The 60,000-nt window shown below is 38.7% G+C and overlaps 1 protein-coding gene across 1 annotated transcript; it reads left to right on the top strand.

Annotated features, from left to right (window-relative positions):
* The first annotated feature begins 19,419 nt into the window (after positions 1–19,419).
* LOC135199663 (proline-rich protein 36-like) lies at positions 19,420–55,094 on the top strand. Its single transcript, XM_064227823.1, is given in 7 exon segments — positions 19,420–19,529; positions 48,636–48,962; positions 49,101–49,236; positions 49,702–49,964; positions 50,096–50,197; positions 50,312–52,557; positions 52,559–55,094. Coding segments are annotated over 6 exon segments (4,692 nt in total). The 5' UTR covers positions 19,420–19,529; positions 48,636–48,785; the 3' UTR covers positions 54,327–55,094.
* The last annotated feature ends 4,906 nt before the right edge of the window (positions 55,095–60,000 follow it).

Here is a 60,000-nt window from a genome sequence, read left to right as displayed (position 1 = left end):
TATGACACTCTTAAGTCGCAAGCCAGCAACCTGATCGTGACAGATTCCCGCTGAGATCGTTCAGACACGAAGCTCCGCCCACTTTTGCATTCAGATAAGCCCATACACAGTGTTTTTGCGAACGATACAGAGACAGTCGTTCAGACAATCGTTCAATGTATGGGGGCCTTAAGTCTCCTTGTGACTAAGAACACGGTGAATGGATTGAACTGGTACTGCTTACCATTACCACCGTGCTGTTCATTTGAAGTCCATGATTTTTCATCTTTACTAAAAGTATGCGAAAAAAATGAACAAAGTGATTAAGCATAATTATGGATTAATCTGTAATAATGAAGTATGACTTGAATGTGAAGTGATTTTAACATTAACGATTGTCTTTTTTAAGTCGTGCGTCTGACTTAGGCCTGTGTTCGCTTAAACCTGTCTGTAAAATTACTATCCTTTTCAATTCCAGGTCTTAAGTTTGACCTCATCCATATAAAGACAAGACATGTTTATGCACATAGCAGCCACACTTAAGCAAATGTAAAATATAGACATTTTCAATATAAGCGCCTAAGTTTAATTTCCATACAGTCAGTCTCATATTAAAGGTTGGTTCCTATTCACACTTTCTACTACATATACACTTGCAATAATATTAAATGCAAATATATGAACTACTCAATGACGTTATGAATTCACATATTTTCCCATTTTCTTTGAAGTGACTCATGTTAAAAACGGGGAAAAAGTTGGAGACAAGATGGGATTAAAAATATAAAATAGTCACCCATCTCGATTGGCAACAGTATATTCTTCGTTTTCTTTTATTCACAAGTTATTGGGTGACTATTGTAGATGTACTCTTTCGTTGCCTGTGCATCTTGAAAGTTACATACAACCATTTTCATTTCGTTATAACTTTAAAGTCACCAGTATTGTCGGTTTATTTATGATATATGTATTCGGAACAAATGAAACTCACTAGGCCCACTGATTAGGAGATTCAAAACAAAAATATTTCGTGAGCGTATTTGAAAAATTACTGCAAATCAAAATTAATTTTATGTTCAAGAAATACGTTGTCCTTACAAAACTGTAACTTCAAAACAAAGGATGTTAGTTGTTACCATTGAAATACAGCTTTAAAAACAAACGGAATCGTTCTCAGGACCATAGGAATAACTCGTTCTTACCGAAATGTGTAGATCAGGAAAGAATGATTACGCTGTTCTTATTTCTTACTGTAATATCTCTTATAAACATAGGGAGTTCATTGTTCTTACAGAAATATGGTTTCTAATGCGTGGAAACAAATTCTAGCTGAAATGTACCTATCTTCTAAACAATCCATCTCCATCTCTTAACAGTCTTAAGAGCTGTCTAATAGATAAAAACTTCTAAACAGAGATAATTCACTATTATCACTCATAATGTTAGCAATTTATTGTTCTGACTGAACTAAAGATTCATATCTATGAGAATTAACTTGTTTCTCTTGGACTAAGGCTTCGCAACAGTACAAGTCTCCGTCGTTAGCGAATTATATCTTTACAGTACCGTGAACATACTGTGATGATTATATATATATATATATATATATATATATATATATATATATATATATGACTTTACTATTTTTATTTCCTTCACATTGGAAAAATGATTAACATAAAAAATTGAGAATCAATGAAATGTAAAGCATAAAATTTTGAAAATTATTCAGTTTTGGGGACGTATTAGGAACCAGCGAGATTAATAATAATAATAAAATAATAATAATAATTAATAATAATAATAATAATAATAATAATAATAATAATAATAAAAGTTTTGGGCAGGTCTGGACAAGAGGTTCCAGTGAGCGCATTATGAACTGACCTAATTACGCGTTTAGTCAGGTCCATTAATTGGTACATGTACGCGCGCGCGCGCACACACACACACACAAACATATATATATATAATATATATATATATATATATATATATATATATATATATATATATATATATATATATATATATATATGTTGTAACGATGAGTCGTTATTTGTTTTAAACAACCATTACGATGGTTACATTGTTTCCCTTACCCGCCATGTTTATCGTCATTTTGACGAGGTTATGTATTTTTCTCGTAGTGTGAGTGACAGCTGCAGACGGGTTTTGGATGGCGATCTGAGAGGTTCTGGGAACTTTCGGCTGAGAAGGCAGCAGCAGCATGGCAGTGTTGGAACAGCTGGAAGTCGTTTGACTTCAACGGGAGGATGAGGACCTCTTTGTGCGCGTAATGGCTGCTTCTGTTAGCAGTATGGACAGGTCTGCAGTACCTGGTCACTTCCTCGGGAGGATGAGGACCTCGCCTTCTGTGCGTGTGATGGAGTCTTCGGTAGCATCCAGACTTGTCTGTTTTTGTATGTATAAGTTAAGCTGCTTATTTAAGTTATTATTATTGTTACTGTTTGTGCTGTCTGTATGTTTGTACTGTGTGTGTTAACCTAAGTTTGGTGTTAAATGATGTTGCATAGCTTTGGTGTCGAGCAAGTGTATGGCTCTGATAATGATTGTGATTTGCATCATTATACTTATTGTGGTGTCGAGCAAGTGTATGGCTCTGATTTAGTACAATGTTCACTCATGATTTCTGGTTCATTATTGGTTTTTATTATTTATTATTTTGATAATTTATCACTGTATTTTCGCCACCCAAAACCTGTTCTCACTTGTAAATAATGTAACTTAACCTGTAAATAAAATATTATTAAGGTTATTTGTGTCTTGTTCAGTCCTCCTCCTTTATGTCTCGCCTTTTGTAAAGTCATTCCAGCCCAATTTCTTGTTTTTATTTTGAACATGCTGGTCTCTAATAACGAGATCATTACAACATATATATATAATAATAATTATATATATATATATATATATATATATATATATATATATATATATATGCATACATGTGTGTGAAGTTATGAGAAAATGTATAGACAGAGAATATGCATATAAATCCAAACCTTTACTATCAATACTCACTGCATCATTTATATGCGTGTCTACAGATAACGGTAAAGAAAAAAATTCAATAACTTTTTGAGAGAGAGAGAGAGAGAGAGAGAGAGAGAGAGAGAGAAATAATGATGCGTGGCACAATATAAAGCTTCTTCCATTACTGCTCAAGATGTGAGTATAAGCGCATAGCTGCCATTTCTTAATTGGATTTTGTAAGGGGCCACGGAATGTACAGGAATGTTTCGTGGTCCTTCGGGTATACTTCGCTCAGAAGGAGATATGATATACGATGTATCACTATAGGAGCGAAAGAGCTTTATAGCTCGGTTTCTCGATAGCAGAGATAAATCTTTTCGATCACGTCAAACGCGCATACATTACGTCATCTATGTTCAATTAGGCCGTATCTTTTGAGTCGTCCGTGGTGATGTGCCCCCAGATACGGGAATTCATTCAGTATCTGAATTCATTCATAATTTCTAAACAAGATGGAGGAAAGGCAGCACGGACGGATGTACAAAAAGAAAAAAAAAAAGTTGGTGCAGCTCGGGGCCGAAGGAACGCTGCAAACCTTTTATAATGTCTACAGAGCATGACGAGAGGTGCACTGGTGACAATGCCGCCCTACGGGGAAGCTCTCTAGACAGTGATGACCTAGAAATATTCGCGGTTCCTTGAAAACCGGGTTTCGGTTTCGATGTAAAATAACGTCAAAATCATCTGGATATCTACGGCAAGTGTATCGAGTGCTTGAAGACCTCGCACTGATGATGGGAAGATTAGAATCATATAATCATCCGCGTAACTGAAGTTATTTTCATTCCGTTTAAAATATATTAGGTTGGGAGCGAGTCCAAGTTAAAATTCAGAGCAAATGAGCGCGTATTAAATACGAATGATATAATTTAGGGGGCAACAAGATATAAAGCATAAGAACACCATGTACATATTATTCTAAGCATATTCAAGGTTGATTAAGCATGGGAAAATATTTATTATTATTATTATTGTTGTTGTTGTTGTTGTTGTTGTTGTTGTTGTTTGTTGTTGTTGTAAAAGGAATTTCCCAAACGTTTTCTCTTAATCGAAAAGATACGTATAAATGGAAGAGAGAGAAAAGAAAAATCTTAATCCCAAACACAAATACGGATTCAGCCATATATCACATATACTATACGTGGCGTGGATAGTTCCACCACCTTCCATTTAGTCAAACAGGTGTGCCATTACTACGATGTGCATGGTTGGCACACCTGTCTCGCTTCCCATACAGTTGAAATAATTATTAACAGACGTACACACGCACAACCAGTTAGATGTGAAGGGTGTTCTGAAACTCTCTCTCTCTCTCTCTCTCTCTCTCGTCCATCCTCACCATCCAGTCTCCCTCTCTCTCTCTCTCTCTCTCTCTCTCTCCAATACAATTTATCCGCAAAGACACACGCACATATAGTTAGATTCGATGGACTATCTCTCTTTCTCTCTCTCTCTCTATCTCTCTCTCTCTCAAATACAATTTATCAGCAAATACACGCACTTATAGTTAATTCGATGGACTCTCTCTCTCTCTCTCTCTCTCTCTCTCTCTCTCTCTCTCTCTCACACACACACACACACACACATACAATTTATCAGCAAACCCGCTCACATATAGTTAGATTAAACGAAAAACAGATAAGATATAATGGATGGAAACCAGAACTGAAGAGATCCAACACATCCCACTGTAGGAACTTCTTCACATACAAGACAAGTGACACAAGGAATAAACTGCCACCAGAAGTTGTAAACAGCAGCAGCGTGGAAGAGTTCCAAAGAAAGCTAGACAAAATCATTGGGACACAGAGAATGAACAGTAAAACCTGCTCCTAGAGGTAAGTGAGCACACGATGTATCCTCGGATGGACTGAAAAGTCTTTGAGACATCCTAATCCTTGTAACTCTCTCTTCAACATCATATATATATTCCTCAGTACATATTACCTGCTAACTGTAAATTAATGTATTCTCCTTTGCCATTCACTGCGTATTAATGAAAACAAACTGTTCAATAAAACTTGAAAATCGCCATATTGTAAAGAGCAGACAATAGCCAATGGCAGAGAGAAAGAGAAGAGAATAAAAAGTAAATAAATGGAGATTAAGAGAAGAGGATCATAAGTAAATAAATTGAAAGAAAAGACATTCCAAATATAAAAACCAAACTCATTCTGTGAATTCGCTACTTTATGCCGAGTCAGCGACTGGACGGGTGACCAAGAATGGGTGGCAATGAGGCCTGAAACACTAGCATCTGTGAACACCTACTATGTTCGGACCGTCGTATATATTTATTTAAGCTCGGCAGGTTAAATGGTTCATGAGAAAACAGTGTATTCCCATTAAAAAGTTTGATGGACGATAACCGCGACAGACAGAGAGAGAGAGAGAAAATTATTTAATTCAAATATGTCTTCAAAAGATCGCTTTCTGTGCGTAGACTTATTGCTCTCAACGTCGCCATATTATACGTTTAAACTTGAAGACATATTTTGCAAAATTGCTGTGCAGTAGGCCATATGTATATGCATAATACAAATGTACTTAAGGTTTATCAAAACGTATTAACATAGTTTTCCATCGTCATATCACTGTACATTATATACATTCGCCTATACGGAGAGAGAGAGAGAGAGAGAGAGAGAGAGAGAGAGAGAGACCTAATATCTGCTTTCATAATCTTGCAAGCCACGCCATTAGTATTATCTTGTGTGTGTGTTGTCTGAGAGAGAGAGAGAGAGAGAGAGAGAGAGAGAGAGAGAGAGAGAGAGACCTATTATCTTCTTTCATCGTCTTGCAAGCCACACCATTAGTACTATTATCTTGTAATTTTAAATTATAATCTTTTTTATATATATTTACATACTTTCTGATCTATTTTAAAACAATTGCTGGCAACACATCAAGAACCGGTAAAAATGACCGTCTTCATCTGTGAACGCAAGAGGGCGAAGAGGAGCCAGTGGTTAATTTAAATGGCTGCCAATAGATGGCGCTCGGGGTTCTCTTTGGTACTATTCCAGTGGCAGCAGATTTCAGCGTATCGGTTTCTTGTCGTTGATAATTTTACACTTCCTTCCATACTTTACGATCTCGTAACTTTAATTTATTCGCAATGACACCATATTTCACCATAATTCTCACCGCTATTAAGAATGGTGCATTAAATCGTGTAAAGGCATATATTGTAGCCTCTGAGTAACAATGATTATGAAGATGAATTATAGAGATTTAAGTGTTGCAGTACACATTAGCTTGCATTCTTCATACATAACTTTTCTCCTTGACTGACTGGCTTCTATTCATTCCCAGCTACTAATCTGTACTCTTCCGTAATTTGCTATTTATCATTTTGTGGTCACATCACGTTACTACAACAGAAAATCGGACTTTAGCAGTAACGCCAGTTCACGCAAACGTTGGAACATAGGCCTATAGATACCAAGTATTATACAATTTCACGCCTAGGTTAAACATAGGTCTATCGGTACTAAGTATTATTCAATTTCACGCCTGGGTTAAAAATAGGTCTATCGATACCAAGTATTATTCAATTTCACGCCTAGTTAAACATATGTCTATCGATACCATGTATTATTCAATTTCACGCCTAGGTTAAACATAGGTCTATCGATACCAAGTATTAAACAATTTCACGCCTTGCATAGGCCTATAATTATACATAGGTTCAACATTTCTTTCACGAGTAAAGGCCGCTTGCTAATGCCGTCCCAGGTTCCACCCAGAATATGGAACGAGATCAGACATTATTATGGAACGTAACTTACACCACTAACTAGTTTCCAGTAACGTGTGTTCCAGCCTCCTTCCAGCACTATCTAGTTTCCACCAAAGTTCCGTAACCAGTTTTCTAGAAGTTTTATCCCAGCTTCAACCAGTTTGTGGAGTGTGTAGAGCGATTGCTTAAGGTTTTTGAATCTCAGAGAGAGGTTGTGGGTGAAATATTTCTCCAGCTGTTTAGTATTCAGAAAGGTGTTGCAATTTATCAGAGCGCAAACTTTATCGGCCCAGAGATGCCCCCCCCCCCCCCCCCCCCCCCCCCCCCCCCCCCCCCCCCCCCCCCGCACACACACACACATATTAGGTCATAAACATCATCTACGCCGCTAGCGACCTAAGGTCAGTCACTGTAACGGCAGTAATTCTAACGATAAAGTTTTTACATGACCAAACAAAGTGCCCTGCGTTTTTTAACTAATTCTTGTACTATACTGAAAACTACTGACGCTACTACCACTATTAATATTAGTACTAGATCACTAACACATTACAGAGATCGTATGGCCTCTGTAAAAATATTCGGGCTGCTTTAGGAACAAGAACCCGTGCTGGCATAAGGCCAGCTAAATCTAAAACAACAACAACTCTGTAATGTGCCGATATAGAAAAACTCATTGCGTACTTAATAGTAAGTAGGCCTATGGCAGCAATGTGCTGAACGATGTAAAAGAAGGAGAGAGAGAGAGAGAGAGAGAGAGAGAGAGAGAGAGAGAGAGAGAGAGAGAGAGAGAGAGGGGGGGGCGGTTAAAATATGATATCGAATCAAATAGCAAAATTTCCGTTTGAAAATCAGGCATTTTTTCGCTCTAACATATATATTGAACCCAGCCGTATTTCCCACGTATATATTAATTGTATCTTTTTAAGTGAATGCGTTGATCTTTTCATAACAGCTGCCTTATCTTTAATGAATGATGAGCGGATAATACTTTACGAAAATACGATGACAAAAAAAGTAATATGTTTACGAAGAATTATAGTACTACATTACAATCTCCGTATGCTGAATTTCATTTCTTCAGTCTCCTATTTCGCTAGCGTATTAATTTCTCGATATTACCTGATCGCTAGCATTCATTAAATTAAAATGAAATATATGACTTCAAGCTAACCGATTCACCAAGAATTATATAGCCAATAAAGAAAATTCTGTATCGATCATAGACTCATCTGCGCGCCGCCATGATGGTTCAAATAGTGCGTTTCCCGACCAACAGATGGCAGTGGCGGGTCTGTCGCTCGAGTTATATCATCGGCCTCTCACATCCGACGGAAGAGGATCTCGACGGGGACCTTATAATTTGGCTTCATCTCTTCCTCCTTTCGTGTATAAGGACTCTCGGCTTACTGGCGAATAATGAGACGTGCTTTCGCGTCGCCAAAGACAATTCAAGAACGTCGAAACAGAAAGAATTAGCCGAAGAAATGCGGACAACTTGAGGAGTTTCATAATCATACTGAACCGGCTAATGTACATTTAACGGCTTTCTTCAACTGCTGCAGAGTTCAACAATGTACAATGAACATTCCTGAACGTGCAGAAGTGTCTGTGCACGCGAAGGAATGATAAATATTCGCGAAAGAATGGAGTGAACTCACTCTCTCAGAATCCTGTTGAAAAGAGCGCGTTTGATGTCTTTTCAGGAATTCATAAGATCGGTGGTTCTATGCGAGGAGTTTTTTGGGGGTTCCTTGGTCCCAAGTGGAGAAGGGCTTCTTAAGGGGGGGGGGGGGGGGGGGGGGGGGGGGGCAAGGGGGGGGGGGGGGGGGCTAAGAATATGCTTTGTGTTCCTCACCATCCTCGAAGGAATTTGCAAGATTTCTAATTTATCTTTAATGTCTAAAAGTGCGGAATTAAGAATGGAACTACAAGATGCCTTTTTTTTTTTCTTTTTTTTGCTTGTAACGACCACGCGAGCGCACACACACACGCACACACATATATATAAATATTGTTTGTATGTATAAACCAATTACAGGTAATTTTCTAAGAATGACCAACGGAAGCGGTAATATGATGAATGCCCTCACTAGCCCAGGCTTGAATGAAAAAACAACAATAGGTGAGAAGTACATAAAAAAAAAAAAACACTCGATGACAAAGATGCCCAATTTGTCAGAAAATGGTTTCCTGGAGCCGATTTCTCCTGGTTCCTAAAGCGATGCCATGCCATGCCACCAATATGGGCTCGTTCTAATTTGTCACGAGGGCGGGATACAGGTACCTGTATACTTTTATGAAAGTAAACAAACATTGTTTTTTTTAAATGCAGCAGGCAGTTTAATATCCATTTAACCTGGTCATATACTTGATATCATCCTTTTCGAAAACATTATTTTATATTACCATTTTATGCTAGTGGGGCATATATACCAGCTATTCACATATTTCGCTACAAGACTGCAAGTTTACAAGTTACACATCTGTCTGGCTAATGTTAAAACCGATCAATTAATTTTTTTACATTAAAATCATCGCAGAAATAATGAAAATATGTAATCTTAAACTGTACAGGTCTACTGCCACTAATTAATTATGCTTCTCACGTTCTGATTTATAATAAAAATTTGGCTGAAGAGTCAACCAATGGGATACTTTATAAGCCATTCAGCGCTCAAGACAATGAAAAATGGAGTTGGAGGAGTTGGACATCAAGATGGAAGAAAGGAAGAAACAAACATCCTTTTGTAATGCTTACAGCGCGCCGCGTGAGGTGTAGTTGCGGTAATACTTCTTCATAAGGACTGGCTTCTGTTATACTAATTTGATTTTGTTGAACTGATTTGTTTTATATAATAACGTCGGAGCGACTCCCGGTGTAGCTAACCAGTACTGGGTATATGTACTTTAACTCTTACGCACTTGATTGGCTCTCAGGCCTCGTTGGGACCGATTACTGGCGCAATAAACTCATAAATACCACACAGCAGAAGCTCTAACGCTTAACAGTAATTATTATTATCATTATTAATTTTTTTCCTGTTTTGGGTGAAACTTTTTACATTTTTTTTTTTTACTCTGTTTTGGCTGAAACTTTGTAAATTTTTTTCTTCTGTTTTGCTGAAACTTTGTAAGTTTTTTCTTCTGTTTTGGCTGAAACTTTGTAAATTATTTTCCTCTGTTTTGGCTGAAACTTTGTAAATTTTTTTCCTCTGTTTTGGCTGAAACTTTGTAAATTTTTTTCTTCTATTTTTGCTGAAACTTTGTAAGTTTTTTCTTTTGTTTTGGCTGAAACTTTGTAAAAATTTCCTCTGTTTTGGCTGAAACTTTGTACAATTTTTTTCCTCTGTTTTGGCTGAAACTTTGCAAACAAGTCCCTTGCGGCCTGGTGATTAATTTGCCCTTTGACCTTGACTTGTTTTCCAGGGTCAAAGGTACATTTATGAACAAGTTAGGTTCTTGTGCCTATTTCAATGAAACTTGAAAGACTGGTACCGATTTTGTGGCTATTAATCCTATAAATAGGTAAATAAATAGATATAAATAAATAAATAAATAAAATACATACGAAAACTATAGCTATGACATCCACTTGAATCTTCCGCGCTATATTATTTACTCTAAGCCTTGATATGATAATACTTCTTAAAATCTTGGAGGTTCTTCAAATAGACTTCATTTTAATACACTCCATCTCACCTTCGCTGCAATTCAAGCAAGCGTACTGCACCTGAAGTTATACTTCAGGTGTATAAGGGTGTTCCTTTGTCATTTTAGCGACTCTTCAGTCAAGCACGGAGAAGAGATAGCAGGGAAAAATCAAGTGATTAAACTTTCCTGGCTGTTTTTGGCGACGACTTCAAAGACAAGTTAGAGTACGTGGCGATAAATTCGATGTTCAATTCCAAAAAACGATTTTAGCGATTCATTAAATTGTCTTGTAGAGAAGAAACTGAGTGAGACAATAAATGATTGATATTTCAGACTGCGTCCTAGACTTTCCAGCCGGTGAGAGAGAGAGAGAGAGAGAGAGAGAGATACAAAAATCAATGAAGAATAAAGTCAATAGAATTTTCATTCTGGCTAACGTAGGAGAAAAATGAAGTAACCTGCATTTCACGGCTATTCTGGTGAATTTAAAAAAATTAATTGCTAAAGACATTGAATATTTAAATTATGTGACTTAACGGGCTATTTAAATTAAATTTTATTTTCCCTCATCACACACACACACACACACACACACACACATATATATATATATATATATATATATATATATATATATATATATATATATATATATATATATATATAAATTGAAAAAGAAACTACCATCATTGACAGACCTCATTCGCTCACAGAATCACAAGAGCCCGTCACTGTATAAGGCCACTTTACTCTAACAATAAAATAAAAAATAAATAAAATGACAGTAAGCTAATCATGGCATAAGTGATGTGTCATCTGACGGCATTTGGCATATGACACATCAATTATCCCAGACAAGTCCCTGGAAACGCTTAAGACTGACACATTATCTAAGGTAAAGCCATTTGACTCTTTAAGTGCCGGCTGTCAGTTTTTGATGGATGGTGCGCATGCGCTAACTCGCGTTCAGGGCAAGAACACGAGATTTCTCCTTAACGCTAAAATTTATACCCGTATTAAACATGTTCGGTACAACAACGCCTGTGTTTCAGATTATTTAAGAATTCAAGATTGATAAAGCTAGATCTGGTTTATATTGCAAATAATAATAATAATAATAATAATAATAATAATAATAATAATAATAATAATAATAATAGCCATCTTTTACTTTCGTACGAGTTCTAGATTGATGATGCCAAAGTCCGTATACTTTATTTCGCGTAATAATAATAATAATAATAATAATAATAAAATAATAATAATAATAATAATAACCATTATTTGCAACCTAATATCAATCAATCACTTGTCTCTATACTCTAACCAACTTTACATCTCTCTCTCTCTCTTACCAAATTCAGTGTATAAAAATAATACCGAGAAAAACTAATTTTAGTTATTCACGAATAACCTTAAGCGATGCCGACGGCGCTGGCAGATTGCTTGCCTCCTCTATAAAAAAAAAGGGGGGGGGGGGGGACGGTGGCAGTTTTACGACCTCTATGCAACGGGCCAGGTTGTTCTTCCCTCTATAGAAAAGGGCACGCATTTTATGCCCTCTAAAAGGGCAGTCTTATTGTGTTCTCTAAAAGGAAATAAACTTTTAAGCCTCCCTTATTATAGGGGGAGATGATGCTCTCTATAGAAATAAGACACATTTTAATGTCATTCCCTACAACTCTCTGAAGGGGGGAAAAGTCTTCTATATTTTCTATGTCCTCTAGAGAGACGCGGCACCATTTTGTACATACTCTTTATACAGCAGAGCACATTTATACATTCTAAAATAAAGAAACGAATATTTTTTTTTCAATTCTATAGTCATCCCCAGACCTATCCTAACATAAATTCATCTTTGTAAAGGTTTGGCTGTCCATTCAAGTAAGTTTTTGTTTAAGTGCTGGATTTCTTTCCTGTATTCAAACACTCTTTTGTATTCTAAGTCCTTTTACTATAAACCTGTATACAAAGCGATTTCATAAACATTGTATTCAGTGGATATTGGTAATCAAGAATGCACTACGCACACACTAACGCATGTAAACGGACGCATATATACACACGAAATCTACATAAAAGGTTTCTGTAAACTAATAATCAATATTTATAGTGTAGTTTGTTGCTTTATCGAAATCTTGTTATCAAAGACGTCTTGAGAGAGAGAGGAGAGAGAGAGAGAGAGAGAGAGAGAGAGAGAGAGAGAGAGAGAAAACACCGACGATTAGACCCTCTTTTCCGCTGAATAGCGAAAACGGAACAAGCTGCATATATATATATATATATATATATATATATATATATATATATATATATATATATATATATATATATATACATATAATATATACTTTAATATATATATATATATTATATATACACCCACACACACACACACAACACACACCACACACACACATATATATTATATATATATATATATATATAATATATATATATATATATATAAGATTCAAACTTTTTTAACTCGTGACATATTTTTCGGCGGTGTTTATGGATGACAATACAGATAGGCTATACAGAATATTAATTAGTCAGGCATAGCGAAAGAATTACCAATAATAATTGCTACTGAGCACATCTGACTCAATATATTTCACATCTCATCATCAACCTCGGGAATGACATGAATTTTTGTTGCCAGCTAAATCTATGAAACAATTCAACGTCCCTTGGCCAATGGCTAATAGTAATAATATGATAGTAATAATATGAGCTCTTGAGTAGACGGGTGTTTTTATTATATTTATATATATATATATATATATATATATATATATATATATATATATATATATATATATATATAAAACCACTATTAGCTAGTGTCCAAGGAAATACCGGGTAAATCAGAGAATTCAAAATATATAACCGACAAAATGAAACTAGGTGTATGGGACTACCAGAAATAATGACAATTATACTGATAGCTATCCTACGACTGGTACTATAATAATACTGCTACTAATAATGTTTATCATTATGATTACCAGTATCATTATTATATCAATCATACCTTGTATTTCCGAAAAAAATGTTTAAAAAGTACAAATGAATATTTAGCCAAAATGGAGCACACAAAAGGACGTACCTTTCCCCAAGGAGATCCTGCCTCAAGTCACCATTTTTATGGCCCCCTATAAAATAAGGAGGCACATTCTTTACGCCATTTATAAAAGGGGAGAAGAACGATTTGGTGTTCTGTATAAGTGGGAGATATTATTATGTCTTGTAGATACGTAACACGTTTTCTATGCGCTTTAGAAAAAGCGGCCCTATTTTGCCTGCGCTCCATAAAATAGGGCACAGTGCTTACGGACCCCCCTAAAAGGGGGCTTACACTTATGACGGCCCCCTATAAAGGAGGAAGGTTGGGTGGGGGGGGGGGGGGGGGCGCCCCACATTTGAGTCGCTCCGTCTGATCTAATCTGATTATGCCGCTCAAGACATAACATAAACACAGTAATAATTCGGTACAGAGTCCGATGGGAGGGGCCACCTAACTGCCTCATCTATCCTCAGTCCAGATGGAAGAAAGAAAATGGAGAAAGGAATCCTAACGTCCGTATCTAGCCCAGGTCCGACAGAATCCGAGACAAAGAGGGAAGGAAAATAACGGAGAGGGAGGGGAGGAGGGGACTGTAATCCCCATTGGCAGAAAGGAAGAAAGAGAATTCCGGAGTTTTTACAGTGAAGGAAAATAGAATCAGGAAATAATGATGCTAGCCAGTTCAGTTAGAGGATGTGGTCTGCTTCATATGCTCTATGAGCAAGACCCCGTGCTGGCATAAGGCTTGCTTAATCAAAAACAACATTCATATGCTACATAGAACGGCAATGTTTTGTCTTTTTGCATCAAATATCAAAGAATTAATCCACTACGTTTTTCATTTCTTAGTCACCGCTTTTTGTATTATGTTCACTTAAAATGTTTGATAAAGAATAATTTTATTTTCCTTGGCTATTTTACATATTTACAGGGTATTTTTATGTATGAAACTCAATTATACCTGAATTTCCTTTCCTTGGTAAAAATAAACAGATAAATAAATAAATAAATAAATAAATAAAATAAAACAATAATTGTACAGGTGAAAGGGGTATGATCGCCCCATTTCAAACAATACAAACGTCATTTTCTGCTACGTAATTCATACACATGAACCGACCTCCCAAAATATGCAAGCTTTTTTTCAATGCTACGATCAACAAAAATCAATCACTCGACCGTAACAATATTGTTGTGGACATTGAACACAATTAAGCAAAGGATTTTATTTTTTTTTAGTTTATTATGTTCATTTTTAACGTCTAAATTTACTTGACGCCAAAATTAAAGACAAAAAGGGACAATGACCACTAACTTTGCCCAAAATAATGAAAATACTAAGCATATAACAATCATACATTAATTCAAAAATACGAAATCATTTCCCATCTGCATTTCAACTTTTTCACTCACCGAAATCTCCTTTAGACTGGTTTTGGTTGCTACTGAGTCATTCCCGTTAACTGTAATATAACTAAAACTTCAGTTACATTTGTTTTGTATTCCACATGAATTCTTTTGGTATACCCTAATTACCATATAGATGTAAACAATATTATTGTTACTATATACCTACTCCAATAGCCTGGCCGCGCTAGGTGGTGTTGACGCACAAATATAAAACAGCATGGGACGCTCACCTTGCGGCGCAATATTGCCCCGCCCACCGTCAACTTGTCGTTATACTCCACAAAGGTTGCTGAAGAAACAAGAGCCCGTGCTGGCATAAAGCACAGAGTTTAATCTAGCGATAAGAAAGGGTTTTAACTATTGCACAAGATTTCAAATTCTTGTATGAGAGTGTTTTTGTTTTTAATTTATTTTCTATATCAAATATCTTAATTTCCTATATGGGAGTTTTGTCATCAGTTATTAATATAGTTTAGATTTAGTTTTTTCCTTCGTCTTGGCTAATTCTCTTTAAATATATTTGATTCTCCACATTCAATGTCAGATCTGCATCGAAACTGTCACCTCACCTGCCGCAACAAGTTAAATTGACGTCCAAAAATCAACAGACTAAGACAGTTTTCAATGTTGGTATGTTTAGGGTGTTGGTATGTTTCGGGGAAGCGGCCGGGTGGGGGGAGGGGAGGAGGGACAGGTGGGGGGAGGGGGGCGGCAGCTTGCCTGGTTCCTCAAAATCCATTCGTCGGACCGGATTTCGTAAAAAAAAATTACAAGATCTACCTGTCGGTAAATTACTAATGGCGGTGTTGAATTATATATTCTACACTACTACTATACTACTACTACTACTACTACTACTACTACATTATATTTTTTTTTTTGCCATTATGACGGCGAGAAGAAAAAATACATATAAGAAATTCATACACTGGTTCAAATAGGTGAGTGCCGCTTCGTGCGTGCACAGAGGTCTGAATATAATTTCTCTTTATAAAAGAGAGAGAGAGAGAGAGAGAGAGAGAGAGAGAGAGAGAGAGAGCACAACACACGCGGCTTCGGTCCCATGTATCTTAATTATCCAGCTGCAATGTTGAAAACCAATAAATATCTTTACCATTTACTGCTCGTTATGAAGAAAGATTTTAGGTCCAAATATGAAGAATGTGTGAGTTGGAAGAATATTAAAATATTCAATTCTTTAATGACTTTTGTCTATACAGTGGATATCTGATTAGTATCTCTGTCCATTTATCTGTCTACCAATCTTCCTGACGCAGAGGCCGACGGGACTGGCAACTTGTTGTCCCCCCATCTGGCCCAGACATAGAGGGACATGGAAAGCGAGGGGAGGTTAGCCCTTCCCCCCCCCACCCCCCCAAAAAAAGGCATACTTATAGCTAGATTTTTTGTGTGTGTGTGTAGAAATGCAACAATAGGATGCAAGAGGGGGGGGGGGGGGGAGAGATTCCATAAGTAGTAGGTGACGGAAAGAAACATTCACAGAGAATGAGAACCTTGTGTAGAACACTTCCGTAGCATTAGCGGTTATACGTACTTATACATATATAATGGCGACTACTGGGCAATTTTCTCTACATTGGGGTTTATCCAAGAAGTTACAGTGAGACAGCAACCCTTTTCTTGATGTTTTTGGGGGGCGCCACCCAAAAAACCTTAAGTATCACATATACGTACATTATAATGCGGCGCTCTCTGTTCCTCTTCCCCTACTCAAATGCAATCATCTTCAGTCTACTAACGATCAGGTATAAGAACACTAGGTGCTATATACATTAAATATTAACTTCAAAATGGAGTATCTCTCTAGTTAAAGACAGCACATGTTATTTGAGCACGTCATCTTGTTACTGACTTTATATATTATTTTAAAACATGCCATTCATTGATAAAAATAATTGGTTAAAGTACACCTCTGGAACTTAGTTATAAATTACGCGGTAATTTATATTAATTAGATATTTTCCTGAGGCCTATTTCGTGTTTACTACCTACAGCAATGAGTTCGTGAACATGGAGAAAGCTGCCCAGCGCGTATTTCCTGTTCATGACTCAAATTCTATTGCTAGTATTCTCCATTTTTTATAAACATTTTTGCAATAAATGACACCATTCAGGACAGCTTAATAATAATAATAATAATAATAATAATAATAATAATAATAATAATAATAATTGAAGGGGTTTATCATCTCAACCACAACTTAAGACATGAGAACAAAAATTAGACCTATGTAAGAGGGTTTTATAAAAGTGTGTGTGTGTGTAAATGGATGGGTAGAGGAGTATGGTGCGTGTGGAAAGGATGGATGTCACTCGTGAACATCACACACACACACACACAAACGCAGAGAGAGAGAGAGAGAGAGAGAGAGAACACTTTAAGTGGAACGCCGGTATTCGTGACGTCATCACACCACGCCCCCCGAAACTTTGTTCGATACGGTCGACCAGCCGCCCCAAAAAGGCCCTCTCTGTCCGTTGTGGTAGGTACTCCACGTCCTCTTTTGTACGTGGCGTCTGTCTGTCCGTTAGCCAGTCTACATTATGCTGTCGGTAGGGCTACGATGCTGAGGGACGATAGGCCTAGAGGTCTATCCGCTACGCTTGCATATCAGATAATCAAGGAATAATATGGACGAAACCGTCACTGACAGCTTGATCCGAGCTTCAGGAAGCAATTAATTTGCGAGAAGGGGGACCAGATGTTCACGCGGTCGCATTTGGGGCTTAGAAAACCCCCCACTCGCGACAAATGCCGTATCCCATGACCCCCTCTTCTCTCTCTCTATCTCCCCCCCAACTCCCTCTGCCTCTTTCTTTTAACTCGCTGAGTTTCCAACTAGTGTTATTTTCATACTTCGTTGTATTATCAACCAATATCTATACACAATCGCAAAGTAAACATGATAATAGTGGAACACAATCTTTTTTCCGCCAACCGACATTATCATAACCCTTAACCCCCAACAACTGGCCCCTCCATCCATTCCCCCCCCCCCCTCGACATCGAAACTTTAAAGCCAGTGTGACTGACATTGTGGGAAAAAGGTGCCATGTTATGTTTTGACGAGCTTTTATAGTTTCAAATAACGTCTCACCTCTGAAATAATAAGCTTTTAGAATGGCGGCGATATCGACGAAAGGCATATACTTTCTTCTTCTTCTTCTTTTGGTATTCTCGCCGTGTACAAATTCTCTTATGACTTTTTGTCAAAGCGATTCACCTAGCAGCCAACATTCCCGCTTTAGTACTCATGTCTACTTTATGAAAAGGAGATTCGCCTCCTTAGCAGCACGTAACTCATATGGCCCGATCAATAAACTGCAGTTTCAGCTTCAGACATGTACGAACATGACAATTTAAATGAACGTTTGCTGTTGAAAAAGTATATATAAAGTTGCGAAAACTTTTGTGGAAGTACTGCTGTTGGTAGCCCTGATAACGCAACGGCCTGGTCATGCTACTAGCCTCACACCAGGCTCTGGGAGATCGCAAAGTAATCTTCGGAGCTCGATTGACGATGTACGTTTTGTCCGTACGCCTACTATTTACCGAGTAGGTCAATGGATAATGAAAAATGAAAGGGCCACCCTTAAATAGCGCCTAACTAGATTCACGACGAAAGTAGAATGAGGGGCCCTTCAACGGTAACAGTAAACATAATCGTACGTCTGGTGCGGTCACTGGGCTAGCAACTGTCACTTCCCAAATCTACACATCTCTAACAATGTGGCGATCTGCGTGATTTCTTTTACAGATATAAGGACTCTTTATTATATTTGCCACTACATACGTTCATTAGTCCACGAGAGATGGAGGGCATTTTACATGTAAACAACACTTCAGCCTAGTCCGTACTTGCCAAAGTCACAGAAGCCCAGATAACGGGGGTGGGAGGACTTGGTGGTGACGGGGCGAACAGACCCCGACGGTGATCACGGACGGGAACGACAAAGTTTGTTGTTCCCTTTTCACCCTGACATGCATTTCTCCCGGAAACTTGAAGTAATAATGACATGTGGCCTCTCTTAAAAACGGGATTAGATCTTCGATGTCTTGATTACCGTGTGTGTAAAGTTAAATGCTCTTTGGTACCTCAACTATTTTCCTCCTCCAGAGCAACACGGAATTATCGTCAGTGATTTCACTGTTCGAAGGGGGAATGCTCATTAGAAATTAGATTAAACATCTTTTCATTTCATATCAACACTCGGAATTTAATAAAAGTATTCCGATGTTTATGTTAACATCAGAAATGTAAAATTCACAACGAATGTGAAATTCGGAAACTGATATCGTTAAGAGTTACCGACATTTATGACATGTCGTTATTTCTGACGACATTCAGAATACGACCGTTTATCCTGCATAACGCAAAATTCTCGGCCATGATATAAATCCTAATTTGAACACGAGATAACTTTTGTTCCCAGAGAAAACAATATAAAATGGTGTAATTTTCATTAACACTATGTGGCAACACAACCAAACGCGGGAGTTCATGACGTCACTTCTAGTCAGTGTGTTTGTGACTCTTGTGACGTTAACACCCTGTCGGATTACGCTCTCACTCTACCTTGACTATACAATTTTGTCAGGTAAGAATATTTCCATTTATGTGGTTTTTTCGTCATTTAAGTCAACCGTGCTTGCTTGCATGCTCACTACAATCTTTAGTTAATCGCGTATAAATAAAATATGTCGAATTGCTGCATACACCCACTCGAGAGCTGACAAAAGAAAATGGCGGACAAACTGCTGGGTCTCGGAGACTTTCCATTGATTTTTTTTTTATTCATTTATTGTCGTTTTTCTATGGAAGCTATGTAGAGTAGTTACAGTATGTGGAGAATGTGTTTACGTTTTGTTGTCCAGTTAAAGTATAGATTGTCATTAAAAGTAAACGTAACGTTTGTTGATATAACTTTGCATGTACAATGTAACCTAATTTCTCTGACTGTACATTGACGGTGAGTATAGACAACATTTTTATATGTTTATTCTAATGTTTATTAAGACATGTAAACCACACAAACATTTTAAGAGTTTATTATAACTGAATTCCATGTTGTTTAACGAAACCTCACGCTCCGTGGAAGAAGGGCACGCAGCGCTATGAAGGGGAGGTGGTGGAACTTACTTTTTTTTTCGTTCTCGTTTAAACCCATCGATTTTATATCGCTTTTGCTTTCACGTTTCAACAAAGAAAATGCCGTTGGGGCGTAGATTCACGGCGGAAACGCCTGCAATCATGACTTAATTAGGTTATTAATACATCAATTCTGTATGCGGGAATGATCAGCTGGCCTGGCTTACCCGTTAGAGTTTCTCCCTCCCTTCACTCATTCCCCCCTTCCCCACTCCCCATTGCCTACGCGGTCGGTCCTTTCCCCCGGCCAAGGGAGGTTTCTTCTCCCACGTTCGTCTCTCTCTTTCTCTCTTCCCTCCCGGCCCTTCCCCCTGTCAATTACTCACCCCCAATTCTTCCGTCCCTCCTTTCCTCAGGCCCCCATCTCTCTCTCTCTCTCTCTCTCTCACACACACAGCGAGCACGTTGGTTGTCGAGGTATCAGGAGAATGTTTTAGTACCACTATCTTTTTTCTGTATAAATATTACAGGATATTAAAACTTATATGACAGCGAGTTCCCCGTTCCCTCTCAGGGGTAAAGTAGCACGTTGCTTTGTTTTGGCGTCCGTGCGTTTGTTCGTTTCTCTCCTCCTCATTCTTCCTCGTTGAAAACTAGGAGTGAGACAGGCTACGGCTAGACCCAACCTTCCCTCAAACCCCCGCGACTCTCTCTCTCTCTGTTGTCGACTTTTGAGATCGTGGTGTGGTGTGGCCAGCCGCCTCTCTCTCTCTCTCTGGCCACCTCCTCCTCCTCTCACGCGTTCTACTACGTTCATGTATAGCTGTTGGTAGCAATGTCTTGTGCTTATGCATTCGGAATGGGTTACTTTTCTTTCTAATGGATGACTGCTTTATCGTGGTGGTAAAGTATGAGAATGGGTAATTTCTCGAAATATAAGTGTTTCCTAATTATATATGGAATTCGTTATAGTTTGAATGAATCGAAGATGCTTAGGCCTATATTAGGCCTAAACACCTAATAACACAAGTGGGTGACTCGAAAAGTTTGTGTATGGGGGAAGGGGTCGGAATTTTATGGGGTGGGTAGGGGAGGAGTTGGTTGGTAGGTGGTAACATCTACCATATCAAGCTACTAACATTTCAGCCCCGAGTACGAGCGACCCCCAACTCATTGGGACGAGTCACAAGAGGGATGATTCCCCCCCAGTCAACAGCTCCACCATCTTTCATTAGAATTGGGTGACGGGACGGAGACTCAACCATACTGCCAGGAATAGCTGTAATTTAATGTTGGTATGGGATGACCTCTCTGAGATATCTTTGAAAAGTTTTCGTTAGTGAAATCATTATTATGAAGCAGTGCAGTGTCTCATTACTTACATTGTTTTTATATGGCAGAATTGTCAATTTATAACAAGTAAATGGCTTAATGTGATATAGGCATAGTGAAGTTCGTGTCAGTGGCGCTCTAGAATATTTGTAGCCACATGGTAAGTTAGTTAATTTTTCGTAAGGCTCCAAGACATTTTCTTCTTCCTCCATGCCATACTTCCTGCTGCTAAGGAACCTAGGTCCTACCAAATCTCTGTAACCATAGGTTGTCATAGCAGCTGATCATGGCCTAATGTTTCTCTGCTTATAGTGTTCTTTTGGATGCTTCTCCATCTTAGTATTTCTCCTTTACTACAGATAAGCCTCATAATCTGCACGTTGCTTAGCTTATTGAAATTGCCTTGTAGTGAAGACTTGCAACTTTAATACTGCATGCTTCCTTAGGATGTGGACCCGGTATTTTCGTAACTTCATTGTCATAAATAGGTTAGATATGTAGCCCTAGTGTGGTTTGTTTTCCCTTCACAGGATTTTGCATCTTTTTAGTTTCACGTGGAAACTGACATGATATTTTCTCTCTCTCTCTGTTTACAGCATGACAGTCATATCTAGCCATAGTACTGTATAGTCAGTAGTGGATAACAGTAGTACTCTGTTGTAGTCCACAGACGATACTTGATAACAGTAGTGCTCAGTAGTAAATACTGGATAACAGCAGTACTCTATACTCAATGCTAGATAATAGTAATACTCAGTAGTCAATACTGGATAACAGCAGTACTCTATAGTCAATGCTGGATAACACTAGTACTCAGTAGTCAATACTGGATAACAGTAGTACTCAGTAGTCAATACTGGATAACAGTAGTAACAGGAGTTCTCTATAGTCAATAATAGATAACAGTTGTAATCTATAATCAATGTTGGATAACAGTAGTGCTCTATAGTCAGTACTAGATAACAATGGTAATCAATAGTCAATACTAGATAGTATTAGCACGCTATAGTCAATACCAGATAATAGTAGCACTCTAAAGACAGTACTGGATAACACTGGATTACAGTAGCACTTTAGTCAGTACTGGTTAACAGAAACGAAACGGTTGAACACAAAGTTTGCCAAACTAGAAATCTTACAAAACTAACTCCACTGCCTAGTGTTTTTATGAAGAAACTGTCACTGTCGTTTACCCTAATGTTCGATATGAGAGAGAGAGAGAGAGAGAGAGAATTGAGGTACCGGTACTGTGGCTTACTTCGGAACATCCCACCAAAGGTACTGGTAGGTTGGATACACGGCCATTGCCACTACGTTATGCAAATTGAGTTGACGGAACGTTTTATTGTAGTAGCTGTCTGTACATCTGTTCTGTTCTCTTCAATCACAATCAGCTGTGGCATGCCATATGGGTGATTTTGTTTTCAACGTTTTTATATGGAGATTGTTTTATAATTTTGTAGTAGCTACTGCCTTTATCTAACGAGGTAGCTCATTATAAAATAAAATATGCGTCTGTTACTTAATAGTTCATAGGATAAAAAAAAGTTTCTTATAATTGCATCTTTGCATTATACCTGGTATCCCATCTTTAATGGTCTTGGCGTTTGGAACTACGTATTTAAAACTCTAAAGCCAAAATAATTCTTGATTAGTAGCCTACATAACTGTGCACCTGCTATTTTTGGCCCTTGAGCTGACTTGACTAGATAGTACCTGCTATTCTTGGCTCCTGACAAGGAATACTATTCCTGGTGTCGTCACTTATTCTTGTTCATTGATCTTTTGTAAGGGTAACATTATTGGTTTGTCTCTATTTTGTAAAGTACATGTTTTATGGTAAAAAAAAAAAGTCATTCTTGGGCTATGGCTTTGTTTTGCCAAATTCGTATTGTCCCTATTTTTCCAGGACCTTGCAGGATAATTCCTACCATTGGTACTTGATTTAATTGTTTTTTATTTTATGTTCTTGGACGTATGTTTTAAGTCTTATTGGCTTTTTGTACACACTTTTATGTTTTCTTACTGCAAAATGGTTACACGTTCGGCCTCCCAGACTTCATTGGTGGTCGACTGTCGTGGGTCGATGGGAGATACTCTTTTCAAAATTCATACCATCAAAACAGAGGCTGTCGATGAGGCAATCTTACCCCACTGGGCTAAACCATCGTAACATCATAATCTAATGAGCTCGGGTTCTTTTTATTTTTAAACTGCAGAATTTAAATGTAAGAATGGCTAAACATTAATGCAGTCTAATCTTGAGAACTAGAAGAATCTCCTTTGTAATTAATACACGACGTTACCCAAATAACAGGCTATTAAATACCGAGTTCCAAGACCTTGTACAGCTACTTTAGGCAGACCGCATGACCTTGGCATACTGCTCTGTAAGGAATGCATGACAGTATCTGTGAAAGCATGCCATTGTCCGGTTTTAATTATATGCTACCTTATATGGCTTCTCCCTGGTCATCCTCGGTGCCTTGGTGGGTTAGGGTTTATACTACTGTGTCCTTGTATGTAGGCTCACTGTAACTTAACACGCCAAGTGATATTTTGACGTGGTGTACAAAGGTTAGTGTTGTCCTAGATGTCAGGTTAATATATATATATATATATATATATATATATATATATATATATATATTATACACATACATTTACACACACTTATATATTATTGTATAATAAGGATTGACTATATACTACTGTATAGTTGTATATTGTACAGTATCACTTTTCTCATACACCCGGTATAAACTTGTATATTGTACAGTATGACTTTTCTCATACACCCAGTACAAACTTAAGAGGCTTTCTCGTGCCCTGTACTTAAGATTGACTGATTTTCACCAGAAATAGCTTCTAGTATAAACCTACTAGAGTTTTTCGAGTTGTTCATAATTGGCCTTGTGCACATTCTACAAGTTTTTCCCCCAATGTCTTGGCTTGTCTTGCTGTATTTCTTTTAAGTGATTCCGTATTCTGGTCGTTCACTTTGTGTAAGAACGATGATTCCGTATTCTGATCGTTCACTTTTTGTAAGAACGATAACCAGTGTTACTGCTTTTTGTAGGTCAGCTTCTGCTAGAATTTAGAATTGTGTGAAATTTTCAAGGTCATTTCCTAGTATTTTGTGTTACTTGCCATACTTGCATTATACCAGCTGCTTTATGTACTATATAATATTTATTTGTGGATGTATGTAGTTACCATAACAGTAGTATTGCTGATATTTTCATTGTCTATGTCGCTCAGTGTACCCTGCTTATCGTTCTGACAGAGGATGTCAGTTGTATGTGAATTCATTCCCCATAATTGCACGCAGTGCATAGTATTTAAATGACGGTGGCAGTGTGAAATGGATATAATATCCCCTTAGTTTCATGTGATATGTTACGTCTGATAATTTTTACAAAGAATTTCCACTAATTGTTTTCACCCTTTTATGATAGTACCTTCAATTATTGTTTAATTTGAGGTTGTCAGTAAAATACCTCAAATATGTGTATTTTGAAGTAGAGCGTTTTCCTTTTGTATAATTCCTTGGCCATCGTCTTGTTTACTTGTGACACCGGAATTGTTTCATAACTATGGTATCCTCTTTGGTAGTCCTTGAATAGTATACAGTATATGCTTCTTGACCCGGCAGTTTGTGTGTAGCCCAACTAATACTTCTCTAGCTATAACTGCCCTCACTCTTCTTTCACCCATCTTACCTATCAGCTAAAAAAAAGTTATCCTTATTTCTTATGTTGTCTCACTTGCTGTTTTGTATATGGTTATTTGTGTGCTTATATTTCATTCAAACTTTATATTATATATAAAGTTGATATAATTTATACTCACAGTTATCCATGGATTCACGGTAGTACTGTCCAATGTTTTGGTTAAGCAGATTAGGCTAACAATCTATTAGGCGCCTTCATCTTGTATGAACTGTTTATAGGCCCACCAAGTTTTGAGTAGTAAGCCTTGTAGTGTGTGTTCATGAGTAGTAAGATCCCTCAAATACGAAAACGACTTACGTGATCAAAGAAAGGCAGCTCAGTGCATCGTTAACTTCATTCTATACCCACTGGCGTGCTAATCGCCTAACTGTTCGTCCGGTAAAACGTAAACAGTCGTGTCTAGAACTTGGTATATTTCTTTTTGGTCGTAACTTAATGGTAATAACGCGACTCAGAGATGGCATAAGTTGTGTTTTATACGTAGCCATGCGACGACATCATCTCGTATTGTATAAAACTCAAATAACTGATGTAGGTTTAGTGTCATCGCGATTAGATGGGGACCTGCTGCCCCCCCCCCCCCCCCCCAAAAAAAAAAAGTACGGATTTAATATTAGTATTTCTTTGGCAACAAAAAATATTTCTTTGCAACAAAACTGTTCCAGTTCCAAGTAGTAGTAGTAGTAATAATAACATAATAATAAAACCGTACTCTACATCAGAAGAGATCAATTTGTAGTATTCTTTTTTGGTCAAATTTCCGTTTTTAGGAAAATCACAAAGTTCTGAGAACGTTCGTGTGGCCAATATATGATTTCATTTTATTGTGACAGGTGCTAACCAATTTTAATCTCGTATAAGGTGAATAGTCCAAAGTCAAATGAAGTTGTATATTTGTTTTTAAGAAAATAGGTTTTTATAGACTGCTGGGTCAGTATATTTTAGTTCGCTTGCGATATACCGTTACTATGCCTCATGGGAATGTTAAGGTGGGGGGGGGGGGCGTCAAAGACAAATAGATTTCTGTTAAACCTCAGAGGAAAAAAACTAATGACAGTCGAGTCATATCACCATACGACTATACTGAGTTAATCCTCTTGCTTCAAGAAAGAACACTGAGAGATTTAGATTATATAAAATATAAGAAAAGACAAAAGACATCTTTCTTCAAACCGCCCAGACACGTGGGAGTGATTGGGCCATAAGAAGTTTTAAGCTTGACGGATTGGCGCGAACCTGCTGTGCTACCTACCCACCCTCGCACGCACAGCTGATCGAAACTTTGCGTTGGGAAGGGGGGATTGGGAGTTGCCTTTTTACCCCAAGGTTGGAACTGGGTGTGCTTTTGGAAAGTTTAACCAACATATTATGCACTTGTCAATTGTAGGTGTACAATACCCCCGGGATGCAAGTTATTTGCAAGGTGTAGTGAATTCCATTATTAAACGGTATTTGTGGCTTAATGTTTGTCAGTTTAAAGGTTATGCGTGTGTCACAAACATATACATTCTCTCTCTCTCTCTCTCTCTCAATAGATATAGTAGATATATATATATATATAATATCAATAAATTAACTATATATATATAGATATATAATATATATATATATATAATTATTAGATATATTCTGCCCAAGACTTCCTCACCGCAAGAAAGAAAAGAAAAAGAAAATAGCAGGAAATACCAGCAGACCCTCTTTTCTCCTTTGGTTTGTTGACAGACCCATTAATTGAAAGATAATATCGCCTTTTGGGTGGGAATGTTGACTTAGACCCCCGCCGGGAACTCTTTCCCCCCCCCCCCCCCCCCCCACCTTTCTGCATTTAATTTCGGTTCCCTGCTGTGTGTGAGGTGAACGGTGTTGATCCCCCTCCCCCTTCCCACTACATTGCATGACCTACTCAGTTTTCCAGGTCTCGTGGTCTTCGTTATCCTCAGAATGTATACCTTGATGTGTGACATTTCATGTGTCTCGTCTTGGTTCGTGGCTGGGGGTTGGGTGCATTTTACTTGGCACATTATGTTGAACATGACTACCAAACCAAGAGTGTTGACCTTTATAATTAATCATTTGGCGCTGGGAAATGTGTCTCATTAGAACTAAACACTCTCTCTCTCTCTCTCTCTCTAGCACAAACAAGGAGCAATTTTTAACAGGACCTGGCTCCGAGGATTCAGTTCCAAAGTCACATCCTGACCTCATCGCTTTCACAACCAAAACAAATATGGGGAGAATCGATACGGGAGGACCTCGATGAGGTAATCCCCAGCCTTGAAGGAGTGGGACCCTTATACCTGTAACCCCCCCCCACCCCCCCCCACCCCCCCGCCCACAAACACCCACCCCGCCCTGTCTCTCTTGATAAAATATCAATGACATTTCACTTGCCAAACTGTTGATTCTCGTAACGCCCCCAACCCCTCTTCCGTGTTGTACATTTGAGTACAGCATACTTGCGCAAAAAGAAAAAAAAAGTGTGAGGCAATATCCGATCTGATCATTTTTTTCTTTACTCTTTTCATTTTTGTGCAGCCCAGCCGGAACTCATTTGCATATGACCTTGTTTTCGTGCTAAGGTTGTGCAGAAGGCAAGCACAAAAAGAAGAAAATTTTTTTTTTTTTTCCCTATAAGAATGCCCGCTCACGATGGTTTGTGTATATGTGGGTACGTGTAGAGTGTAGACTATATACTCATTATATATGATATACGTGTATGTGTTGAGTAGATATATACAATATATAAATTTCATAATGGGATAAATCATATTTGTACAGTCGAAGGTACTTTCTTTTGTGTGTGTGTGTGTTATGTTGAAATCCATTCATTGCTATACCCTAATAGAAAATGCACGAGAGAGAGAGAGAGAGAGAGAGAGAGAGAGAGAGAGAGAGAGAGAGAGAGAGAGAGAGAGAGAGAGAGCCGAAATAACTATTGTTATGATTTGAGACATTATTAGCAGCCATGTATTTGCAAATGAATTATCATCATTGCAGTCAACCTGAAAATTTCGGGGTCAACAACAATGACATTACCGATATAATACTAAGAATATCCTTGCCGTATGCAAAGTTCACGCGATGCAATTTATACGAAGCAAAGCGAAGCCTTCTATTTATATGCCCCACTAAATTTCTGCCGAATCTTTGTCGCGTGTTTCCTTCTCTTTTATGACGTCCTGTTGCATCGGTGGCCTGTGCAAATCCTTTTCAAGCTCTCTCTCTCTCTCTCTCTCTCTCTCTCTCTCTCTCTCGCTCCCTCCCCCCCTCCTTTTCCAACCCCGCCGTGAATTAAATTGCATTTTCAACCGCAGCAGTGATTAATTGCATTTCGATTTAACATTTGCGAGATGTAAGTACCTCTTAATCTCTCCCGCTGGTCCATGACCGCCTCCCCCATTCTGTAAACCATAAACACCCTTATTTTAATTAATGTAGGACTTTCTCTCTCTCTCTCTAAAAATAGACTCAAATAGAAGCGACATAAAGCTTAGCATTTGGGTACAAGCTTCATGATTATGGACTTTACAATAACAAGCATTTGTTTTGCCGTCAGTTCCTACAGTACGAAAGGCAAATCCAGACTTTCCCTTATTGATATTCGTGTTATGTTTATTATTCTGTCGGCCCGTTTTGTGCATACAGAAGTAGTAAGCATTAAAGGATCAAGCTTGAGGAAAAATTTTGAATGATTTCACGGTGAAAATGGCCATTTTTAATTTGTGACTAGTTTGAAAGTTTATGGTTCCATTTGAATGTTGCCATATGATTTCTAATAGGCATTTTTTTTGGGGGGGGGGGGCGGTTTGTTCAATCCTGGGTCATTCCAGTTTCCTGGATCATTCAGGCAAGTGGCCCTGTTGTGACAGATTTTTGGTGGGGTTGGGGAAGGAGGGGTGTGAGGATGAGTTTACCTTCCCGTCATCATATTGCTTTTCAGTTCCCGTCGGATTATTGTGACACTTTTGCTTTGGGATTTATTGCTTGCCCGAAGCAGTGGCCTTTTTCTACAGCTGAGCATAGTCCTGGCCTTCCTTCCTGTATAGTGTGAGCCCATGGGGTGATATACCGTTACTCTGCGTCGTTCGAATGATTGATTTAGTTGTATTTTATAATGAAAAAAAGACGGTACATTTTCATGTACTCTTGAGAAGAGTTATTAGCTGCGTTTCCAAATTCCTCATTATGTTGTTTTAACTCAGGGGGGAGGGGGTTGAACATAACGCTTCTCTTTCTCTCCCAAGTTCCCGTGAATCTCTCTCGAGGTACGCTAAGGGTGGCCGCATGTGAGAAGAGAGAGAGAGAGAGAGAGAGAGAGAGAGAGAGAGGCTCACTCACACAATACAGAAGGGAGCAAAGCCAAGACAGGCTTGGGAAGAGAGTGCGCACTGTGTTAGACCTGCTTGGGACGAGAGATCCGATAACTCCCCCCCAGGCCCCCCCTCCCCCATTTCCCTTGGCGAAGCCTACTTTCACCAGTTTGGTCGAAAATCTTGTTTTTGAAAGTGCAAATACAGGCTCTAAATGATTAAAGAGATGAATACACTTTTTTTTTTCTCCGTCTCTCGATTTCAGCGGATATAATATATGGTACCAAAGAACATCCCGTGGCGTGCAAAACTACAGAAGGTGGTGTCGTTTAATTTGTCATGAAGTTTGGCTACCTACCTACCTACCTAGCGTCTGAGGACGGCGTGCTTTCTCCTGCTGGAGGAGGAGGGGAAGTTTTTGTTGTTCGCGTTCCCGTAGAAGTTTTATGACAACTCCGGCCAAGGAATTGGTTTCCGATTCCGGTGGATGTCTCTTCGTTTCATGTGCATTTCGATATTACCACCTTTTGATTGGGTCTCTCTCTCTCTCATCGGAGAGGGAGGGTCTCTGTTGTGGATGGATTTTGACTAGAGAAAATGTTACGTTCTTCCCCCTAGAGAGATTCACCTCTTGAAGAATAGGAGCTTCAGAGGATGGGAGTCTAAGAGTTTAATTCTGACATGTTTTTAATATTCTGTATTAGCTGACGTTCACAGCAACAGGAGATAAATGAGAAAGAAAGGCGTTTATTATTGGTGTTATTAAACCTGGCGGTTCGAGGTTCATATTGTACCTAATGAGTGTCATGTAAACCCTCGACCCTCCTCCCCCTCCCCTCCCATGCCATGACTAGTAAGGTGTAATTATGATCCCAGGTGTGATGATACTCGGTGGTTGTTTTCACCCTCCCCTACCCCGCCGGACCACATCCCCTCCCAACATCCACCCCCCCCCACACACACACACATGGAGGGAGCGAATAGCGACTGGGAACATTTTCCAGCAAGCTGGCAGGCTTAGGCGATAGGCCTCCGTGCACAACGTTAGGGAAGGGGGAGAGAATTAATTCTCTCTCTCTCTCTCTATGGCAGGAGTTTGGATTTGTTAATCGAACGTAGTTGAAATATGGTTATGATATATGCTGACTTTACCGACGCCCTAGGAACTAACGATGTTTTTTTTTTTTTTTTTTTTTTTTTTTTTTTTTGTGGGGGGAGGGGGGGGGGGGGAGAAAACCTCTTCACGATTTTCTATTTTCTTCAACTTCACAAACTCACTCACTCTCTCCACAGCTACTTTCTCTCCTTCCCTTGACTGATATTAATTTTTCTGTATTAAGAACTGATAAAGTGTAGCTACCTCTACCAGAAAGAAGCGCCCCACTGATTTATGTGACCCTTGTGAGGTAAGGGGGTTACTGAATTAGATCAGCAAAGTGGTTAAGTTCAGATAACTTGACTTAATATACAGTAGGGGGAGAGGGCAATAATAACATGGAAGAATGAGATGAAATGTAAGGAAGCAGGAAGGAAAAATTCATCTTCCTTCACAAAGCAACTGTTAAATCAATATCTCCCTGTATGGGACTTGTACCCAGAAAGTGTTTTCTTGTGTTCTCTTCAAACTGTCGAGTTTTATTGAATCGACGCCAAAACTCTCCTCTGTTCGTGTTTCCCTTCCTCCTAACCTCTTTCTGTACTGGAAAGCAACTCCCAGAGACTGATTCAGTGTTTGGGTAGCCTACCTAAGAAATGCCTTGTCGAGTAGTCTTAAATTTTGTTTAGGCATTCTGCACATTACTACATGTTCCCAGCTCACAGATAGAAGGGTGTGGAAGTAAACAATGCTTATGGTTGGTAAGTGGCATTCTCTGTTCCAAGATTTGAATCTTTCGATGTACTTAAGTTTAAGGGAGTGGGGGGGAGAGAGTCAATGCAGGTAAATTCGTATTGTGAATTTTTTTTTAAATAGAGGGAAATGTCTACGCTTCGGTTAATTTAATTTTGGGAGTGGGATGACTGTCGTTGCATTAGGTATGAAAATAAAAGTCAACTCTAAATCATGACGTATTAAAATCTCTCTCTCTCTCTCTCTCTCTCTCTCTCTCTCTCTCTCTCTCTCTCTCTCTCTCTCTCTCTCTCTCTCTCTCTCTCTCTCTCTCAGGCAAATGTTGATATACCTCATAGGTATGTGAACAAAGAAACTTCGAATTTTTACTTAGGAAATATTCATTTGGTGATATTGTTGCTGTGGATACTGTTCCAGTTTGGAAGTGGGCGATGCACAGATAAGGCAACTGGAATACTGGAAAATTTATTAAAAGTTAATAGAAGCTTATGGAAAGTTGGTGTTTAGTGTTGTTTATGTCAGTTGTTAAGACGAGAAGGATTACGAACATTAATGAAAGTGGAAAAGATATGAAGTGTCTCGAGGAATTTCGTACAGGAAATTGTGACGGTGGAAATATAAATATATTGAAAATAGAAAGAGCAGAAACGCTTCATACTATTTCAAGTTGAAGGGCAAAGTGAAATAATTACTACTCGAAAAGTGTGAAAACGCTCATGGGAAAGTGGTTGAAAGGCAAATGAAATTATTACTAAAAAAGTATTGAAACCATAAATGATAATGTGTCAAAAGGAAAAACGCTCCATGGTAAAGTAGTTGAAAGGCAAGTGAAATCATTACTAAAGAAGTATTCAATCCCTTAATGATAATGTTTCCAAAGGAAAAGGGAAAATGGATAACAAGCAGTGATTGCTTGATGGCAACGTGGATGAAGAGGAAGTTAAATAATTTCAAAGTGTTAAAGCTCCTCATGATAACGTGGATGAAGGCCAAGGGAAACAATTACTGTTTTTTTAAAAGGATTCATTATGTATCTGAAAAATTAAGTGATAAGGCAATGTAGCCTAAGTGAATAAAAAGCTATAAATATTTGTGCAATAATTAGTGCATCATAACCAAAAAAAAATACAACAGTCAAAGAAAAGGCACATAAAGAAAACCAAGTTTGTATAAAATGTGAATTAAAAAAAAAACAAATGCGGTTATAGTACGCATGGGAATAAGTGGAACGTGAAAATTAGGAAATATGCTTACCATTACATGTTGAAAAGGAGGGAGAAAAAGTGTAGTGACGAATAGGTTTAAAGCTGATAAATCAAGAGAATTTATTGTGTAGTACACGTATGAAGTATAACGAATGAGAATAATGACGTGGAATACTGGAAGAGGCAACCGTGCTAGTGTCAAAAAAGAAAAAAAATCCACAAAGGAAAGGATTTAATGTAAAGGAAAATAAAATGTTAATCACGCGTATCAGATAGACGTTAATTTTGATTACAGTTGAAAGTGTAAAAACTAGTGCTTGCTCATGTTGTGCAGTGTCGGAAAGTGTACCAGCAAAAGCAGTTATTCAATAATTATTGGGAGATTTGTCCTTCTCGTTTGAGCAGGAGTCAGAAAAGTACTTTAAAAACGAGATAATGAAACGAAAACCATAAATTTAAACCCACATTGCATAAGATCTTTAAAGTATATGTCAAGAGTGGACTATAATACAAATACATTCGTAAACTAGTAAAATGTGTTTTACCAAATGAATAAAAACGGATTGGTGGCCAACGTGCCTTTATTCAAGGCAGGGGGCTTTGACCTTTGGTCCATCCAACTCTTTTGTCCTGGGCTTGGGTGGTTCATTCTAACAGAAATCTCTTGGGTATATTTAGAAACACAGGGATGCACTAGGTACATAGGGTATAGTTCAAGAATTTTATACTCGTTCACATCAGTGGCCATTTCATTCAAAACAGTTTGCGCTTTCGTCATCCCAAATGAGTTCTTTTGATCGGTAAAAGGTGAAAGTGCTTGGATAATGTGATTATATAACATACTGTTCAAGACGAGGCGAGAGGAAGCATTTTGAACAGATAGGCTAGATTTCATCATCACAGCTTTTGATGTCGTTCCTGTTAATATTATTGTTGAAAAACAAACAGTTGACCGGCGCGCGTTTTAGCCAAATCCTTGTAAAAGTATAGCTCGCGGAAGCTTCGCATTGCATAGCATAGCATACATTTATAGTTTTAGGAGAGATATGCTTGTTCTACATGCATTGCATGATAGGGGGTATCGTGCAGGTGCTTGACATGTGGATTGCACTTCATACGGAGAAGTTTGAAAAAACCATTTATTTATATTTTTGCGCATAGATTGCATTCATGTAGTGAACACTGGGAGGCAGGCATTTGCCAGTGAATTATAATTGCAGTATCCAACATATATTTACATATTTAGTTTCGTAAACGTTTGAAGTTTGCTTGACATTGAATGGCGTTCAAAGAACGACTGTAAATTACCATCATCATGATGTCCGTACCTTACCCACGTCCAATCCCTTTCCGTTCTCGTCTTTCCTGGGAAAAAAAGGGTCGTGGTTCGTATCAAGGTCCAAAGAAAGGACCTTGGTTCGTATTAAGGACCAGTTTTTATTCCCTTTTTTTTTTTTTTCATATCTTCTCGCCTATATGTTACTATTTCGTCCTTTTGCTGTGTGCGGCTTATGTTTAAAGATCTGTTGCTGATTATTGTTGGTTCATCTTGTACGTTGGTATAAATTTCTCGTAATATTGATGACCGTTTGACTCTCTCTCTCTCTCTCTCTCTCTCTCTCTCACACACACACACACACACACACCTACGACGACATTCCTGTCGTCTCTCTTACCTGGACACACGATGTTTCAATTCACCTCGCAAAAAAAAAAAAAAGTATCCCTATTTGCCATTTTTTTTAATCTATTTCTATTTTTTTCTTTTAAGGGGAGAGATGACGGCTAGTTTTTTCTTTAATCCTGGCTTTCAGGGAACTGTAGTTTTTTTTACGGATGCATATTTATATATTTTTTCCTCCTTTTTTTTAAGGTTTTTGTTTTCGAGAGTACTAGCCTCTTCCCTCCCCCCTTTTTGGAACTGCATGTATTGTTACGTCCTCTTCATTTGCATCTCTATCCTGTCAACATAATGCATTACTAATTTTTTTTCTTTGCTAATTATCTCGGGTATTTCCTCTTCCGCTTTTTTTTCTTAAACTCTCCTCCCCTCCCCTTTTCCCATAGGCCATCCAAACACATCCTCCATTATTTTGCGCTAAATGCCTTTTCCCTTACGTTTCTTTCCAATTCCACTTTTTTTGTTTTTTTAATTACCCCCTATTAACTCTCCCCTCATACTCTCTCTCACTCACTCCCTTTCGTCGCTCTGACCGTCCCGAACATTCAATGGGGTGAGGGGGGGAGAGATGAGTGAGACGGTTCACAGGAAAAAAAAATCCTCCATTGTTACGGGGCTTTCCAGGCATGAGAGAGAGAGAGAGAGAGAGAGAGAGAGAGAGAGAGAGAGAGAGAGAGAGAGAGAGAGAGAGAGGCATTGTATCTGCATTTCGACACTCTCTTCATCTATTTCATTTTGAGCTATCTTGGCATACATTTTAACCATTATGTACAAAGGGTATCCACCACCTTTACATGACAATCAGAATCTGTAGGTCGTTGTCAGTCTTTATTGCAGGAAGGTAAACATCCTTCAATTTTCAGATTGAAGAAACCAGCTGCTTTTCAACTCGTAACGAAATGCTCGGTTGTAGAAATAGTAATGCACTATTCGCTATTTTCCATGTTATTCATAGATGCGCATTGGCATCTGCATTGGTCTCTTATAAATAAGTAGCCATTTGCATTGAGCCTTTATATAAATAATAGATAAGTAAATATCAAAATATCTAGTACGTGTACAAAGTTGTCATATTCAAAGGTGAAAGCTAACGCCGTGACTATTCCCTGCCGACTGGTTCTAACCTACCTATCTATATCTTCCTTGCTTGTTTGTATGGTGTTTTTAAGTTGCATGGAACCAGTGGTTATTCAGCAACGGGACCAACGACTTTACGTGACTTCCGAACCACGTCGAGAGTGAACTTCAATCACCAGAAATACACATCTCTAACACCTCAATGGAATGCCCGAGAATCGAACTCGCGGCCACGTACATTGCTGTGTGCATCTTGCGGTCGTAAAGGGCCCCTTGGATTATTTCGTGAAGCGCCCCTGGGGGTTGAAAACGGGACGGCGAGGGAGAGACCACGAGAGACGAAGGTCAAGAGCGAACCGGAACAGCCACGGACGGACGGGCTCTCTCTCTCTCTCTCTCTCGCCTCAGGAGAGCTGGAGAAAATTTCCGCTAGTCATCATAATCGGCGTTGTTGATACGCACCGGAACGTTCCAGGGTCTTTTACCTCTGCTGTTGCTGTTGCGTTCAGGAAGAAGAAGAAGGAGGAGGAGGAGGAGGAATGATTGTTGGGGATATTTTACTTACATAGGAACGGGCTGCATGGCTAGGATCAGAAGCAGGTTATGGTAACAGTGAATATTAAGGTGGGAGGTTATATTTTATATATATTATATATATATAATATTATAATTATATATATATATATATATATATATATATATATATATATATATATAAAGATAAGCTTGAGCATTATTTCCTTCTCTCTTTCCATCTGTTGTGACATTTATGTATACCTACCTACCTTGGAGGGATTTTGACACCTTGCAATAAGGAGGGATTTTTTTCTATTCACGTGTTTGGGTTCATGTTACACCAAGTGTCAAAAACAAAGCTTCACGAGTCAAGAAGGTAGAAAGTTGAAGAAAGAATATATATACAAATTCGCTGCTGGAATTGCCGACAAATAAGTCTCTATTCGCACATAAGAAACTTCATGTCACCTTGCTTGTCTTCTGTCCCCTTAGTCGACGCAAGTGAATCTTTGACCCTGGCTGAAGTGATACAGTAGATGTTTATGTTGTTTGAAAAAATATTATTTTTTTTCGTGAGTGGGTTTTTTTTTTTTTGTTTCTTTGTTTTGAGGGGGTGGACCAATGAACAGGGAGGATCATTTTTTCCCCCAAGCTTTATTTTCATCAGAAATCCTAACACAAAAGAAATGTATTAATGGTAAAAAAAAAAAAAGCTATAGTAGTGTTCAATATTGTTCCTTTATTGTTGGTTCTTTCCTTTAACATTATACTCGACACTCATAAATGGCAATAAACATGGCTAGTCACAGCCACAAGAATTTTTTCTTTTTTTGGTGTAGCTCTAGTGATTTTTTGAGGATTACTACTTCTCGCCCCCGCAACGCCTTTTCTGAGGGAAAAGAAGAAGGGGGAGTAGCGAGTCTTGGTGCCAAAGAATTATTGATGTGATGACGTAGGCTGGGAAAGTCCATAGCCGCCTCATCTGTTCGTCCAGTTCATTGGTCTTTTTTGTTTTTGTGGGGAGGGGGTTTAAAGGGGGCTTTAAACAACTGAAGTTGGTGTTTAGACCAGATCTTTTTTCCTTTCTCTTTATCTTTTGTTTAAAAAAAATAGAGGTTTTGGAGGTGGAAGAGTGACGTTTAATTTTTGGTGTAAATATGTAACCCACAATCTCCATATGATGATTTATAAGCCGAGGATTTACGTTGAAATTGACTTTCGAACTGGATGGTCTAAATTGTGAGTTGATTACGAAGATTTAAATAGCTTAGCTTGTGCATTTGCCTAAAAATTATGTGTTTTACAGACAGAGTAGGAAATGTTTATTTTGTAGTAATTTTGACTCGTGAATGAGAGCAAACTGACACGTTTCACTATGATATTCCTCGTCGTTAACCAGCTACAATACTGCCTGTATGTACGTAGTGTGAGGATTAATTGTCTATGCAGTTGTTGTTATTTGAGATTTAAGCTGGCTTTATGCCAGCTAGGGCGTTTGTTCATAGAACAGCCTATGCTTGAGGTTAAGAAAATTGATTATTTTTATCAGGGTTTCTTAAATAATCATCATTATTCATTTAAGAATGTGTACAGACCAACATAAGAAAGGTCTTTCGTGTCGATGGTATTCCTGTTGAATATGGAAAGCTAACATAGAGAGGTCCTTCGTCTCAGTGGCATTGCTGTTGAATATGGAAAGCTAATTGAAGTTATTCATGAAGGCAAGTTAATGTTGATGGAGTCTTGTCATGCGAATTGTTTATTTGGCGTAAATAGTAGTGGGGTGCCACAAGGGAATGTTTAAGACCTTGGATGTTTGCCCTTCTCATAGAATTTATACGAAGTAGTGTCTGGAGGAGGCATAAATGATTCATATTAGAGTAACAATAACAAATTCAGAATACACTGATTGTGGTGTTTTTAGAGTAACGATAACAAGCCCCGAATACGCAAATGATGGTGTTTTCAGAGTAACATTAACGTTAGATTTCAGAATACACATGGTGTGATTTGATTAACAAAGCACCACTAGACTTTGAAGTCTGGTGAATAGAATGCATCAAATAACAGGTTCACTCGCATAGGAATTTAGTAAGACTGTAAAAGTATTTTACATTTAGTCCATATGCAGGAGAGCTAGTGAAGGGCATGTGGAGATTACCGAGATTATTATTACTATTCACAAGATGAACCCTATTCATATGGAACAAGGCCACGGGGACCACTGACTTGAAATTCAAGCTTCCAAAGAATATGGTGTTTATTAAGAAGGAGTAAGAGGAGGTGGTAGAGGGAAATATAGAAAGAAGAGAAAAAATAATATAGATAAAAACGCATTAAAATGCAAGGAGAATATTAGATAAAAACGTATTAAAATGCAAGGAGAATATTATCTGGGTAGAAATGCTTGCATCGTCGCATGGAATAATGCAGTTCCAACTGCACGAGTCATGGACAAGTCTTTCAAAGAGGCCCTCTTGGTGATGATGATGATTCATTAAATGGCCGTCATCCCGAATTATTTTTAGGAGGGTCCCCTTTCGGGCTACCAGGCGGTTTCCCTTTTGACTGTCAGATGAAAGGTTCTCATTTTCTTGTATAATTTCGGCGTAACTGACCAGCTGTTTTTGTGGTGAGTGGACGATAGACGGTTCATATTATATTATCAATCCGACTTTATTTTGAGAAAGGCCTTGTCATGGACCTTATTTTTGGGAACAATTAAGACAATATAAATATATGTAGTTGTTCGAGTGATGACTTTATTTTGAGAAAGGCCTTGTCTTGGACCTTTTTTTGGGGAACAATTATGCCACAATGTAAACGAATGTAGTTGTTCAAGAGTTAACTGATTTACATGTGTATTTTTTTATTGTCCTTTCAGAGGCTTCAGCCCTTTATAGCTGTCTTAGTGATGGCTTCCTGTCAGGTTGAATAAAAATTTCTTGAAGGTTGTCTTTGTGGGGTTTTCAGGGCTGCACGAAACTTGTATGTTGTAGAGTTGAGCATTAATATTTGTCATTCTTGGGAAGAGTAACCTTTACTGGATAAAGATGATTTACTGCATGTTTGAGTGAGTTTTTTCTCGTATTTACACACACACACACACACACCTTATAATATTAATATATATTGCATAATTTACAATGAGAGAGAGAGAGAGAGAGAGAGAGAGAGAGAGAGAGAGAGAGAGAGAGAGATATGCCACCACTTCGTGAGGTGCTGAGCAGCGAGAAGGTAGAGTTCATTCTATGGACTTGACTTTGTTGAGGCGGGGGAGGGGGTTAGAAGCTGGGGGGTGGGGGGAGCCGGGTGTGATGTTTCATGAGCAAGTCGCCGACGCGTAACTGGAGGTCAGAGTCATTTAGAGAAAGTCACGGAATGAAATTTCTCCCGGCGCTGCTGCCTGAGAGAGGTGTATAGTGTAGTATACTGCCTGCTGCTGCTTCTCCATTTTGTTGCTGTGATTTCCGATGTGGACTGACTTTGAGATGGGACTTTTCCTTCTTTTTAAATTGGGGGGGGGGGGGGGGGGGGGGGGGGGGGGGGGGGGGGGGGGGGGTGGTGGTGTGTTAGGACTGCCTTGGGTGTGTTTTAATTATCTTTTAGCCCGGGCTTTTCGTTTTATATTCTCTCGTATATATACCATTATATTATGTCAGAAAAACGAGACGCTTCTTACAAATCCATGCCGGTTTCGTCGTTTTCTAAGTCAGCTACAAGATTACACACACACACACACACACACACACACACACACACTAATAAGAAAGTTTCATTTTTCCATATATATATATATATATATATATATATATATATATGTGTGTGTGTGTGTGTGTGTGTGTATGTGTGGTGTGTGTGTGTGTGTGAAGATAAAAGACCCCAAAAACACTATTTGAGCATCGTTGCAACCATATATTTCGAGCACTTCCTTTTGTGTTCTTGATCACTGGTGAAATATATATTTTACGAGTGATCAAGAGCACAGAAGGAAGTGCTCGAAATATATGGTTGCAACGTTGTTCAAATAGTGTTTTATGGGTATTTTATCTTCATTTTATACTGTTGTAAGACAGTAAAAGACATATAAATATGTGGGTGTGTGTGTTTCTTTATGTATTCATGTATTATTTCACCAATACATTTTCAGCTTCATGGCAAGAGTGGCTTACCCAAGCCTAGGCCACCCGGGGAGTAAAACGTGATATAGGAAGTACAAGAGTAATAATAATAAAAACAAAAAAAACTATCAACAGTACCAACAGCAACAGCAAGTGTTGAGTGTCTGTAGCGGGGGAGGAGGAGGAGGTGGTGAAGTTCCGTTAGCTGTTGCTGTTACTGACTGCTGCTGCTACTGCTACTGAAGCTACCGTATGTTGGCCTCCTCACCTCACCTCAGTGTCTTTGCCATCTTCATCATCACCAGCTTCCCTCATCATCATCGCCCCCCCCAACCCCCCCCCCCCCACCCCCCCCCCCCCCCACCCCCCCCCCCCCCCCCCCCCCCCCCCCATCATCATCTTCATCCCTTTACAGCCCCATTCTCCTCTCTCTCTCGGGTTCGGCTCTCACTGTTTGTGTGTGTGTTTGTGTGTGTAGTTCGTTTTTCTCTCTCTCTCTCTCTCGTTTGATCACGCTCCCGCGCGCGCGCGCGCGCGAATGCCGTTCATTCCCTCCGGTTCTCGCGTTGTTGCTGTCACCGGAGGCGTCGTCTTCGTGTCGACTTCTCTTCTGCCGAGCACCAGGAAATAGGGAGAAAATTGGGGAAATGTGGGGAGGAGGAAAGGAGGGGAAATTGTTTTGGGGAAAGGGAAAGAAGAGCGACTGGGGAGAAAAGAAAGGGGGGGGGGGTTGTTGGACATTTTGGTATTATGAGGGTGCAAGAGAAAAGAAAAGCTTTTAAGATGAGGAAACATTGAGAGCAAGAAGAAAATAGGGAGATAATTGAGGAAATGGGGGGAAATGGAAGAAGGGAGGGAAATTGTTTTGGGGGAAAAAGGGAAAGAAGAGCGACTGGGGAGAAAAGAAGGGGGGGGGGGGCTGTTGGACATTTTTGTCTTACGAGGGTGTAGGGGAAAAAGAAAAGTTTTTAAGATGAGGAAAAATTGAGAGCAAGTAGAAAATTGTGGGAAAAATAGTAAGTAGATAAACAGAGAGAGAGAGAGGTCTAGAAAAATAATAAAAAATGTAATGGAGGAAGAATATGCGAAAGATGAAAGCAGGAGAGAACGAAAACGGGGGCAAAAGGGGAGATTGAAATCTTCGTCTCCAAAGATTGCTATCGATAAATGCATTTCCTATCGATGTGAGGTGTTGACCTCCTTCCCTTTATGGGGGGGGGGAAGATTGTTAACTCTATTTTCATTGAGTAGAGCTTATGATTTCTGTTTTCTTAATGCCCTAGTATTATTATTTATTATTTTTATTTTTACGTACCGTGTTGTTTTAGATTTTTCAGTTTTTTTTATACATTTTGGAAGCACCCTGCTTTATAGACACGAATTAGCCTTAAAATATTGTGGTGTTATTGTTTAGAATCTACTGGCACATACTTTCGAGCCTACACATTAAATAATGACAGGCTTAATAATTAGAGTAATTAGCAATATACAGATTCATGTAAAAAAAATTACGATAAAATTGTGCAGCGGCAATTCAAGGCGAAATCTTTCCTCCTACCGGCCAGTCTCAGAATTACTGTTTATCTGATTAATCTGTTTTAATATACCCATTCCTCCTACTCCACCTCAGAGAGAGAGAGAGAGAGAGAGAGAGAGAGAGAGAGAGAGAGAGAGAGAGGTATTTATACATTTTTACCACTCACCCTCGCTTTCCCACGATCGCATGCTTTCGACTTTACTCGTGCTTGGCTGCTCTGCTTGATGCAAGCTGGAGATAAAGCCTTCGTAGCGAGCGCGGACTTCGCGAGCCAGTTGCTAGGTACTCTAGCCCTTTACATTGCAAAGAAGCAAGCAGTTCGTTCGTTTGACTTGTAGCTGTATGTCATCGTCGCTACGGTAGTTTACTTTTTTCTTCTTCTTCTGAAGTACTGTCTGCAGATGATTACTGGCTCTGGTGGTACTTGAGATTACCTTTTATATTGTGTAGCTGGTTTTTGTTGTGCCGTTATTTCTCAATATATAGAATTTTCTTTGCTTTTAGCAAGACTTATCAGTGAAAGGGACCCGTTAAAATCATTACACAAGCGCATATATATATACATATATATATATATATATATATATATATATATATATATATATATATGTGGTGTGTGTGTGTGTGTGTGTATAGTTTTCCCTGTTTTCTTGTTTTAGCAGTACAGGTCATTCATTCAAATAAAATGAAATAATTACATTGTATGGAAAGACCCCAAACCCTAATAGCAAGGAATGCATAGTGATAAGAGATCTGTTCGTTCCCCCTCTCCCCCCAACAAAAAAAAAAGAATGAAAGAAAGGCCTTTCTTAATCTTAAAAATGCATAATGGCAACGCGACGCGTAATTTCCAAGTCCTTGAACCGCGGTCTCCATCCACCATCCGATGTTTACATTTTGAGAAAAAGTGTTGCCTCCGTTAATAAAGTGGGATTAAATGGCTGGATCCCTCGCCCTCTTTTGTTTAGGGGGTTTGCGAGGATTAATTGGTTGCTTGATTGATTAAAAGCTCTTGGCATCGGAGCGTTGAGGTCGTAGTACTTTTGTTTCAGAGATGAAAGTGTGTCATCCAGGAGGAAGCGGGTGTGGAAGTCTCGTTAATGTATTCGTGTTCTTCTTTGTGGAAATGCACTCAGATTGAATGTTTTCCTATAGAGAATTGAAGTCTTGAGTGGCTCTCTGTGTTTCCCGTTGCCTCTGTGGTATGGTAAAGAAGTATATCCCGCTTGTAGTAGTAAAGTAGTCTAGGTTAAATTATAGTACATTCTGGAGGGGTAAATATGTTTATGTCTCATTAGGGAATTTGCATTTTTCTTTGTGGAAATATGCTCAGATTAAATGTTTTTTTTTATGGTTTCCTATAGAGAATTGAAGTCTTGAGTCACTTTGTGTTTCCCGTTGCCTCTGTGGTATGGTAAAGAAATATATCCTTTTTTAGTGGTAGTCTGGGTTTAATTACATTCTGGAGGAGGTGGGTGTGTTTATTAATGTATTCGTGTTTTGCTCTGTGGAATACATTCAGAATGAATGATTTCCTATGGAAAACTGAAGTCTTGAGTGGCTTTGTATTTCCCGTTGCCTCTGTGGCTGGGTAAAGGAATAGATCCGCTTGTAGTGCACTGTGTTTAATTAGAAGCAGGGGTACACAAGGGCATTGAGTGATGGGTAGGCAAGCATTTTTGGCGTCATAATCTTGCATGCACATGTTTGAACAAATACACTACTAAGGATTCACATATCTGTTTAGACAATTAGACATATATTTACAAAAACTAACGAATATTTATTCTAATGATAGTAGTTAAACATGTTCACTGCTATTCAGTCGAGGGCATTTGGAACATGACCTTGAACGAGTCTCTTTTATCCTTGAATCTGAAGGACTAGTCCAGTACTGGCTGCTGAATCTGGGTCTAAATAATTCAGTGGTAACTTCACTAAGTGCTGACAAGTACCGTAACCAGACTCTCTGGTGTATTTTTGTGAAGATATTTACTATTATATAAAAAAGTGGACTTTTGAAATAAGGTTTATTGAATGATGTATATATCATTAATCGGTTTATTTAATGGTGTATATAATATTAATCATAAGTTTTTTGGTCTCATTATGTACAAATATATATTAGTGATAGTGATATTTTTACGGTGCAGACAAAAAAAAAAAAAAAATAGTTAATTCTTAAATAGAGAAATCAGTCTTGAAGTAGTGACCTTTCTCTTTAAAAGCGTTGTTTATGTTGTTCTAATATTTTTGGTTAATTTTTTGTGGTGCTGGTAAAAACCTGCTTATTCTAACAAGGGTGTCAAGATTTTCATGATGCAAAATCTCTCTCTCTCTCAAGAATGCGCACGAGCATAATTTCCTAATTTTACCCGGTGCCTTTAAAGTTTTACGATGCTTTTAAAAAGACTTGCTTATTCTAACTGGTGGCAACTTCTCTCTTGGCCAGTAGATCTTGAAGAAAGTATCGTGAGTATGAAATGCACCTGCTGAACAAACGAAGGTGTAATGTACGATTTAAAAGTTATAGGTGAAGTCTTCTTGGACCCATACTTTTTTTTTTTTTATTGCGTACCATTGCATACTGCATGTCGGATGATATGACTTTATTTATCTTTTGTTTGAGTATTCCGTAACGTGAGATTCGTTCGGTGTCTCAGATCATACAGAACCTGGTTCCCCGAAAATCAGAAAACGAAAAGGGAAATAGAGGAGGGAGAAGACTTGCTGCTTGGAAGGACAGAATGAGGCGTAATGAAAAGCGTGTGATGTTAGATTAAGGAATAAGAGTTCTTTCTCGTAATTTTCTTTTTCTTCTTACACAGCCCCGAGATGTTCTTGACGAATTTGCCAACCCCTCCTTCTTTCAATATATACATAAAAAAATAATTCGTTCTCCATTTGAGAAATGTATTTGACTAAAGTAGCACTAGGACTGGATTCGGCGCCGAAAGGGAAATCGACAGGAAGGAGGTTTGAAAGGCTCTTTATCTCTCGCAAAATTATTCCCCGCTAGCAAAAGAACATTTTTTTTTTTTTTCAATATACGGCAAGACGTTTCTAACCCTAGTCTTCTATCTGGCCGTAGCATATACCGCCGTTGAATAAGGGGCCATAGTATAGTTAATTGTATGAAGTCCATAATAGCGTTGTGGTCGAGGACTTAAAGTGGCCAGTTAGGCATTTATTAGAGATGTCATGATGCCTTGTGGTGGTTGGTGGTGTGGTCTCAAGCAGGTGCCTAAACCCGTAGGATGGCTATGTCGCTGCTCTCTTGTGCCTTGTTCCATGACACCAGCTCATAGTGGATCAAAATTGACCTTTTATTTGCATTTTTCTTTCCTGGTGTATGATGCATGGCTTTAGCCTTCTTCCTTTGTCACATATTTCAATTTTTTTTCTCTTGATCAATCTTACTGTAAATAATTTTGTAAGAGACTGAGAGCTTTAGAGACGTGGATAATGTAAGTACAAACACTTTTCTATAAAGAAAGGATTATCTTATAATAGTATTGTTACTTTTACTTTAGAGTATTTCTAGGATGGGCCTCATATGTTACTTTTATTTTTTAGGGAGAGCCTCTAGAAGTTTACATGCAAGTTGTACCTTTACTTATGGTAAATTATTTTTAAATTAAAAGCCATTCTGACCAGCCAGCGAAAATTGAAACGTACGCTGCATACTTATTCTGTAGAATTGTCTAGTGATGCTTTTCTCACCTGGAAAGTGGCATTTTCAAGGAGTTTAATTCCAGTTTAAATACGGTTGGCTTTAGGTCCAACACAAACACGTGGGCTTATGAGAAATATAATCAGTGGGTTTAAGAGAGCGAGAGGGAAAAAAAATCAAAAGGAAGTCTCACGTTACTCGCTGCGCCCTGGGTCTGCCGCACGAAAATACACGACGTTGGCCCGAATGAATCAATCCTCTTTATCTCCCGGCTAATAACCAAAACGTTCCGTTTGGTTTTTTAAAGTTGCGCTCTCTTTCTGTGACGATGTATCAATGAAGGGTGCGGACACCACCACCACCACCACCACGCAACAACAGCTAAAGGCCCTCTCTCCTCAGGGTCGTCCCCAGCCCGTGTGTAAAGCGCTGCTGCTGCTGGTGCGTAGGTTCGCCTACTCGGGATCTTGTGGGGAGGGGGGTGTGGCAGGGAAACAGTCTGGGGACGACCACGCCTCCACCTCCTCCCTCCATCTCAATCAGCTGATGCGGGATAGACAGATGCATTGCCGGCTTGCTTATATGCGTAATGTGTCAAGAGTGAATATGCACATTGTGGAGGGGGGAAGGGAGGGTTTGTATGTGCAGAGGTGTCGCCGTTATTTGAAAAAAAAAATGTTGTTTGTGACTTTTATCTTACGAGTTGGTTTCTGTCGAATATTTAATGGCATAGCGGTTTGTTTGATGGGTTAATATTATTCCACTGGGGGGGGGGGGGGGGGGGGGGGGGGGGGGGGGGGGGGCAAATATCGTTTTGTCTTCATCTTTCGAGCTGTGATTCTGATCGGCTACACAGCGTTCAGTTTGAATATCCCCCACCCCCCTTTCTCTCTCTCGTATATCCAGTCTTAAATTATTTAAAGGAAGCAAAAAAAAAAAAAAAAAAAAAAAATTCAGAGTTCAGTCCATTTAGAAATACCTAACAGTGTCACTATGACATTCCTCAAAATTTGGATACCATCTCGGTATCCTTTGTATCGACATCCCCGTCGTGTTACACCTGTTGTTTTGCGTTCCTTATCTCTCTCTCTCTCTCTCTCTCTGGCCTTTTGGGTTTCTCTCGCTGTCTTGAAAGTTGACTCTTCTAATTATTGCTCTGCCTAAGTACTAACTTGTAATGTAAATTTAAAGCTCTGCAATGTAACTTATAATGTGAAGTTAGAGCTTTGCCATCTCATATGTTAATGCTCTGCCAACTAACTTGCAATGTGAATTTAAAGCTCTGCCAACCAATTGATAATGTGCAGTTGAAGCTCTACCACCTAATTTACAGTGTTAAGTTAAAGCTCTGCAAACTAACTTATAATGTGAAGTTGAAGCGATGCCCAACCAACTTTAATTTGAAGTTAAAGCCCTACTAACTTTCAGTGGGAAGTCAAAGCTCTCTTTATAGGCTAACAAATAATGTGAAGTTAAAGCTCTGCCAACTAACTTAAAGTTCTGCCAACTACCTTGTATTTAGAAGTTAAAGCTCTGCCAAGTTACTTACAATATGACGAAGCTAAAGCTTTACCAACTAACTGACTGACAATTTGAAGTTAAGTTCCGCCAACTAACTTATAATGTGAAGTTAAAAAAGAAACTCTTAACATATCATTTTGCTGGTATGGTCAGCGGGTCATAATAAGGCCCGTAACCATATGTAGTCGTTTTATAAACGAGTAGAAATGCTGGTCATTATCTTCTTAATCTTGGTATGTGGGAAAGATTTGAATGTCAGCGTGATGACCCCCGGATGTGTTGTAATAAGTGTTGAGGAAAGCAACGAAGATGTGTACCATTCTTGAACAGCTGATTTCTGTTGTTGTATATGTTCGTTTGTTTAATATTCTCTTTTATGATAATCCCATAACAGGTCCTTCATCGTTTTTCTCTCTCTCTCTCCGCTGTACGTAATGAAGCAGGCTCGTATTTCGAATTAAGCCAGGATAGTGAACTGACCACTTTTAACTTGAAATCATAATTTTTTCATATTTAACCCAAAAATTTCATGGTTTTATATTTAACCACTCTTCCTCCATTCATGACAGGATTCCATATTTTCCCCCCTTAAAACAGATTTGTCACGAAAGAAAGGCTGATTTAATTCTTGTCTGGAATATATACTATTGAGTAAAGCACTGATTTAATCCATATGTCTTCCATATCTCACAAAAAAAAAAAAAAAAAAGCATTTGTCACGAAAGGGTGATTTAATTCTTATGTCTGGAATACCGTTAAGTAAAACACTGATTTACCCCTTAAACTAGATTTGTCACGAAATGCTGATTTAATTATGTCTGGAATAATATTAAGTAGAACACTGATTTAATTATGTCTGGAATACTATTAAGTAAAAAATGGTTTAATTATTATTTCTGGAGTACTATTAAGTAAAAAAAATTATTTAATTCCTATGTCTGGAATACTATTAAGTAAAAAAAACTGAATTAATTCTTATGTCGGGAATACTATTAAGTGAAAAAACTGAATTAATTCTTATGCCGGGACTACCATCAAGTAAAAACAAACAAACAAACAAACACAACTGAGAAAGTTCTGCCTAAATGAGCTCATTCCCCTGTAAGTATGGGCCTCTATTAAAATGAGGAGAAAGTTCAGGTTCAGGGGGTGGTTTACCACAACGGCTTGCCATTCATTTCTTCTCCCGAGGTCGGAGGTCACGACGGTGCTGACCCCGATTCCATCTTACCTCTGTTTCCCGGTCTCCCTCTGATGAACTGTCTCTTGGTTAATAATGATAAAGTAATATTATTAACATGGCGACCTTGTTTCTTAGGCCCACTCTCTCTGCCTCTCCCTACCCTCCCTCATTTCTGCGAACCTCCCCCACACTTACCTCTCCCCTACCTCATCCCACACCTGTTGTTGAGGCCTGAACAGCTAAAGTCGTCGGCCAGGCAAGGCCGTAGATCAATAGGCGAAAGCTGTCTCCACAATTGAACGAGATGAACATTGAAATTTCGTCTCTCCTTCCTGTGCCGCTTATTTTCGTTTATTTTTATCAATTTCTGACTCGATTTCTAAGTCTCTCGTCCGCTGTCTGATGTCTTAAAGGTATTCTTCCCCCTTCATTATTTCTTCTTTATGTAGAAAACATGGCCGATTATTTAGTGTTAGTATCTGTCAGATATGCTTAGCGTATAAGTGTGTGTGCTTGCGAAACTTTAAATATTATCTTTATACTGTATGGACTATTGTTTTTAAATAAAATTGACGTAAAACTTGTGCTAAGTGCATTTTTTAATCCTTATTTTTCGAGAGTCACTTCCTATACAAGTGATTTGAAATTTTATTTTGGCAAGAACTTATGACTGTCGCGTTTCTTGGCAAGTAGGTAGATGACCTTAGGTGAGGGTGAGTGCCCACGGGGCAGGGGGAAATTAGTCTATAGTACAACCAGCCAAGGTATAAAATTGCTTTTCGGTATGCTTCAGCTTTTGAAAACATGCACGACGTAAAACTCCTTGAACAATCTGGATATTAATAATCAATCCCTCCTCCCTCTCTCTCTTTCTAGGTGTTTCAAGTACATGGGCGACCTTCAAGAAGCACATCGGGGTCGTGTTTCTTCGGGGAGTGTGTGGTTAGGCCACCTTGGCCACCACTAGGAATTAGGAAAGCTGACTTTCGTCTGTCCAGATAATCTTAGTGTGGTGTGACATCCAAGATGGGTCCTTTAAGAAGGGTCAAGCTGACGGAACTGAACGCTCACCTGGTGTGCGTTCTGTGCTCTGGTTACTTCGTGGATGCCACGACAATAATTGAGTGTCTCCATACTTTCTGTAAGACCTGCATCGTCAGGTACCTTCAGACGTCGTCGTTCTGCCCAATTTGTGATGTGCAGGTTAGTTGCAGTGGAAGAAAGGCCCCTTCCAATTCTGTTGAATCATTTAAAACTGAAAACAAGGTGACTTGCATTCCCCGTAATTGTTTGTTAAACCTGTTAGTTAATTTTCATTTTTTTTTTTCAATGTATACGTAGGTACACAAGACAAAGCCACTTTTGTCCTTGAGAGAGGATAGAACACTTCAAGATGTAGTGTTCAAGCTGGTGCCAGACTTGTTTCATTCAGAGATGAACCGGCGCTTACGATTCTACAAAGAACATCCAGAAGCAGGTTGGTAAATGAGCTGTTTAGTTCACTTTTCTATTTGAACAGTCTTTCATGAATTTTGACTGGACTGATTGTAGAGGTGACATTCTTAATCCTTTGGGACAAAGTAACTACATAGCTTAAAGTATTTCACTGTTGGTTATTCTTTCACTATTGGTTATTTTCATATCGTTTGGGAAGAATCAATTATTTACTCTGTTGATTAGTTATCTAGTTAGGTAATGACTAATCAAATGTAAATAATTATGAGCATCTTTTTTCCAACTCGACAGTTCCATTTTTCTTCCTTCATTGGATATCGATTTGTTTTTTTGACTTGTAACAACAATTTTGTAAACTCCTCAAAGTTGCTCTTGAGAGAAATTTCTCAAAAATATTAGTTAAAGACCTTTTCCATCAAGGAACGCAATGTTTAGCTTATTAGGAGAGAAATTCAGTTACTCAAATCTTGCTCTTTCAATTCTTTAGGTGGAGATAAGACTGAGCAGTCTCTGCGAGAGAGGCGTCACTTCTTCCACGTTGACGATCAGATCTCCCTTTCGCTCGAGTACCTCCCTTCTGCCCCGACAAATACGTCTTATTCTCATCTTCACGGACTGAAACCGCTGAAGATCAGTAATGGTCAGCAAGAGAAGGCAAAGGTTTCAGAGGATGACAAAGAGGGATCAGGAGTGAAGAAAGATGAAGGGAAGAAGGAAGAGGAGAAAGAAGAGGAGAAAATGCCAGCGAAGGTGATTTTTAAGGTTATTTTTTTAAAAGTCATATCTCACTGACTTTTTGTTGGTGTGTTGAAACATCACTACTGCTCATCATGTTGCACGAGGGCAGGGCATTCAACTAATGTCAGATATCTTCTTTGTAGGTAATTCACAAGCGCTACCTGAAGTGTCCAGCTGCTGTGCAAATATCGCATCTAGAAAAGTTCATTAGACTAAAGTATAGTCTGACTCCACAAACACACAAGGTGAGTAGGGTTTTTCGAAATTCAATTTTCATCTTCTTGCAAGTAATTTTATATTATTACTTTATATAGATCACATAAATCATCTTATTCATGAAAAAAAATTTTCTCCTTCAGGTTGACATCATGCATGGTGGCGATTGCTTAGTAGGTGAGCTGACACTTCTGGATGTGGTATATATGTACAAGTGGACGGAAGACGCTCCCCTTCGATTAATGTATACCGTCTCGACTGTCCCTCAGACACGGAAGAGGGCGAGGCCAAATGGTTTGTGCACTAATGCGGCCACAGACCCAGAAGCTCCACCTCCAAAAATCCAAAAGACTTCGCAGCCATCTCTGTTACAAGAGCAACCTGCACATCAGCTTGCTCATTCTCAGGTTCATCCAGTCCCTGGAAGAGATCAAGATACAGTGGAATCGAGCAAGATAGGAGTACCTGAGGAAGCCGATTGCTCAGTAGATGAAAAGACTGTTGCTTCTGAAACCAATCAGATAAGTGTTGCAATTGCTATCACAACTACTACCAGTACACCATGTACTTCAAGTATTGGCATAGTTTCTTCTCATATGGCCATAAATATCCCTAGTCTACCGAGCACTATACTTAACAGCGGTATTGCTCGGTTACCAACCCCTCTTCCAAGTATTCGCCGACCGGCATATACAAAAACAACACCAGCTAATGCAACCCCACGTTTGGCTGTTCCAACAAAAGCTTACACATCCACAGAAAACATATCAACAGTTGCTGCTGTTGAGGCAGTTGCTGTTACTGTCCAGATGACAACCCCAGTTGTTACTCTCACATCCAATGTTGGAGTTACTTTTACAAGCAATACTACTACCACCAATACAGTTAGCACTAAGTTTGTTCCTGTTGCTCCTCTTCCCGTAACAGGTGTATCAAAACCCACAATAAACGGTCTTGCTGATTCTACCATCAGCCAGCCAATAATGCAGCCAATAATTCCTACTAAACCTCGCTTAGGACGTCCTCCAAATGCATCAAGAATTGCAGCGATGAAGACTGGTGGTCCAAGGACTGGGGATATCAGAGCTATCAGACCAGTTGCGCCAAGTAAAGTTGTAAACAAGGCCCAAGGGGCAGTAAACAGAACAACCCCAGTTGTGACAGCCAGTTTGAATGTTCAGAATAGATTAAGTAATATCAGTGGTTCAAAAGTTGGAAATCCTAAAGTAGCAATAAAGAGATTAAATGATGTGCCAAAGGTTGTTGAAACAAGTGAAAACCCAAGTAAGAAATTGGCAGTATCTACAAGTAATATGAGTGCTGTGAACTTACAGACACCAAGTTCAAGTATTTCAATGCCTCAGCAATCTACCAGTGTTACAGTAATGTCACAACCAAATCCAGCAACTACTGTTACTACAAATACAATTCAGGTTTCTAATGCTCCAACCATTAAGCAATCTCAGCCATTAAGCACAGAAGCTAAAACAGTTACGGAGGGAAGTCAAAAACTTGGATTACCCAATACTCAACAGTCTGGTCCTCCAGTTTCTCAATCTTCTGTTGTTTCCAAGGCTCAGAAGTCACCAACAGTTCAAAATCCACGTCTTCAAGGAAATCAGGTTTCAAAACCTCAACAAACCCCAGTTATGTCTGCTGTTCAGCCTACTTCAAAAAATACCTCACCAGCTGTGGGGTCTCGTTCTGAGAACAGTACAGGGGGTGGTAGTAACAACAAAGTATCTGGAAATATGGTGAAAAGTCCAGTTCCCAGCCAGTCAACTGTGAGGGCTTCTTTGTCAAATCAAGGAACAGTCTCTTCGCCATCAGTATCAGTCTCACTTTCACAACTCTCTCAGCTGAGCACATCTACTTCAATTAGTACTACACCACTTTCATCACAGCCCAAGATGAACCAAGGATCTCGAATACTAGCAACTCCATCACCTGTAAGAGCACCAAATCCTACATCTGTGACACTAAAAACTCCTGCAACCACAGCATCTCAACGAAGTCCAGCTACAACACCCAATAGAATGCCTTTTGGACAAGCCCAACGGTCACAGACAAGTCCATCTCCTAACAGTGCCACTTCTAGCCCCGCACTTCACAGGGCTCTTTCAAATAATTCATGCCGGCCACCTCCTCCTGCACCTCACAGGGTACCAGCTAGCCCAGCACCACACCGAGCGCCTCAGAGTCCAGCACCTCAAAGGCCATCCTCAAGCCCAGCTCCACACCGAGCTCCACCAAGCCCAGCTCCACACCGAGCCCCACCAAGTCCAGCTCCACACCGAGCCCCACCAAGCCCAGCTCCACACCGAGCCCCACCTAGCCCAGCTCCACACCGAGCACCACCAAGCCCAGCTCCACACCGAGCACCACCAAGTCCCAGCTCCACATCGGGCTCCACCAAGCCCAGCTCCACATCGGGCTCCACCAAGCCCAGCTCCACATCGGGCTCCACCAAGCCCAGCTCCACATCGGGCTCCACCAAGCCCAGCTCCACATCGGGCTCCACCAAGCCCAGCTCCTCACAGAGCTGCTCAAAGTCCAGCTCCTCATAGGGCACCTCCTAGCCCTGCTTCTCAAGCACCGCCAAGCCCAGCTTCTCAAACACCACCAAGTCCAGCTGCTCAAGCACCACCAAGCCCTTCATTCCAGCCACCTCTAAGTCCGGCAACATCACAAGCACCTGCTAGTCCAGCTCCTACTCAGAGTTCTACACCCCAGTCTGGGCAATCCAAATCTAGTCTTGTATATTCTAAAGCCAATAGCCAAGGAAATTTACAAATCACTTCCAAGCAGTCAGCTGTTCCAACTACAGCAGAAGGAAAGATGGTTTCTGTATCAAGCACAACTTCTAAGGAAATGCCATCCATGAACACCAATGGCTCCATAGCAGCTGGAAGTAATACTGGAGCCAAAGTTGTTAGTTGTGGTAAGCCTGGCGTAGTAAACAAAGCAGTCAATACAAATGCAGTTAATAGTTGTGAAACTAAATTGACAAACAGTTCTGATGCCAAAGTTGCTAGTAGTGATGCCAAAGTAACAATGAAATTATCTCCAAATGGTAAAGCAACTCCAAAGTCTCCAGGACGCAAGAAAGGAAATGGCGGTAGTTCAACTATATTAAGCATTGCGCAGAATTTGGCAAATCGTCAGCTTCACCAGCAAAGAACAGTAAATACTACATCTCTTACAAATACTGTTACTACCAATACAAATTCAACACCCCAGGTTAGTGTTCAGCAGCCATATCCATCAACACAAAATGCTATTGTGTATCCAAGTGGTGGACTAGTTGCACCGGCATTAGCTGCTGCATACATGGCAACTGCTTACGGTGGAGATGTAGCCATGAGAAATCTCATAACACTGAGTCAGACTGCAGCATGTTTGCGTGAATTTAACTTGGCTATGGTTCAGGCTGCAGAAACTCAAGCCAAGACCAATGATCCAGCCCCCATTGATCTTTCACCAACTTCAAAAGCTGCCCCACAGACTCCGCTAACCAATGGCCGTAGCAACACTATTTCTACCACTTCACCACTATCAGGGAGCAGTAGCAAGTTGACGAAGTCTGCACCAACAAAAGTCACCACCATTGATGATAATAGTGCTCCAACAATATCTCCTCCAACACCTGAAGTTACCATTACCAAACTACCAAATACACCAGCTACTTCAGTGTCAAATAATCCCACTGTCCCATCATCAGGTAAAAATGTGCCTGGTTTGGTGAAGATTGCATCTTCTAGTACCAACACAGTATCTATTACAAAACGCCCTATATCTGCAAACCGTATTGCCGTGGCCAAGTCGCAAGCAAATGCATCAGTTCGCCAAATTCCAAATCCATCTCTCTTGAGGCACCAGTCTGAGGTGCGAAATAACAATAACGTGAGCAAGACGACTGTAACAACTGCCACGACTACCAGTACTAAGGGCAACACTGTTACTATGAAGCCTCAAAATTCCCCAAAGCTGAACAACAGTGGTCGCTCGGTGGGAAACTCACCCCTGAAGGACACTGGCCCTTTGCCCGAAACATCCTCCATTCTGAAGATTGAGAATCTGACACGGTCTCTTGCCCCAGCAGCTGCTGCTGCTGCCACGGCTGCTTCCCCATCGTTCCGTTTCTTTGACAACAGATAGGGAAGGGCCGTTATAGAGGTGGTGGTGCTGGAGGAAGAAGAGTGATAAAAAGTGATATAATAAGTTTTTGTCAAACCTTTGGCAGTTAAAATAAATCATTATAATTTGGCCCGTAACTGTTTCAAGTGATTCTTGCTATTTTCTGTCAATACTTTTACCACGTCCAAGTGCCTTCATGGTGAACTGCTGTGGTAACGAAAGATTTTTTTGTGTGCGCGTGTGTGGGAAGCTGTCTCTTTTGATACAAAGGCATTTTTCTATGTGATGAATTCTCGAAGACTGAGAGAAAGACGTACACTGAAAGACAGATCAGACACGCTTACCCATCGTTACATATCGCATGACTGTGAATGAACTGTGCATATCCAAGAGTGATAAATTAACGGTATGCAGTCTCACATATCTATGCATATAGGCAAAGCTTCCATTTGTGACCTTACACGAAGAATACACTATGAACATTTTTCTGAAGCGACTTGGCAGTAATTGGTAAACCTACTTCGACTATATTTACTGTGATAATGTATGAATGTAGCGCTGTTTTTTGCGCTACTTCACTGTAAGTTCTGTTTATGGCTAATCGCCCTTCCTTTTTCCCCCACAATATTTTGTCTGATGAGTGCACAATTTTTTGTACTATCTTACAATGGTGTAGCGTTTCCAGAACTTGAGATTGTATATACAGAAAATATATTGTACATATTTGGGATTGCATAGACGATTTTCAATTATGTAGATTCTTTTAAAAATAAAAACAAATTATCGGAACATTGTCTTTTTCTCTTTTTCCAGCCTGTGGTTATAGGATGTGTCAAGATTTAAATCTGAATATTTCTGTAATAAATTATATGTGACCTGAAAATCCATGAACAAACAGTTCACGGGGGATGAGATGCTTCATAAAGTTGGAAAGGCCAAAAACTTTTCAATTAAAATTCATATTGAGTACTTGGGGTTTCATGTAATGAAAAAAAAAATCAAAAGAAAAACGATAGCCACATTAAAAATTGCATCTGGAATATTATCAAAGAGCAGGTAAAATGCACATGAACTGAAAAATGCATCTTTTAACACCTCACAGGTTAAAGTTAAGGTCGACTTGCAAAGAAAGAAAAAACGAGAATAAAAGAAAACATTCCTCCTAAAATTACACTGTCCGTGGAAAAACGAGAGGCAAATGATTCAAGCGAAAGGAACGCAAGAGGAAAAAATAAATAAAAAACGTGCAAGATTATTCGTCAACAAAAATAATCCGACCATTGGAAAAATACTGCATGTGAACATCTCCGTTCATATTCTCCTCCATCCATCTTGCCCTCCGCCTTCTCTGAGTACAACAGAATTCCTATAGAAAAATCTTTTACGTAAGGTCGGAAACCCTCTACCAAAAAAATAAAAAATTATGTGAAATATACCGATTATCTTCACAGACTAGAAATGAAAATACGTGAGATATAAGATAAAATTAAAAAATTTAAGCGGAAAAAATAGGAAATGAAACAACTGACGGAAAAAAATATAAAGAAAATGAAACATAACTCAAAGTCAAAAAATCATACAAAAACTGCTCGCACAAAATACAGCAGTATCGATCAATGAAACGGAACCAGACAAGCGATAAATTATTACCTGGAAAAATCTTTGAGACGTGAGATATATCAGGAAGCCGGCAAGTTATCAGTAAATGTCAGTTTCCTTAAAAATATGTAAACACATAGACTTTGCAAGCAAACTAACAGACCGAAAAATATTAGCAGAGGTTAAATTACCTACTTCAACCTCTGCTGAGTCATACCTGACCTCTGCTGGGACATACTTCAACCTCTGTTGAGTAATACTTGACCTCTGCTGGGTTATACTCGACCTATGTTCGGTCACACTTAATCTCTGTTGGGTCATACTTGGCCTCTATTGGGCCATACTTAACCTCTGTCGGATCATACTTAACCTGTGCTGGCCCAACCTCTACTGGGTCATAATTCGACCTCTGTTGGGTCATACTTCAACCTTGAGTCATACTTAACCTTTCATGGGTCATACTTGACCTCTGTTGGGTCTTACTTCAACCTACGTTGAGTCTACCTAAACTCTATTGGGTCATACTTCAACCTCTGCTGGCTCCTACTTGACCTCAGTTGGATCATTCTTGTTCCTTTAACCTTCTTTTTATTCATAACAAACTTTCCAACAAAAATGCTCAAACAAGCTCTATACTTTCCAGTCCATTATGTTTGCATACATATGCATATATACATATATATGCATGCATACACACACACACACACACACACACACACACACACACACACATATATATATATATATATATATATATATATATATATATATATATATGTAATATATGTATATGTATATATGTGTGTGTACACACACACACACATATATGTATATATAGATATATATATATATATATATATATATATATATATATATATATATATATATATATATATACATATATATATATATATATATATATATAATATATATATATATATATATGTGTGTGTGTGTGTGTGTGTGTGTATAAGGTATTCGAACAAGATGCAAATTTAAAAATTTAAATCTATATGGCAAAAGATATATTTTTCATAAGCAAACGATAAAAATATTTCGCCGCAATCCTAAAAAATGAAAAATTGATCATGAAAGAGGTGAATAAACAATCAATTTCAAGAATAAATAAATAATTTAAACTATTAAAGAAATCAAGATGTTAAAAAATGAATTGCAAATCACTCCATTTCGAGCAAACCCCGCCCTCCCCCCCAAAAAAAATCTAACAAGCCATTAAAAAAAATCATCCTAACATTTCTCAAATACCTATAAAAACATTCTTAAAAATTCACAACTTTCACTATATCTTCACAATTCTCAGTGCCCACTTTCAACGACTTCATTATAGAAATCAAGAGATAAAAACATGAATTGCAAATCACCGCATTTCGAGCAACCGGCCCCCCCCCCCCCCCCCCCGCCCCCCCCCCCCCCCCCCCCCCCCCCCCCCCCCCCACCCCCCCCCACAAAAAAAAAAAAAAAATCGAACAAGGCTATAAAAAAACATGCTCACATTTCAAAATAACTATAAACAACATTCTTAAAAATTCACACCTTTCACCGTATCTACACAATTCTCAGTGCCCATTCACTTTCAACGACTTCTAAAAGCTTTGGAAACTCTTACTACTTCCAACGTCCACCGCATCGTGACTCTTCCATCAGCGAAATGAGAACTTACAGCCTAATAATTAATTACCCTAATAAGTTGGCCTTCAAGTAATTAGGCTTATTATGCTTCTGCTGGCAGCAGGGTAAGTAATTAAGCTGGACAGGACCTGCAATTATCACCCGGTATTAGTTAGCACAGGTGTGATACATTATAATTATTATCATCTCATTGACTACATTATTTTTATCATCATTGTTATTATTACCTTCAAGACTACATTATTATTATTATCTCCTAGCCCTCTTAATCCGAAGCCCTAAAATTCAAAACCTCTCCCGTATGCCGAGGCGGGTTTGGAGTGAGCGCGGAAGCGGAAAAAATAATTTTTTCAAAAAATCACAGCGCGCTTAGTTTTAAAGATTAAGAGTTCATTTTTGGCTCCTTTTTTATGTCATTGCCTGAAGTTTAATAAGCAACCATCAGAAATGAAAAAAATATCATTATCATATAAAAATAATGCGATACATGGTAGCGACAAAAAAAAATTCATACATAATTGTATTCAAATCGAGCTGTGCGAAAAACGGTTAAAGCTAACGGGTTACTTTCTTTTTCGTTGTATTGTACACTAAATTGCAATCATTTTGATATATAATACATTGTAAAAAGATAAAAGCAACACCGGAAAAATATTATCTCAAAATGATGCACGAATTTGTAACGCGCGGACGTAAATTTTTTTTTTTTTTCAAAAATTCACTGTAAATCTAAATATTGTTTTAGAGACTTCCAATTTGTTTCAAAATGAAGAAAAATTATTGAATATTACGATACTGTAAGAGTTTTAGATTAGAATTGCAGATTTCGACCATTTCGGACGAGTTAAAGTTGACCGAATGTCGAAATTTTTATATATATATTTATTTATAGGCAAATATTTCGGAAATGAGAAAAGCTACAACCTTCAATTATTTTTTGTTGTATTTTTCATGATTTTGCGCACATTTTCATAGAAGAAACTCTATAAAACGGCTAATATGAAAAGGAGCAAATATTAGGATAATGCGACGTACGTATTTCGGAGATTTTCGGCCGCGAATCGGCGCGCGGAGGGAAAGAAAGTTTTTTTTTTTAAATTCACCATAAATCTAAATATCGTGTTAGACACTTCGAATTTGTTTCAAAATGAAGATAAATGACTGTATATTACTAGATTGTAAGAGTTTTAGCTTACAATTGCGTTTTTCAACTATTTCGGTAGAGTCAAATTTGACCGAACGTGGTTTTTTTTTCTATTTATCGTGATTTATATGCAAATATTTCGAAAAAAGAGAAAAGATACAACCTTCAATCATTTTTAATTGTATTCTACATGAAATTGCGCACATTTTCATATATAAAACTTTATGTAACAGCTAATTTTAAATGGTGCAAACATTTCGACAATCGCACGAAAAAAAATTCTTATTTTTTTGGAAGAGTTACCGCACGGACGTAAGGAAAATGTTTTTTTTTTTTTTTTTTTTCATAAATTCACCATAAATCGAAATATTGTGCTAGAGACTTCCAATTCGTTGCAAAATGGAGGTAAATGATTGAATATTACTAGAATATAAGAGTTTTAGCTTACAATTGCGTTTTTCGACCATTTCGGTAGAGTCAAAGTTGACTGAGAGTTGAAATTTTTGCACTTAACGTTATTTATATGAAAATATTTCAAAACTGATAAAAGCTACAACCATAGGTTGTTTTTAGTTGTATTGTGCATGAAATTGCGCACATTTCCATATATAAAACTTTATGTAACGGCAAATTTAAAATGGTGCAAACATTAGGACAATTGCACGAAAAAATTTATCAGAAGAGTTACCGCGCGAACGTAAGGAAAAAGTTTTTTCATAAATTCACCATAAATCGAAATATTGTGCTAGAGACGTCCAATTTGTTGCAAAATGAAGGCAAATGATTGAATATTACTAGAATATAAGAGTTTTAGCTTACAATTGCGTTTCTCGACAATTTCGGTAGAGTCAAAGTTGACCGAAGGTTGAAATTTTTGCACTTATCGTTATTTATATGAAAATATTTCAAAACTGATAAAAGCTACAATTATGAGTATTTTTTGTTGTATTCTACATGAAATGTCGCACATTTTCATATATAATATTCCATGTATCGGATAATTTAAAATTATGCAAAAATTATGTCAAAGTGACGAAATAATTTTTGAGATGTGTCACTGATACTTTTTAGTGCGATAAGAAAGAAATTCGCGCTTGCGCGCCTGCGTAGCGATTGTAAGCAAAACAACGCCTTGATCCGTGAACTCCCAGCATCCCCCAAGGCGCGTGATTCAAAAGTTTTCGGCTGGTAGGCCTATAAGTATTTTTCCGCGAATTTAAAAAAAAACTTTTTTGAGTCGACGTATGATACGTCCAATCGGCATACGGGAGACATTTTGACTCCGACGTTTAATACGTCCAA

Source organism: Macrobrachium nipponense, chromosome 23 (assembly GCF_015104395.2).
Source record: "Macrobrachium nipponense isolate FS-2020 chromosome 23, ASM1510439v2, whole genome shotgun sequence".
NCBI classification, from domain to species: domain Eukaryota; kingdom Metazoa; phylum Arthropoda; class Malacostraca; order Decapoda; family Palaemonidae; genus Macrobrachium; species Macrobrachium nipponense.
Note: the sequence above shows the minus strand (reverse complement) of the source record. Positions and strands in the feature narration are given on the sequence as shown.